General features: G+C 40.5%; 2 protein-coding genes and 2 long non-coding RNA genes across 15 annotated transcripts in view; 3 read left to right on the forward strand and 1 right to left on the reverse strand.

The window, feature by feature from the left end:
• The first annotated feature begins 15,597 nt into the window (after positions 1-15,597).
• LOC307027937 lies at positions 15,598-19,395 on the forward strand. 8 transcript variants are annotated; one of them, XR_013804799.1, is made up of 4 exons: positions 15,598-17,059; positions 17,450-17,510; positions 17,593-18,143; positions 18,323-19,395. It is a non-coding gene; the product is annotated as an uncharacterized lncRNA (long non-coding RNA). The 8 variants fall into 8 exon arrangements; XR_013804800.1 differs by having other exon boundaries at positions 17,611-18,143; XR_013804802.1 differs by having other exon boundaries at positions 15,600-18,143; positions 18,323-18,599; positions 18,728-18,826; positions 19,264-19,395.
• Positions 19,396-20,682: 1,287 nt separating this feature from the next.
• LOC307027911 (uncharacterized protein) lies at positions 20,683-28,332 on the forward strand. 3 transcript variants are annotated; one of them, XM_079662606.1, is made up of 8 exons: positions 20,683-21,189; positions 21,966-24,592; positions 24,761-24,845; positions 25,013-25,144; positions 25,231-25,340; positions 25,428-25,549; positions 25,695-25,769; positions 26,065-28,332. In XM_079662606.1, the coding sequence occupies exons 1-2, from the start codon at positions 21,016-21,018 to the stop codon at positions 23,586-23,588; spliced, it is 1,797 nt and encodes a 598-aa protein (XP_079518732.1). In that variant the 5' UTR covers positions 20,683-21,015; the 3' UTR covers positions 23,589-24,592; positions 24,761-24,845; positions 25,013-25,144; positions 25,231-25,340; positions 25,428-25,549; positions 25,695-25,769; positions 26,065-28,332. The 3 variants fall into 3 exon arrangements, with proteins under 3 accessions (XP_079518732.1, XP_079518731.1, XP_079518733.1); XM_079662605.1 differs by having other exon boundaries at positions 21,966-24,845; XM_079662607.1 differs by having other exon boundaries at positions 21,966-24,845; positions 25,231-25,335.
• A 2,754-nt stretch (positions 28,333-31,086) lies between these two features.
• On the forward strand, positions 31,087-44,555 carry LOC307027967. The gene is made up of 2 exons (XR_013804803.1): positions 31,087-31,906; positions 37,799-44,555. It is a non-coding gene; the product is annotated as an uncharacterized lncRNA (long non-coding RNA).
• A 24,488-nt stretch (positions 44,556-69,043) lies between these two features.
• rnf38 (ring finger protein 38) overlaps positions 69,044-72,089 on the reverse strand; it is a 23,630-nt gene continuing 20,584 nt past the window's right edge. For all 3 annotated transcript variants that reach the window (XM_079693639.1, XM_079693637.1, XM_079693638.1), the window contains exon 13: positions 69,044-71,633. In XM_079693639.1, the coding sequence (XP_079549765.1) occupies positions 71,571-71,633 (63 nt within the window). In that variant the 3' untranslated portion in view covers positions 69,044-71,570. The remainder of the gene's footprint in view (positions 71,634-72,089) is intronic.

The raw sequence follows: 72,089 nt of genomic DNA on the forward strand, positions 1-72,089 counted from the left end.
TTCTGTTTTTGTATCATCAACAGTTTGTTGAAAGGTTTGTTATTCAGTGGGAATATAGTGTTGAACTTACAGAACCAAGTCAGTTTAATAGATTTTTTTTCTTTTTTGACTGAAAACTTTTGAAGACATAATGCAAGAAAGACAAAAAAAAAAAACTCTTGCATATGTAAATATATTTTCTGTAGGGTAAAATGTATTGCAACATAGTGTCTATAATAAGAAAAACATTGTGGTGGAACAAAGATGCCCTGCCATACAAATCTTATTCTGTGTTGAAAACATATTGTTAATATTATTCTCATGCTAAACAAATGTAATAATTACAGTATTGAATAGAGAATAAAAGTAACAAAAACGTTCTTAAAGTTGATGTGTGACATATTTTGTAGCATTGTTGGTGGGTTTGCAAAGGGGGTCCCCGGCCAGAAGCTAATGATTTTTGGGGGGCCTTGGCATGGAAAAGTTTGGGAACCCCTGCTTTAGACAACACACTCTCACTCCATGATCATCCAGGAGCGACATTTGGTCAGGATCCCGTGGCGTGCAGTTGTGACGCTCCTAGGCTCCTTCAGCTTCATAAAGGGACGCAAATAACTTTCAACTGATTGCAATGTATTCCCATCTGCGGCGGGATTTGACGCTCATGGAAGCACGGCATTCATTTGTGTCGGCTGCCCTTAAAGGCAATGTGAGCGTCCATTCCCATTGGATAACGGAGAATTGTACACCCGGAAGTAAGTATTCCCCTTACTGTCGATTGATTTTACAGTGATATCTGCACTACTCATCGACTAAAAAACCCCAGATTATCCTTGTTAATTACACAGCATTGATTGGTTTAAATTCTGTGCAATGCTTTTGTATTTTTCCCCTTCGATTCGGAGAAACAAATATTTTTTTGGAGTAAAGGATGGCAGAAGACACTACACTACCCAGAATCCCCAGCTATCGTTTAGGACTACACCTTGTGCTCTGTTTGACAAACCCCGTTTTTTTTCACGATTAATTCCAATGGCTGGCGTCTATGTCACGTGAACTTCAAATTTCTCCCTGCAGAAAAAAAAAACATGGCCGAACTTCGTTTTATTCTCGGTGGAAAATGCCTATTTTAAAGTTAGTTTGGCCATTAAAATGCGTTTTGATGTCATTTGATGCGAGAAATATGAGTTGTTATTTCAGATTATGTGTGCAGTGGATGTACATGATCTTTAGTTTGCTAGTTATTACGAAGACTACTTCAGGAAATTGCGTCCATAGAACGTTTTCATTGTTACCAAGGTGGTTGCTAGGGACGCTGCTATCGTTATTATTTCTGTTATGTTGTGTAACTGTTTAATGGTGTTATCTTTATTGCTACCCCCTTCCTCGTCAATGTATAGTGTTGGTCCACAGCGCAAACGTATTAGTTTAACAAAATCCGCATCTAAAGATACGTTATTTCCCCCTGTGCAATTCCAGTCTCACATCTCACATCACATTGTCATTAACAAATAGAACGAAAACATAAAAAAAAAAATAATAATACTTTATTCCGAGTGTGCTTGCTTTTTTCTTTGAAAATCATCACATAACGGCATTGTAATATACGGTTCGGCTGCATTAAATATTACATATCTGCCGTAGTTCTCTATTTCTGGAGCCCTGATGAGAAGACTTCTAGACAAACATGAGGAACTGCCGCCAACACTGAAAACATGACGTGGATCATAAATATATCAGCAATTAAACAACATCTTACATTTCTTTTCACACAATACGTCTCTTTGCAGGATCAACACTAATTCGGCTGACTTTTATATTTGATCCAATTGGTAGATAGGCTGTATTTACACCATAAAGGTGCACAGCTGATAGAAAGGGACACCTGGTGGTTAAAGCATGTTATTGAATTTCATTATTAGATATTAATAGGATCCCTATAAAGTATATTCATTACTCGTTATTCTCTACTAATAGTTAATTAAAGACTGTATATAATGACTATTTTGCACATCCCTTTCAAGATTTCAAGATTTTCTAAGGTTTATTGACATATCATATTCACAAACGGTGTAGTTATGCAATGAATGAAAAACTTGGGTCGCAGGTTCTTCAATAGTGCATTACAAGACATCTATCAATATTTGTGCATACCTCCAGCAATGTTAACTATGTTAAAGCACTTATTTTAACTGATATTATACATATGTATTATACTCTTATAGGATGTATATAGATATTTCATCTCCGGCCTTGTCAGGTATTGAACAATCAATAAATAAAGAACACAGAATTATTAAATATAAAACAAAGAATTTGTGTGATTTATACTAAATGATTTACAAATAAACACCACAAGGCCAAACGCCTCAACTCTCGGCAGGCCAGGTGGACTCTATTTTTCAGTAGGTTCAATTTCACTCTCTCTTTCCGCCCCGGATCTCAGAATCAAAAGCCTGATGCCTTGTCTCGCCTTTTCGAACCAGAACCTTTTTCTGTAGAGCCCAAAACCATCCTTCCGTTAAACCGTATGGTCGGAGCCTTTTCCGGGCAAATAGAGTTGGAGGTTAAACAGGCTAATCTATTGTACCCGGCACCTAGCAAGTATCCAAACCACCTGCTCTGTGTTCCTGTGTCTCTCCATTCCAAGGTCATCTCCTGGGCCCACACGTCTGTGATCTCGTGCCACCCTGGTGTAAAGAGGACCATGTTCAGGATCAGGCAGTGGTTTTGGTGGCCAGCCATGAAGAAGGATGTGGCGGAGTATGTAGTGGCTTGCCCGGTGTGTTCTCGGAATAAAACCTCGTCCCAGGTCAAGATGGGCTTGCTTCAGCCGTTGCCGGTTCCCCAACGTCCCTGGTCACACATTTCGATGGACTTTGTGACAGGACTCCCATCATCCAGAGGCAAGACTATGGTCCTGACAGTGGTGGACCGTATCTCTAAGATGGTTCATTTCATTCCCCTAACCAAGCTTCCCTCTGCCAAGGGTACCGTAGATGTCATGATGAACCACATATTTAGGATCCATGGATTCCCTAATGACATTGTTTCCGACAGGGGTCCACAATTCATTTCCACCTTCTGGAAGGAGTTTTTCAGGCTCATAGGCGCCACTGTCAGCTTGTCTTCAGGTTATCATCCTCAATCAAATGGACAGTCGGAGTGGCTGAACCAGGAGCTGGAAACTACGCTACGTTGTCTCGTCTCCCAGAACCAGACCACCTGGAGCGACCACCTCACATGGGTCGAGTTGGCCCACAATACTCTTCCCACGGCGGCCACATGTCTCTCTCCTTTCCATTGGGCCAATGGCTACCAGCCTCCGCTGTTTTTAGCCAACGAAGGAGAAGTAACGGTTCCATCAGTCCATGCCATGATCAGACGCTGTCGCCGAACCTGGGCAGGTGCTCGCCAGTTACTACTCAGAAGTTCGGCTTGGATGAAGGCTACAGCAGACGTCCATCGCAGGGCCGCTCCCCTCAAACAAACCGGGGCAGAAGGTTTGGCTTTCAACCAAGGACCTACCGCTTCATGTCGCCTCCAAGAAATTGGCTCCGAGGTTTGTGGGTCCATTCCCGGTATCTAAGGTCATCAACCCTGTATCTGTGCGCCTACGACTTCCCAAGACTATGAGAGTACATCCCACCTTCCATGTCAGCAAGATCAAGCCCGTGCATGAGCGCACACTTGTTCCCACCTCCAAGCCCCCTCCACCGCCACAGTTCTTTGAGGGTGGTGAGGTTTACAAGGTCCGTAAGCTGCTGGAGGTTCGTAATAGGGGGAGGGGTAACCAATTTCTGGTAGACTGGAGGGGTTACGGTCCTGAGGCTAGAAGCTGGGTAGCTGCTTCATTCATTGTAGACAAGACTCTGATTTGAGATTTCTACAATCGGCCTGGGCCGTCAGGAGTCGGCCCTAGAGGGGGGGGGGGTACTGTTGTGCACCGCCAGAAGTGTTAAGTCAGTCATGTTTCATGTTGTTTATTTTGTATTGTTTTTCACTTCCTGTTTTGTTTTTGTCACGTCTCATTTCAGGTCCCTAGACTCCCTTTCCTTATGTGTTCTCCCTTCTTCTTCAGCTTCAGCCCCGCCCCTGATTGTTTCACTTGTGTCTCGTTGTTGAGTGTTTAAATTCCCCAGTTTCCCAGTGATCAGTGTCAGTTCGTCTTGTCCTGTCCTCATGTCAGAACTCTGCTCGTCAGTATTTGTTTCTCTTGACACTTACCTTGATTCATGCTCCTGAAAACTTTTTCTAAGTTTTGTTCCTCACGTTGTGAGCGTTTTTTGTTGAGCCTTATTGAAGCTCTTTATTTTTTGTCACCTCGCAAAGAGTGTTTTTTTCTTTTTGTATATCCTTTTGACAAATAAAGTATATTACTTATACTTTATCTCTGGCTCCCGGGTCGTGCATTTGAGTCCTTTCTTCCTTGTGTATCTAAGTTCGTAACAGAGACGTTCATAAGAAACGTAACGTAGGAGAAAATATGTTTCTAGAAGATATGTAGAAAATAAACGTATTTGAGATACGTTCATAACGAAAGTAACGTGGGAGAAAATACGTTTCTTGCTAAACGTAATTGAGAATGCAGTTTAGTTCCTTGGGAACGTAATTTTTAGGAGACAGGGTGGCCCTGACCTCTGACCTCCCTGCAGGAGGGATGCAGATGTTGAATCATTTAAATGTTTGCACATGAAGCTCATGTGATTGTGGCAATGGTTCTGTTGTCGTCTGTGGTTTCCAGTGTGCTGCTGGCGCTGAGGACAGACAGCGAGTGTTGGGAAAATATTTTCCTCAGCCCACACCTTTGACCCAGTTTATCAGTTTGTACTGCCCCCACTGAGCACAGGCCTGAAACCTTGGGCTGCTGTGCTCTCACTGTTTTGTCTCCCTGTTCCTGCCTGTTGGCGTCATCTGATAGAGGTGGTATAGTGCTTTGCCTGTTTTATCCTGTTATGCAGCATGTTGATTATTCTCTCAGAACCAGCTAAATAAATGGGTCTGGGGTAGAGATCTTCAGAATTGGTTTGGCAACCGCTGTGTTACCTCGTGTATACAGCACATGTCTTGTGAATTCTCTGGCCGAAGCTTCAAATAAACCATCAGTGTTTGCCATCAAAGTTCCTGTTCTCCCCGTGTCTATATGAGTCTCCTCTCCATTGCTCCGGAAGTTTCCATCACAGCGAGTAGTGACTCTTTCTCAGAAAGCAGCTGATGATGCTAACCAAGACCTTCCTGTACTGCTGCCTCAGCACACAACCGGGTCGCTGGAGGTATTGGCGTTGCACATACATTTTGCGGTCATCCCCCAGTACCGGGGGATGTGCACAGAGGGCGACACCAACCTGTATGAGGAAGTGAAGAAGAAAACATTTCCATTTCCAAGATCTCAAAATTATGGGATAATAACTCATTATTTTGTAAAGTGCTTTGTTCCTTGTCCCCCTATTTTGGTTACAAATAAATTGTAATTGAGTGAAGTAACCTTGATGTTAGCTACTGTTTTAACCTGTTCAGCCCCAAGCCTGTTTTTCTGGTCTCAGGCTCGAAAATGACATTCCCAGAGCAAATATCTGCCCTTCTAAAAGGGGTAAATTAATAATCTTTTTTCTCAAAGCAATGATAAACCTGTGAGTTGGATGTAGAAAAGTCAGTAGCAATATAGAATTGTTTTTATTTTAAAGTAAATTCAGATTGAACATAGAAAAAAAATTATATAAAATGATGTCCGTCCAAAATAAAATCATTACTTATAGTGAAAACCACCCTTGAATGATGGGTTAGTAGACTAAAAGCTTTAGGAATCCAAACTATAACATAGTATAAGTACCCTGTATCAAGATTGATGCAAAACAAGTGACATTTGACCTTTTTAGAGAGGTTTAGCAACAACAAAAAACACTTATTGAGTCATTTGGGTGGATTTGCCATATCTCAAGCCCCACTCGGGCGATTTTGATGATTGACACCTCTTTTGAACCATTGGAGCCAATAGTATCGAGGGGAAGTTCCTAAAACCCATCTAAACATTAACATTGTTAAGTTAAGAGGCATTTAATCTCACAAACGCAGCACCTCTTAGATCCCATGCAATTTGCTTATCAGGCCTCTAGAGGGGTGGAAGATGCTATCGCAACCCTCTTGCATCTTCTGCACACTCACCCCGAAACGCAAAAAGCCCATGTAAAGATTCTATTTGCCGACTTCTCATCGGCTTTTAACACCATTAAGCCAAGTATTTTAGCAAAAATTTTAACTGAAGAATTCTCACTTGAACCTTGTCTGATTTCCTGGATCGTTGACTTCCTTAGCTGTAGAATTCAGCAGGTAAGAATAGGCATGGCACTTTCTGACACAATAACTACCTGGATAGGCTCACCCCAGGGATGTGTCTTATCCTCTCTTTTATTTATTTTATACACCAACTCCTGCATCAGCACTTTTCCCAATAGGCACTTTATGAAGTATGCAGATGATACGGCCCTGGTCAGCCTCCTATTTGATGAGGAAGAGGAGCATGGGCCTGTCCTTGACTTCTTTATTAACTGGTGTGAGAAGTCAAACCTGCTTCTAAACACCTCAAAAACAAAGGAGATGGAAATTGATTTTAGAATAGCACAATCGCCCAACCCTACTCTTTTAAATAGCGAGCCCATTCAATGTGTCACTGAGTACAAATATCTTGGTGTCGTGCTTGACCACAAGCTCAGATGGGATGTTTGGTCTGAGAAAATAAATGCTAAGTCTCAACAAAGAATGTTTTTTTTACGTAAATGATTGTCTTTTAATGTCGGCAACAGAATGGTGAAGATGTTTTATCATGCTTTTATCGAAAGTGTGCTCTCCTTCGGCTTTATATGCTGGTTCGGCAACGCAACTGAGGCACAGAAAAAGTCAGTCAGGAGGGTCATAACATTGTCCAGTAAATTGACAGGAATCTCATTTGCTAATATAGAATGCTTATACAAGGACAGAGTTTTAAAATTGGCACACAATATTGTGAGCGACCTGAGGCACCCTCTTGCCTCTTACTTTGAACTGTTGCCATCCGGGCGGAGATATCGTGCCCCTTATTTAAAAAAGAACAGATCTAGGCTGTCTTTCGTCCCAAGCCATCAAACTCCTGAATAAATTATGGCTAGGACGCACTGTTTACCCAGCTGGTCTGGCCCTGTCCCCCCTATTTCGCAAATGAGGGCCTATAGGCCCCTTGTCATGTCTGCCGATATCTGGTTTTCTTATGTCTGTTTGTTTTAATCTGTGTCTATGTTGTTGTTAGTGACGTATTGTCTTATCTTTTTAAAATGCATTTGTGATGTGCTGCAAACCATTTTCCCCTCGGGGACAAATAAACAAATACTATACTATTGGTGAATAGAGTGATGCATGCCCAAAACCGGAGGCTGGGTTGTAGCTCTCACACACACTATATGAAATCTCAGTTTTTTAGGTTTTTTGACAAAAGTGGAATGATGGATTATCAGTAATCATTTCAAAGTACACAGACACATTGGATTAACCTTCAGCAGCGTTTGTATAGTTTTAATGCCAGTGAACACAACTTTTGATCAGAAAGCAGCAAAGGTAAGACATATTTGTCGTTTTGGCTCCGTAAAGCTACGTTGTGTGTTGTCTGGGTTTGCCTCCACTGCCCTGAGTTTTGGTCGCACAGTGATGATACTTATACCTCTAGAATATGTGGAATCTCAGCTTTAATTTAATATCTTGTTTGTGCAGATCCGATAAGTAATCAAATATGTCTTACGTGAGTTCTGTGCTAAGTGCAGGGCCGCCCCTCCCTACAGGGCAATCACGCAGGCTGCATGGGGCCCCGCCTTGTGCAGGGGGCCCAGCCCAGAGGGCCTCAGCTGCTGCACGCAGTTCTCTGCTCAGTTCTCCGCGCACCCCCCACGAGAGTGAGAGTGAGAGGTGACTAGGGGAGCACGTCTGTAACCCGACACCGTTGCAATGTATCGACATCTGACCAATCACGGCTTTGATACGGCCACTAGTGCAGGTGAAGAGTCCGGCGCAAAAAAGAAAACTTGGAGAAACTACAGCATCACTCGAAGGTGGGTTATTGTATGAGTCAAATGTGCAACTTGCGAATGTTGTATAAGTCAAATTGCCAATTGCCAAATTAAAACATCAGCTGCAATTCACGACATGAAGAAGGCAGTCTCTGCATAGCATATAGGCTAATGGAGATGCAGTTATTTCCATTATTCTTTATCATTAATTCAAGTATGTTATGCCTTGTATCTGCTAATGTACAGGAGGAAGAGTGATAAAATGTCTGTCTAGTTGGCTTACATAACAGTTAAAGTTTAAAGCCTAAAAAACATGGAGCATTTTTTCCCCTTTTATTCATTTTTATGTCAATTTGCACATTTCATGGTGATGCTCAGCCTCGCCCCTTAACTCCTAACAGTCATCATCATGTCAACCACAACACAGAGAAATACTGATAGAAATGTGTGTGTAGTTGTTGATACATTGCTGACAGAGGGAACTACATTTGAATACAGATTTAAGAAATATCAGTTTTTGAGCATGTCATTAGCATGTTTTGTCTATATATTACAACTATATTATAATAAAACAATATAGTATTTGTATTAATGAATTGATTATGATTATGATTATTAGTAGAAGTAGTTTATTTGCATTAATTATATTTTAATCTTTACTTTTACTTAAGTACAAGATATGAGTACTTCTTCCCCCACTGCCGATACGACCTATGATTGTGTGCTGCAGGAGCCAGTAAAAAAAAGCTATTTGGCAGGAAATGCAGACGTATTCACCTGTAAATGCATACATTACATTACATTGCATTTAGCTGACGCTTTTATCCAAAGCGACTTACAATAAGTGAGTTCAATCAACAAGATACAAACTTGAAGAAAACAGAATCATATAAGTACATCAGGTTTCATAGAGCTAAAACATTTCAAGTGCTACTCAACTGGTTTTAGATAAGCCAGCCCTTTATTAGTATATAAGTGTTCTGTTAGCAATGTTAGTAATTCTATCGATCGAAGTGGAGTCGAAAGAGATGAGTTTTCAGTCTCCCCCGGAAGATGTGCAAGCTATCTGCTGTCCTGATTTCAATGGGGAGCTCATTCCACCATTTTGGAGCCAGGAGAGCAAACCCACGTGTTTTTGCTGATGGGAACTTGGGTCCCCCTCGCAGTGCGGGTGCAGCGAGCTGTTTGGCTGATGCAGAGCGGAGTGCACGTGCTGGGGTGTACAGTTTAACCATGTCCTGGATGTAGGAAGGGCCAGATCCATTCGCAGCATGGTACGCAAGTACCATTGTCTTGAAGTGAAGTGGCATACTGAACGACATACATGCACATTTACCATTTACCTCAATGTATAACAAATTAACTGTTGATAATAATAATAAACAGGAATTATATTTGCAAAGTAGCCTACTTTGTTTCCAAAGCATTTTATTTCACTCCTGTCGGTTGGGGGGGGGGCTCATCTCACAATGTCGCTTGGGGCCCCAAGTTGGCCAGGGGCAGCCCTGGCTAAGTGCATTAGCATTCTTTTGCTCAGTGCTAATTCAGAGGCTAGGTATTACCCTTGTGTTTTGTTTCGGAAAAAATTGTTCATATCGTCAGTTAGCTGAGTTTCTTCCCGTTAAGTGGGTATGACACATTAATAGGTTGTTAAATGTTAAGAAGCCCTAAGGCACAGTTTTGTGAAGAAAAAGCCTGTAGCCGGGGGCTATGGGGCTTAACAGGTTAAAGGTCACCTATTGTGCAAAATCCAACTTTTATACTTTTATACATAAACATGTGTCCCCTCTGTGTAAAGAGTTTCTGAAAGTTTCAGGAAAAAATATTCTCTCTCTTTTTGTCCTGATCCATCTAAGAACCGGTCTGAAAATGAGCTGATCAGATTTTGGCCACTTTTTGATGTCACAATGTTTTTTTGGCTTGTTCGACCATTAGCCAATAACCAACCAAGGTAACCCCCATCCACTTTGTCACCTGAATCTCCTGCTAGAGCACCATTGTGTTTTTGTTTTTTTAAACCAATGTCTCACAGAGGGGAGTAAGAATGGCAGTTTGTATGCATTTAAAGCTACAGACACAGAATCAGCACTTTTGAAACAGGGCTGAAACAGAGGGGATTATGGGATGCTACAATGATCTGTTTGGTATTTCAAACCAAACACTTAAGAGACATGTTTTACTTATATCTGAGACCTATAATATATTGTTGAAAAAGATTATAATAGGGGAGCTTTAAGGAGAAGCATGGATATGAACAATTGCAAAATATAATGTAAGTCCTTGTATTATCTCTGAAATAAATGTTTGCTATAATAAGGTTAATCATGTAATCATGAAAAAGTTGATTGAATTTTTTGTTGAGGCAGTATAGCACTCAATTATATTGTGAGAACAACTAAATATAGGGAATACTTATAAACATTACACCAGGGGTGTCCAAACTACGGCACGAGGTCCAACTGCGGCCTGTTGTCCATTTTGATTCGGCCTTCAGCTAATTCAAAACGTATAATGGCCCACACATGATACTTGTTCTTTTCATATATTGTACTTAAATGTATATTCAAACATATATGAAACAGTAGTATTCATGTATTAATACGCCCACATTTCAAATAAATTCACTCAATTAAAGTTGAAAACATTTTCTAACAAATCTTAGTTTATAAAAAGCCCAATCACTTATTTCCATAACAAGTTTAAATAGACCCTTTATATTTCTCCTTATTATAAGCAATCTGTGGCTTCTGTTTTAAGGAATGAGCTGCAAACACTTTTTGAAACTAGATAAATGAAACCCTATGGAGAGCTGTGATTTAATTTCTCAAAGCATATTCAAGTATCAAGGAAATGTAATTTATTTGATGGATTTTGAGGCAATACACTTCACCTGGAGCCCAGCTCTTTGTATGTTTTTCTGTATGTGGCCCTCAGTGAAAATAGTTTGGATACCCCTGCATTACACATAACACACATTCAACACCATTTTTTTACAATTAGTAAAATGTCAGGGATCTGGCATTTAATTTACAGGTAAAGTACAGTATCAATCAATCAATCAATCAATCAATCAATCAATCAATCAATCAATCAACGTTTATATAGCCCAATATCACAAATGTTACATTTGTCTCAGTGGACTTCACAGTTTCTACAGAATATCAGTATGACAATACGACACCCTCTGTCCTTAGACCCTCACATCGTACAAGGAAAAACTTCCGGAGAAAACCCACAGTTTAAAGGGAAAAATGGGAGAAACCTCAGGGAGAGCAACAGAGGAGGAATCCCTCTCCCAGGACGGACAGACGTGCAATAGATGCCGTGTGTAAATTGAAAAGATAATACATTTGCAACATAGATAGTCCAAATGTTTGGAAATGCATGTGTGTATAATAGGAAGATGAATCCACGAGGATCTCCATCCAGGACTTATGATCCAGGACCACAGCCATGACTCAAGATCCAGGACTCGCGATCCATGACACAGGACCGCAGGATCATCCATGACTCCGGATCCCGGCGTATATAGACACCAAAAAGAAAGAAATTTGGGGAAGCTGGGTTAATCGGAACATGAGAGTACACAGGTATAGACAGAGAGAAGGAAGAAGTAAAATGTCCCCCGACAAATTAAGCCTATATCAGCAAAACTAGGAGCTGAATCTAATCAGCCCTAACTATAAGCTTTATCAAAAAGGAAGGTCTTAAGCGCACTCTTAAAAACGGATAGGGTGTCTGCCGCCCGAACACAAACTGGAAGCTGATTCCACAAAAGTGGAGCTTGATAAGAAAAGGCTCTGGCTCCCATTGTACTTTTAGAGACTCTAGGAACAACCAACAACCCTGCATTCTTGGAACACAATGCCCTAGTAAAGGGGTTGGCAACCCGCGGCCCACGGGCCGCATGCGGCCCTTTAAGCCCTCTGCTCTGGCTCCCTTGAGCTTAGACAAAAATAAGAAGGAAATAAAATAAAAGTATTTGTAGGACTATTTATATTTTGTTGCACGGTTGAAAATGTTTCGTATCTTGTATTTTGAGGTGATACTGTGACACATAAATAAAAAACAAAACGGTTTTAATTAGGTCAACTAAAATATGCGTCACATCCTGCTACGGTCCCGCGCGAGCGCCTTTTCTTGGAGGCGCTCGCGCGGGGACCCCCGGCTCGATGAGCGAACTATGGATAAATCAAAGAAAAGTACCGGAGGAACACAGGATTTAATTCTGTGTGGACAGAGTTATATGCTTTCACAGCAAACGATGCTGGTTTACCGGTATGTTTGATATGTAGAGAGAAGTTGTCAACGGTGCTGCAGCCTTTACGTATCGAGGAACAACAAGGGAGAGGAAGACAGCTGACAATCTTCAGTCATAATTCAATGGGGTATGTAATTTATTTCAGAAAACACTTTTTGTTATATTCCATGGAATGCTCTTAACGTCCCGATAGCAATGAATATATTAAATGCTTTGACAATAAATACATACAAAAATTAATCTCTGGAAGCCGTAGCGCTGTAAAAAGCACGACCAATCATTTTAACCGACCCGGCTAAAATAACTGGATGGCCTACCTGCATGTCAGCCTTCCATCTGTGCACAAACTTATCTCGTGGCCTCATTGATGATGCGCGTTCGTGTGTGTTGGAGGAGGGAATTTGTAAGAAAGTCTGAAGGAAGAGGCCTATTTTTTCCGGTTGTGTATTTTCTAATTCTAGCGCACACGAGCTGGTTTCTCCATTCTTACCTACCCTACCTTTAACTCGTTTTAGGGTGCAGCTACAGTATATGTTTAATTTATTTCAAAGTGGGCCCATTTTAATAATATTTTTTTCTTCCTTCAAATGTGCAGAGGACTCCCCAAGTGCTGTGTTTAATTCATTTTAAAGTAGGCCTGTGTATTATTTGTAATTCTCCTTATAGGAGTTCTTTGTTTCTTATTAGAGGTTAACAGTTTTATATAATGTAATAAATAGCCTAATAAATGAAAAAAAACTGTAGTTTTTGTCTGATATAACAATAAATACAACTTAGCTGTCAAGCTATGAAATATGTTTTGCGGCTCCAGACAAAAAATGTTTGGGGAAAAAGGAGCAAAATGGCTCTTTTGGTCAAAAAGGTTGCAGACCCCTGCCCTAGTAGGACAGTAGGGTATAATGAGTTCTTTAAGGTAAGATGGCGCCTGCCCATTAAGGGCTTTGTAGGCGAGAAGAAGAATTTTAAATTCTATCCTGTGTTCTATATAGGGAGCCAGTGTAAGGCAGCCAGAACAGGAGTAATGTGGTCCCTTTTCCTAACTCTGGTTAGTAACCGAGCTGCAGCTTTTTGAATCAGCTGAAGCGACTTGACTGACTTCTTGGAACACCCTGATAATAAGGAGTTACAATAATCCAGCCTTGAAGTAACAAATGCATGGACTAGTTTCTCTGCATCGTTTTGAGGCAAGATATGCCTGATTTTTGCAATGTTACGTAGATGGAAGTAGGCGGTCCTTGAAATTGATTTTATGTGGGTGTTAAAGGATAAATCCTGATCAAATATAACACCAAGATTCCTTACAGTCTCACAGGAGGCCAAATTAATGCCATCCATAGTTAGTATATCTTTAGATAATTTGTTTCGTAGATTCTTCGGGCCGAGTACAATAACTTCAGTTTTGGTCGTGTTTAACATAAAAAAATGTAAGGTCATCCACGTTTTTAAGTCCTTGTGGCAGTCTTGAATTTTATTTAGATGATTAATTTCATCAGGCTTGATTGATAAATATAGTTGAGTATCATCCGCATAACAATGAAAGTTTACAGAATGATTCCTTATAATATTGCAAGCATATATTGAATATTGAAGCATATATAATGTGAACAAAATAGGTCCAAGCACTGAGCCCTGTGGCACTCCATGGCTAACTTTGGTTTGCGTGGAAGATTCATCATTGACACGTACAAACTGAGAGCTTTCAGATAGATAGGACCTAAACCAGCCTAAAGCAGTTCCCTGTATGCCAACTAAGTGCTCTAGTCTTTGCAATAGGATATCATGTTCGATAGTATCAAATGCAGCACTGAGATCGAGCAAAACAAGAATAGAGACAAGTCCCTTGTCTGAGGCTATTAGAATGTCATTTGTGACTTTAATCAGAGCTGTCTCTGTGCTATGTTTTTTAAGTAATCACACAGCTGTTTTGCGACTGCTTTCTCAAGAATCTTTGAGAGGAACGGAAGATTAGAAATAGGTCTATAGTTGACTAAAACCTCTGGATCGAGGTTGTGCTTTTTAAGAAGTGGTTTTATCACTGCTACTTTGAATGATTGTGGAACATAGCCTGATAATGAAGACATATTTATAATATTTTATAAAGAAGTGCTAATTAATGGAAAAACTTATTTTAACAGCTTCGTTGGAATCGGGTCTAAGATACACGTTGATGGTTTAAAAGAGAGAATCATTGAATTTAATTGTTCAAGGTTTATGGCTGAAAAGCATTCTAGTTTACTATCTAGTGTAATATTAGAACTTACGTTTCCGGGAGCTGTTGATAATACTATACTGGTCAAAGGCAAGAGGTCATTAATTTTGTTTCTAAGAGTAACAATTTTATCGTTAAAAAAGCACATAAAATCATTGCTACTGAGTGCTATGGGAATAGAAGGCTCAGTCGAGCTGTGGCTCTCTGTCAGCCTGGCTACAGTGCTGAAAAGAAATCTTGCATTATTCTTATTCTCATCTATTAATGAAGAGTAGTAGGCTGCTCTCGCTTTACGCAGTACTTTCTTATATTCATTGAGAGTAATATGCCAAATTAAACGAGATTCTTCAAGTCTAGTGGAACGCCATATCCTTTCAAGTTGTCTCGACTTTTGCTTTATTTTGCGGCTTTCGGCATTATGCCATGGAGCTAATCTATGTTGTTTTATTTTCTTCTTTTTCAAAGGAGCAACAGAGTCTAATTTTATTCGCAGTGCATCTGTAGAACTATCAACAACATGATCAATTTGGGGTGGTGTACATTTTGTATAAGTTTCCTCCCTTACATGCAGACATGCTATCGAGTTAAGTATTGGTGGAATCCCTTCCTTAAATTTGTCTATAGCACTAACAGATAGGTTTCCACTGCAGGAGCTTTTGACGGCCCGTCTACACTACAGGCATGAAAAAATCTTGAAGCTGGGCGTGTCTGAAGCTTGGCGATTTTTTGCGAGCAACCAATCACATGAATCTCCCGCCCCCGACATACAAAGCAATAGCAATGTTAAAACGAAGTAAACTGGATATAAACTCTCCAAACAGGTGAAAAAACTATCAGTTTCACCCACTGTCTCTGCCACCTCCCTCCATGCCTGGTTCCTCCGGTTTGTATCCCGGTAAATAGTTCCGGTCGTAAAGAACCGGGTGATTTGCTACCGTAATATCTCGTTTGGAATATGAGGAAATTAACTGCGGTCTGGCTCTCCCAGCTTGCACGCGGTTTGATTGGCTGCGCTTGCACTGGCGGGATTTGCATAAACGGGATTTGATTGGCTGATGCCAAGCATCGAGCCTCAAAAGTTGAACATTGTTCAAAAGTTGAAAAACTTTTGATGCCGATAGATGCTCGTGATGCTTGCAAAGCCATGCCATGCTCCCCACAATGCAGTTCGGCGAAGATTAAAAATCTTCTACGTCACCCCATTCAAGTGAATGGGCAAAGCGTTGAAAGCATTTTTTGATGCCTGTAGTGTAGACGTACCGTAATGCTTTGTAGTCTAGTAACAGTACTTCAAAAATTACTAAGAGATGGTCGGATAAAGCAGGATTATGCGGTTTGACTAATAATTGCTCAATTTCAATACCATAAGTCAGAACAAGGTCGAGAGTGTGATTATAGCAGTGGGTTGGTTTATTTACACTCTGACAGAAACCCACAGAATCTAATATAGAGTTAAATGCAACAGTAAGGCTATTTTTATCATCGTCAACATGAATATTAAAGTCACCTACGATAATTACTTTATCTGTTTTAAGTACCAAAGCTGATAAAAACTCAGAGAATTCTGATAAGAATTCTGAATAAGGACCTGGTGCACGGTACACTGTAACAAATAAGATTGGCTGCAAAGTTTTCCAGGTCGGATGCGTAAGACTAAAAACGAGGCTTTCAAAGGAGGTATAATTTAATTTTTGTTTATTATTGATAAGTAAACTTGAGTCAAAGATTGCTGCAACTCCACCTCCTCGGCCCGTGCCTCGGGCAATATGAGTATTGATATGGCTGGGTGGAGTGGCCTCATTTATGCTGACATATTCTTCATGTCTCAACCAAGTTTCATCGAGACAGCATATATCAATATTATAATCTGATATTAAATCATTTACCAATATTGCTTTAGATGCTAGAGATCTTATATTTAAGAGACCACATTTAATCTTCCTGTTTTGTTGCACTGTAGTAGTTGTTACATTTACTTTTATTAGGTTATTATTTATGACACCTCTATTAGGTTTTACCTTAAATTGTCCTTGGGCAGACACACAGTAAAACTGTATTGACATAGACCACGGTCAATATAAACCTTTTATTTGATCAAAGACACAACAGCAGTGATGAGCCGTCAGGGCCCTCTAGCCCCTTTGTGAGGGCCTAAGATATTCTAAAAAATAATATTTGAAAACATAAAAAAACAACATTTTTTTTAAAATATTATTTTTTATATATATTTTTTGTGAAATCTTTCATTAGTTTTACCAAAATAAGTTGATTAAATTGTATCTTAAATAACATTTCCAAATAAATAAATCCTTCGAATCTGCCTGTTCAGTTTCTGTTGGAATGTGAAGGGTTAAATGCCGTATCTGCGAGTTACTGTGAAGACGGGAGAGCTTCTTTGAGAGAACGGTTGAGCTAGCGCCGTATAGACTGAGAGTAACGTCATCTCCGTTTCCAATGGACCACTTTTTTACAGCAATGGCGGATTTTGGAGCCTCTCAATCGTTCCCCGGAAGTTAGCGCCAAGGCTAGCAGAGCTGTAGAGTTGCAGCATAATAGACCGTTCGTGACGGACTTTTAAATGTAAGAAGAAGTTTAAAGATTTATATTGCGGATATTATCAGTACATCTGATTCAAATTAACATGTGTATTAAAGGATGTCAGTGGATTATCCCTAAATTAGTAGATTTAGGGAACGTTTACAGATAACAGATAAAGCTAGGATACCGGATCAAGTTAGCAACACACGTTGAACAGCCTTTTAATTGTAAATTCCGTTCTCTTAATGTCATTTCGTCCAACGTTGTTGAATTAGAGAAGAGGGGCTTCTAAACAGGATTGTATGCGGGGGTGGAGGGAGTTAAATATTAGATAAATATAACTTTGGTGCGTGTAAGAGTGAGTGTTTTTAGCAGAGCCATATTGTGTCCTTGTGATTATGTTGATTATTACCTGTCTGTATAATGTTGCAGCTCAGCTGATTTTGGATTGATGGCAAAGGGAGAGGGACTTAAGTGAGAGTGAAAACACAAGGTAAGTTTAATACTACTGTTTTATACAAGTAAGCATACTAAACATGTATTCTATCACTGTATTATATAAGTAATCTTGTTAGTAACCTACTGTATGGCAGGTGGAGGGGCAGTGATGTTACAGGTGGAGGAGCAAAACTGCAAGACTGCAAACTCACAAGACAGAGAAATCAAAGTTTGTTCTCCAGAGAAGAGGTTGATTTCACTTCATTTATTTCATATTTTCTAAAGATGTGGAAATGGCAACAAAAAAAAACTTGAGAGCTGTAACCAAGACAACTGTAACAACATGAGTAGAGAGCCACCAAGGTTTTTCAAGTGCCTCTCTTACTCCATTTTTCCAACCCAAACTTCCAGGTACATGACGGGACACCTTGCTTATTTTTGTTGTTTGCGCTCCTCTGGCTGGGTGCTGGCAGGTGGAGGGCAGTGATGTTACGGGTGGAGGGGCAGTGATGTTAGCTGTTACACACCAGGCTCAAACTTAACACATTGCATCCTTGTTTGCAGTGTCCTTATTCCTGGAAGGGGAATCTGCAATTCCTGCAGAGTTTTGTAACCCGTTGGTCTGCACGCAAAGCAAATTTTTAAAGCCTTCTTAATTGTCCCATTGCTCCATTTCATCCCCTTTGTGGTGAGTCTGCCTAATGCCTTAAGTTGGTCTTTTGAAAACGTTTTCTTATATTTGTTGTCCCTAATTTTAATTGTTTTCTCGAGTGCTGCATTTTCCTTCCTGATTTTTCTTAGTGCAGACTTTGCTTTTTTGGTGATTCCTTCTTGGCTCTTTAATTTTCTCTTTAATTTTTTTAATAGATCTGTTTGACTGGCTGCTGGTTCCCTCGTATGCTGACTGGCTGCTGGTTCCCTTGTATGCTGACTGGCTGCTGGTTCCCTCGTATGCTGACTGGCTGCTGGTTCCCTCGTATGCTGACTGGCTGCTGGTTCCCTCGTATGCTGACTGGCTGCTGGCTGAGTGGGTGGTGTCCACCCTCCCTGTCTCTCCTCACTAGCCATGTCCTCTCTTTCTTCACCCTCACTTTCCTTTCTCTCAGTCTCCTCATCCCTTCTTCCCTCAATCTTTGAGACCAATGTAAGTAGAAGACATGGCACTGTAGATTTTCGAACATTTAAAATATTATACCACTTAAAAATAAGAAATATGACTTTTGTTACTAAGAGTTCATACTTATTATACCTGTGTCACCTTTCACTCTATAGCTGTGATCATGAGCTATGGGCTTTGTAGATACAGGTCCCGGGGTGAATCGTGGTGCAGGGGCCCTGCTCTTTTTGACCACAGGGCGATGCACGAAGATGGTGGGTATAGCCTCTGCTCTCAGCCTAGTCTTGCCCCTTTTTGTCTTGACAAACTGGTCTGCATCAAAATGTGCCTGCGGAGTGACTTGAGGTTACTTCACACACAGAACAACTCAGTTTTGTCTGCCCACATACATATTCCATAGTGGTTGAATACACAGCATTAGGAAAAACTTTATACTTATTGGACATGTTAAACTCATTACATACTGTATATAAAATATGACCAAGAATGTCAGACAACTTTATAGAAATTCATATCACATCTGTTACTGATGCCATTTGTCATACTTTGTTAAACTCACAAATAATAAAGTTCCATAACTTCAGTTGGGAACAAAGACCACACCTTATCTCCCCAAGGCAATTTCCCATCCAATAGGTGTGCTATATAGGTGTGTATAACCCTTTCTCCTGTCTGTTACTCCCTCTTTCAGCACAAGAACCAGAGGGGGATTCAATGGAGCCGAAATACCTGCACTGAGACCCTCACCCTGCACCCTGAGTCTCAACTCTGTGTTTTTCAAGCCTTTCCCTGTTTTTTTGTATTAAACAAAACATTAAGCTTTCCCAATGGTGTGGTTTTCGATTTGTGAAAAAGTGCAAATGCAGTGTTTGTATATAATAACCTCACATATTTTTTGGCTGTTGGTCGTGAAATTGCTCCTGCTGACTTGAGCCAGCCATTTTTTCCTGCGCTCTGTGTCAGTGGGGAAGCCGTACATTTGTACTCCTTTCTCGGAGCGATTTGAGCATCCCCAGGCAGCACAGCAAACCATGGTGGCGACTAGGAGGCAGCACAGCAAACCAGGACAACACGGAGGAAAAGGCACAGACAAACTGCATGATATGCTATTCAATGTTTATTGAATTCCATGTATTTGCAATGGATGTTCCTAAAACAACACATTTAACATCATCATCATCATGCTGCTGCTGCTGCTGCTGCTAGTCCTTTGATAGTCACCTGTCGGTCTCCTGTCCTTTCTGAAAGCCATAAAGATGACATTAGTCATTTAGATAACTTGTGTCCTCAATTACCATGGGATTACTGAAACTACCATGAATCTAAGAAAATGGTAGAAATTAATCTAATCTGAATTTTGAAGCATTCCGTTAGATCCCCTCCCTCTAAATATATCAATAAACATTAGAAAGTGATGCTCCTGACCACCATACGAGTTTAAGAAGATAATATTGGTTTTAAAGAATTCAAAGCTATAAACAGCAACAGGCTCTTTAACCAAGGCACTGTTAGCCTAACATGTAAACTAGTTGGTCACACTAATCCTAATATTTTCAGTTAATATTAGCAAATTCTATTTTATTTTTTAAAACATATTGATGTAAATACATACACATATCGATTTGTTGTATAAATATTGCAAATCAAAACCTTTATTCACGAATAATTACCTAAAATCGTAGTTCTATCTCCTGTTATCAATGCATTCACATTGCCCTCCATGAACTTCCGGGGAACGATCCTCGTCTGCATGAACCACGTGACGATAACCGTTTTTGGACTTCCGGTGTCGTAACTCTTCTATCTATATGGCGCTGGGTTGAGCTAACTCAACGAGAGAGTAATGTCACCAATCATATCATCCCTCTAAATGGGCGGGCTTTATTTTCGCGGACTTTATGACAAGTTCCGCCCGCTGTGAAGTCTATGCAATGGGAGAAATGCCTTTAAGGATAAGAAGAGGAAAGTTAATGTTGGCATACTGGGTAAACCTTCAGGGGCACAGTGATAGTCATCCTGCGAAAAGTATTTTTGAAAGACTGCTTGGAGCACAATGAGTCACATTTAATAAGTTTTGGAAGGATTGGCGATGTAAAAGCAGTAGGTATAGGCAGGGGTGGACTGGCCATCTGGCATACCGGGCATCGTCCCGGTGGGCCGTTGACCCAATGTGGGCCGGTCCGCAATGTTTTTTTTTTCTTTTCATTTTTTTCCCTCTAAATTCCCTCCAATTGGGCCGGCCAATTGGCTACAGAGGGCTAGCAGTGTGTTGCCAGCATCGACACATATTATTGGTCTATTGTTTGTCATTGTCAATCAATCATGAGCTGATAAGCTCAGAGAGCCCTGACAGTGCTGTCAATCACAACACAAACCAGGGTGGGGCGGGACCTCATGGCATGGGTGGGAGTCGCGGGACGGGCTGCCTGCTGCTGAGCTGAAAATGGATAAGCAGAAGAAACGCCCGGGTGGTGCTGAAAAACTGCGACTTAAAAAGCTGAAGTCTCTGGAGGTGGAGGCTGCTAAATATTCTAAATTGACGGACCTATTTGATGCCGTGGTCACCGCCCCAGCAGGTGCTTCTGCGCCGGGAGACGAGCGAGTGGAGGCATACATCGTAAGTAATGTTAGCCTGGGCTGGCTAGGCTACATTTTTGAGACATGTCCAAAAAAAAAGTAGAAAACGTTTTTACATTGAATGTGATGTGACCTAATTAACTGCATAGTCCTACTTGTGACAACATATTAGCCCAGAGTTGAAGGGCTGTGAATGTTGGTAGTTGTGGTTGATTTTGTTTAAATATGCCGAATTGTGATATTATGGGTTTTTATTGTTCAGATGATTTAGCTAGGCTAGCTAAGAGCTGCTAACGTCAGCGGTTTCTTGTAGCCATAGCAACAGTAAACGTTCACATGGACCAACGAGCTGTAAGTAGAGATGAAGCTGCAGAATCAAGCTGTATTGTAAATACAGATGAGATACTTTGAATTTTAGCAAAAAATATAAGTAAACCTATAGGAAATAATTAGATTAATTTGCAATATTTGCCATTGAATTTATTGTAATCTTTCAATTCATTTATTGTTTACTGAGGTGATAACTATTTCATAATTTGTGTGTAACTTTAATTTCTTTGTATTTGTGTTACTTTTACTGTAGTTTTCAAATGGCTGTGTATAGTGCTGTCTTGAGCATTTTCAGGTATTGTCACAAAGATCTGACTTTTTTGCATTGGAAAACACTAAGTGTCATAATGAAAACATGGCAAAGCCACTAGTGTTGTTACGCTCGCGAACGTTTCGTTCAATATGAACTAATCTTTTATCTTGTACATTATTCTGTAGTTTTGAGTTATTTCCCCATCTAATGATAAATGCTTTCCCTATGTCCAGCCCAGACAGGTTCAGGGCAAGTCCAGCTGGTCAGTTCAGGGAGAGAGCCAGACCAATTCAGGCAGCCCAAAGACTGCACCACCTGAGAGGGAAAAGGCTGTAGAGAGTGAGGAGTATGTCAGCCCAAAGACAGGATCACCTGAGAGGGAAAAGGCTGGAGAGAGTGAGGAGTGTGTCAGCCCAAATACAGGATCACCTGAGAGGGAAACAGCTGTTGAGAGCTATGAGTGTGCCAGTCAAATAACAGATTTGTTTTCACAACCTGATCAGAGAAATCTCCAGTCATTTTTAAATGACCATCCTCAGCAAAAAAGTAGCAATCCAGTGGTGCAGAAAGTGTTCTGTAGCAGAGACGGCACCATTAGAAGGTGGCTGACATACTGTCCAGAGCGTCACATGCTGTATTGTTTCATCTGCATGGCATTCGGTAAGAGAACTGATAGCAGTCTGTTCATCAGTGGAATGTCAGATTGGAGGCATATACACCAGCGCACAGAGGAGCATGAGAGAAGCAGTGGACACAGAAACTGTGCTGAAGCTTACCTCTTGAAATCCGCCAGTGCTGATATCAGCAGTGTGTTTGGTGGCAGTCAGATGTCGGCGCACAGAGAGCAGGTCAGAAAGAGACGGCAGGTTTTGGAGCGCATCATAGATGTCTTCAAGGTTCTTGGGAAGAGGGGGCTTGCATACAGGAGGTCAGAAAATGAGGCAGCATATACTCTGGAAGACCACACAGTTGATCATAATAATTTCTTGGAACTCATACTTCTACTGGGGAAGTATGATTTCTGTTTAAAAGAGCACCTGGACAGCTGCATTGAGAACAGCAAAAAGTTGCATTTGTCTGGTGGCACGAGAGGCAGAGGCTCCCTTGTAACTTTACTCTCCAAAACCACAGTCAACTCAATGATAGATGCAATTCACCATCTGATTCAAGAAAACATCTCCAGTGATATCAAGAAAGCAGGAATGTTTTCAGTGCAGCTGGACACAACACAGGACATCACCTCTCAGGATCAATGCTCTATAATTATGAGGTATGTTAGTGATGTTGTTCATGAGAGGCTTGTTGCAGTGCTGAAGTGCAGTTCATCCACTGGACAGGCCTTTGTCAACATGCTGTCAGAAGTTCTGGACAAAATGGGCCTCAGCAAGACCATGTGCATTGGAAATGCGACTGATGGGGCATCAAACATGCAAGGCCAATACAAAGGATTCTCCTCACTATTGTCTGCACAATCTCCAAACCAGGTGCATGTATGGTGCTACGCACATGTACTAAATCTGGTGCTTGCAAACACAACCCAGATTGTTATTGAGAGTGGGTCCCTGTTTGCGCTCCTCAATGGCATTGCGGTATTCATCAAAGAGTCATATAAAAGGATGAATGTGTGGGAAGAGTCAGGCCGAAACAAGAGACGTAGACGCCTTGCTCCTATTGGCGAGACACGCTGGTGGGCCAAGCATGAGGCCCTGAAGAAGGTGTTTGGCTTCTTTGGAAAACCGGAAGATGGTCTGTACGTTGATGTGCTGTTGACATTATCAGCTATACAGAAACAGGCAACAGTGAAACCATGTATCCGTGTCATGGCCAGAGGATATGCAGTCATTGCTCAAGTATGAGACGATCTTGACGGCTCAAATCTTCCTCCGCATATTTGAACATACCTCTCCATTGTCTAAATACCTTCAGACGGCAGGATTGGACATCCTCTCTGCTCACAGAATGGTGGCATCGACACAGGATACGCTGAAAAGCTTGGGAAGAGATTTTGAATCTGTAAAAAAAGCAGCAGACACATTTGTCAACTGGACAAACACAGAAATCCAAGAGAGAGATGACACGGACATTGAAGTGGAGGCCACACTGCCACAAAAGAGGAGGAGGATGAAGAAAGTCTTGCCTGGAGAGATGGCTCAGGATGAGACCCTGGATGATGCAGAAAAATCCTATGAGGTGAATGTGCATAACCGGATCATGGACACAGCAATTGAAGCCATTCATAGGCGCTTTTTAACACACGGCAATCTATATGCTGACTTGGCATGTCTGGATCCCAGAAACTTCCCTCAGCTCTGCACCAGTGCTCTTCCCCAGTCTGCCCTTCAAGACTTAAGCAAGTGCTTGCAAGGATTTGACAGCAGGGCAACCAAGGAAAATATGCAGGCCGAGTTGAAAAGCTTTGCACTCCAGTGGAACAGGCTGAAGGCATCCCCATTGGCAGAGTACAAAGCAAGAACAGTAGAAGATGGATCAGGTGGTGAGGAGGACAACACAGAAGAGGTTGAGATAACTCCCATAAGCTGTTGCTCCTGCAAAGAATGCCCTCTGTGCTGCTACCAGATACTTCGCCGTTTCAACATGCTAACAGATGCATACCCTGTCCTAGGCCTTGCTTATAAATACCTGCTTACATTATCCCTCACACAGGTGGCTTGTGAGCGCACATTTTCAATTTTGAAGTTTATTAAAAACAGACTCAGAAGCACCCTCTCATCTGATAAATTGGAGGCATTTATGTTGATGGCCACAGAGAAAGACATCCTCATGTCCTTGGACTCTGACTCTGTGATAGACAGACTTGCAGAGAAGAGTGAGCTGCTTAAAAAGCTGCTCCACTGATAAGGCGAGAAATATTTAATATTATTGTTATTATCACACATCACACATTATGGATGTAGTAATTCATTATTTGTCATTTTAATGATGATTTTCAGAAGTTGTATTGTGCTTATGTGTTGATCCTTAATGCTGTGATCATGTACACTAAATTATCAATTATTCTCCATTACAGGTTGTTCTGATATATTTGAGGAGTCGTTCTCCCTCTGTTCTATATGTGGACTTGTTCTCTCATTTAGGACCACTGTTAGAATTTGGTAAGTTTATCATGTATTTTTTAATGTTGTATAAATTCATACTTCATAATTTTAAAAAAGTTTTGAAAGAAACGCACATCCCAAAAGTTTTCAACTCTAGGTGCAGGACAGAGGAAAACATTTAATTTATTTTTTCAGACTTAATAATGTATCCAATTCCCTCTCAGGTTGACCACTTGACATGTGAGAGCTTGAGGAGTTGTTCCCCCTCCGTCCATGTTCGAGGACTTGCTCTCTCTCTGCCTCCACTCTCTACCTTCACTGCACCAAAGTTTGGCTGTTGAGTCTCCTCTAGTATGGTGAGTTTATCATTTTTTATGTTTTATGAAATCATACTTAATTTGTGATGATTAGAGACTTAATAATGTATCCGATTCCCTCTCAGGTTGACCACTTGACATGTGAGAGCTTGAGGAGTTGTTCCCCCTCCGTCCATTTTCAAGGATTCGCTCCCTTACCACTTCACCACTTTTTGAGAAGTCTATGATTTGTTGAGTATGTCATGTGTCTTATAATGTTATATGAATTCATACTTGATTTGTGATGATGAGAGACTTAATAATGTTTCCATGTCTCTTTTAGGTGGACCACCCTATATATGAGAGCCTAAGGAGTTGTTTTCCCTCTGTCCCCTTTTGAGGACCTGCTTTGTCTCCTCCATCATTCACTGGGCCACTTTTAGGTTCCTGAGCTTATTTCATGTGGTGAGAGGAATGCAATATGTGTATGTTTAAAGGTTATGTTTAAAGGTTTATGTGAAGAAACATACTATATGTGCGATAAAATGACAATTGGTAATTCATAAATATCTCTTTATATTCTCTGCTACCATTATCTCCTGTCAAACAGGTTTTCCTGACCTGCTAGAAGTTCTTCTATGATGCTTGAGTCATCCATCATATCTGAGAGCTTCGTCTTGACTTTGTGAGTTTATTATGCAACTTGTTTTGTCTCAGATTGAAACAAAAGGTTTGATTATGATTATTTCCTGGCTGAAGATTTTCATTTTGATGGTTTTAATTTCAAACATCTGCATATCTTTTAAGTTCAATTAACAGTTATGCAGGTAGGCCTTAGGGCTCTTTTGAGACTTAAGTCCTCCTTCATGACAGATACATTTGTTGACTAAGTGTCACTACGTCACAAAAAGGCTACATGGCTACATATATTTGTCAGTACACAGATACTGAGTACAAGTTCTGTTTGCTGTTTCTTTCAGGTCACGAATTTGGTGAGGAGTGGAGCTGGTTGGCTGCGGACGAGGAAGTATAGAGCAATACATACTTGTGCACATACACGTATATGAGAATGCATATCTATTCAGACCTGTAACCCATGTCTTAGACTTTTCACACAGCTACAGTATATATATATATTTTTTTCCAATTCTCTATTTATGGTTTCATAATTAGTGAGTGAGTGAGTTTCAGCTCTAATGCTGCTACTGTCTGTAATATGTTTCTATTTAGATTATTTGTCAGGATATTTTTTTGTTATTATTGTCCGAGTCTGGTTTTAACTAATACTGGGCTTACACCAAAAGATTTTCACAGTCACAGACTAAAAACTGAAAGGGTAGCATAAGGGTTATTCCCGTTAGTCTCGTCCCACCCCTAGTCATGACATAACTTCTGTTGTGATTTGACACTATAATGAATAAAGATTGATTGATATAGCTGTCCATTTTAGTCCTTGAGTTCATAGTTAAGTGCTTTATTTGTTAACTGCTATCAAGGAATATGACTCTCCTTTGTAGTATGCATGAGAGAAGATGCCGCAAGTTTAGTGGACTTCTATGTAGTGTCCGCTGAAAATGTAGTGGGCTGGTCTGGACAGAAAATGCCAGGGCTGAATTTTTGTCCCAGTCCACCCCTGGGTATAGGTTTGAATCAAATACAGTATTGCCCCACAGTTCCAATCTCGTCCATTCCACCCTGGTTATTCCCATTGCCAAGTGTAGACCTCAATATACAAAGAGAGTTAAAGGAAAAGAAAGAACTACCAGTATGGCGCATAGTCCAGAATTATTTTTGCAAGATATCACTCAGACTCAACAATCATATTTACAGATGGTTCCAAAGATCCAGAGACAAGGCGTGCAGGGGCAGCAGTATACTTCCCAGTGAGTAATATACATATCAAGAAAAGGGTAACAGACCATGTGTCAGTATACACCACAGAGTTGTTGGCATTGGTACTGTCATTGAAATGGATAGAGGAGAAAGAAATACATAATAGTGTAATTGCATCTGACAGCTTTTCAGCATTGTCGAGTATACGATCAGGTAGATCTTCATCTAGAATGGACATAATAAATGAAATATATCTAATTTTATATCAAATGTAAATCAAAGGCATAACAACTCGTTTCATCTGGGTTCCTGCTCATGTTGGTTTGGAGGGTAATGAACAGGTGGATATTCTGGCCAAACAAACACTCAGAAGTATGAACATAGACATAGAAGTTCCACTCAGTAAAGCGCAGGTTAAAACATTCAAACAGAAATATGCAGAAACAACATGGCAAAATCATTGGGACCTTAGTGATAAGACATCTTTATAAAAATTCAAAGGTATGTGGGGGATGGAAGGAAGGTGGGGTTTAAAAGAAGGGAGGAAAATGTCATTTCTCGGATAAGAATAGGTCACACAGGTCTCAATCATACATTAAGTATAATAGGAAAGCATCCAACCGGAAAGTGTATACACTGTAGCCAGCCAGAAACTGTTGAGCATGTTTTACTTCTTTGCAGGAAATATAGTACTCAGAGAAATGTGTTTTTCAAGACACTGAAGAAAGCAAAATTCCATGACTTGTCGCTATCAGGACTGTTAGGGAAAACATCAGGCAATATATATTGTGAGATTATTAAATTTCTAAGAGAAATTGATACATTTAAAATAATCTAGAGTTTTGGTTCTTTGTTTTGTTTGTTTTGTTTATTGTTTTTCTGCTTAGTCTCTTGTCCACACTCCAGTCCAGTTGGTGGCGGTAATGCACCTACAAGTTGGTTTGCCAACCACCAATAAACACGAAAGAAGAAGAAGAAGAAGAAGTGAAGTCAATAGAGGTTTCTCAAGACTCAAATTTCCCCTCCTCGCCTCCTATCCTCGACTCCTCTCCTCGAGACTTGGTGCCGCCCACAGGAGATGCGAGCAGAGGACTGAGGAGGGGAACCGAGGAGAGAGGAGTGGAAGCAGCAGGCGGTTAGAGAAATGAGAACTCCTCTCCCAGGGGTAGACATTAAGAGTAAAATGCCACTGGCCCTCCGGGCCGGAGGATTTATATTATCACTGGCCCCACCATTGTAACCACTGGCCCGGAGCATTCGTCCAAAAACAAATCGACTAATAATGAAGAAAACTAACACATTTGTTGCCATAGTAATTTATGCACGAACTACATTACTACAGCATTTGAATAATCAGTTCTTCCTCATTTTCCTCAATTGTTATATATTTGGTTTATTAAAATAATTATATTGTGGTCATTGTTAAAAAATTTCTGCTATTATTATGAGTATTATTATTAGTATAATGCGCTTTCTGCCTTCCTGTCATTATCAGGAGTTAGAAATGTAATGGCTATGTAATAGATTACATTAGAACCTTCATTCTCCTAAACTGCTGGGACATTTCCCTATAGCCAATACCTTTATATTCTCTTCACTTACTTGTCAGCATAGATGTACAGAGCCGACAGAAGACCTTGTTTATATTGGCATCATATTGAGAGGTGCAGTGACGCGTCCTAAAACCAGGAAGTAAGCCGTTGGTTCCCTCGACAAAAAGCAATGGGATTTCTCCACAGGGTTTTGGAAAATAGCTGGAAATAACGTCTGTGGAAAACAAACCTGTTTGATAAATGCACGTTTTGTTCAGCTGGATAATCTCCACATGTCTACCCTACTTCTATCATTTTCGAATCAAAAATCTAATCGATAGATTATAAAAGGGTTTCCATCGATCAAGCTGGCTGAAACTTTCTCCCCTCTTCTTCTCATGCTCCCTGTCACTCTCCTTGAACTCCTCCGGTGACTTTCTTTTATTTAAAGATAGTTTTTTGTTACCGCTGGTATTAAAAACATTATGGTTAGATGGCGCGATAGTCTGTAGTGAAGGAGCGCGCTCCCGCTCATGGGAGCCTGCACGTGCTGCGCTCCGCAGCAAACAGCTGTTTGCTTTTCACCCAACAACGACAAGCGACTCACAAAACGCTATGTTGTAGAACGAAACAAAATTGCTAGTCAAAATACCAATACCACAAGAAACATTTTTTTTTAAACAATATTTTTAGTGGCCCGAGCGGACAAGTGGAAAGTAAGTTATGCTGGCCCGGGGTGTCTAAATAGTGCTTCCGGGCCAGCGGGCCATTTATAATCTCGACCCCTGTGACTCCTCTGAGCGGTCATTTTAAAGAGATGTCCATTAATGATGACAGGAGGCACAGCAGCACTCTAATGGACAGATTTGTTCATGACGACTTATATATTTACTTTTAATGCATTCAGTGGGGTATAATGAGACAATAACAGGCAGCGGACATACACACACACACATACACACACATATATTTATATAAATATATACAATTTCAGAATCAAACAAGTATGAGAGCACTCTCATAATTACGGGCCAAAAGTTGTACAAGTATTAAAAGTAAGCATAGGACACCAAACCAACTGAGACCCGTTTGTCCGCTGCATCTACGCACTGTACAACACACAAACCTACACACTGTACCACACACACCTACTGCTCCTAAAGCATAATCAGGCTACAGCCGTTGTGTATTTTATTATGTGAAGCACTAAATGGCCTTAGAAAAATATCGACTATTTGTTTGTAGATATCTACTAAACTACAGCATACAAATACAGAAGAGGTTTCTCAATACTTCCGGTAGTGACCCGGAAATGAATTTCAGCGCGCCATTTTGAAGGACATCTAATTTCTCTAAATGCACTTCGAGGACCGAGCATCGAGCATCGAGGAGGCTCTCTGGAGGAGCTCTAACCGAGGAGACACTGATGCATCCTCCACGGCTCCTCCACGGATGCATTTCCGGAAACGGTGGAGGCGTGACGCACGGCCGGACTTATCTCAGCCAATGACAGCTCTGCATGCATCCCTTGGGTATTATATTAGTAACTGCTTTCATCGCAACGCGATGTTTACAGTGAGAACAGCTGTGAGGTCCGTGCAGAAAGCAGAGCAGTGTGTAAAATATATATCACTCAGTATAACAGGCCTACATTACTTTCTGTATTTGTAGGCTGTAGTTTAGTAGATATCTACAATCAAAGAGTCAATATTTTTCTAAGACCATTTAGTGATTCACATAATAAAATACACAACGGCTGTAGCCTGATTATGCTTTAGGAGCAGGTGTGTGTGGTACAGTGTGTAGGTGTGTGTGTGGTACAGTGTGTAGGTGTGTGTGTGGTACAGTGTGTGTGTGTTGTACAGTGCGTAGATGCGGCGGACAGACGGGTCTCAGTTGGTTTGGTGTCCTATGCTTACTTTTAATACTTGTACAACTTTTGGCCCGTAATTTTAATTCCCCATTTCAGCGACCAGAGAGAGGGGGGGGGGGATATATCCAGTCTCTGATTGTGTTACATTATTATGAGAGTGCTCTCATACTTGTTTGATTCTGAAATTGTATATATTTATATAAATATATGTGTGTGTATATATGTCCGCATCTGTAGCCTGTTATTGTCTCATTATACCACACTGTCAATGAATTAAAGTGCCTCCTGTCATCATTAATGCATTAAAGTCTCTTTAAATGACCACTCAGAGGAGAGGAGTTCTCATTTCTCTAACCGCCTGCTGCTTCCCCTCCTCTCTCCTCGGGTCCTCAAGTCTCGAGGATAGGAGTCGAGGAGGGGACATTTGAGTATTGAGAAACCTCTAGAGATTAATGTAGGCCTGTTATACTGAGTGATATATATTTTACACACTGCTCTGCTTTCTGCACGGACCTCACAGCTGTTCTCACTGTAAACATCGCGTTGCGATGAAAGCAGACAGTTACTAAAATAATATCCAAGGGATGCATGCAGAGCTGTCATTGGCTGAGATAAGTCCGGCCGTGCGTCACGCCTCCACCGTTCCCGGAAATGCATCTGTGGAGGAGCCGTGGAGGACCCATCATTGTCTCCTCGGTACATTTGAGTATTGAGAAACCTCTAGAGATTAATGTAGGCCTGTTATACTGAGTGATATATATTTTACACACTGCTCTGCTTTCTGCACGGACCTCACAGCTGTTCTCACTGTAAACATCGCGTTGCGATGAAAGCAGACAGTTACTAAAATAATATCCAAGGGATGCATGCAGAGCTGTCATTGGCTGAGATAAGTCCGGCCGTGCGTCACGCCTCCACCGTTCCCGGAAATGCATCCGTGGAGGAGCCGTGGAGGACCCATCATTGTCTCCTCGGTTAGAGCTCCTCCAGAGAGCCTCCTCGATGCTCGATCCTTGGTCCTCGAAGTGCATTTAGAGAAATGAGATGTCCTTCAAAATGGCGATCTGAAATTAATTTCCGGGTCACTACCGGAGGACAGAGGAGTCGAGGAGTCGAGGAGGGGAAATTTGAGTATTGAGAAACCTCTTATGCAAGTGGTGAAGTGACGCGTCCTCAAACCCGGAAGTAAGCTGCGCTCGGATTCCCTCGACAGAAAGCAATGGGATTTCTCCATAGGATTTTGGAAAATAGCTTGAAATAAGGTCTGTAGAAAACGAACCTGTTAGATAAATGCACGTTTTGTTCAGCCGGATAATATCCACATGTCTGTCAACCCTACTTTTATTATTTTCGAATCATAAATCTAATCGATAGATTTATGATTAGCATAAGTTCGTTCATGATGGCTCACTTCAGTGATAGTGATGATATCGTTAGCTAAATTATTAAGGGAGTAATTTTCAAGATTGAGTTAAAATGATAAACTGGAGTGACAAAGGATCAGCTGCATGGCCCCGCCATCAAGTGCTTCATCCAAAAGGACAGGAGGATGGATTTTGTGTTTCAATGATTTGATCATCAAAGGTAGGCCTAAGTCATTTTCAATGTGGGCCGCCGTGCCGACTTAATTCATTTGTAATTGTTACTTGGCTGTGGGTGCCCTGTCATGATAGGTGCTTTTTTGTGTGGTAGAGCAGTGGTTCTCAAACTTTTTTCAATAATGTACACCCTTGTAAAACAAAATGCAGCCAAGTACCCCCTGATCAGCGCAAAAACGATTTGTTAGGGGAAAAAGCCTATATAAACAGGTACAGTACAGCCTTGCACCATCAGTGTCTGATTTATTAAAACAACAACCTTGTAACTGAGAAACACTTCAATGCTACATTTCAAATGTTTACAATCCATCACTAAATTCATGGCCAACCAATTTTAATATCATGCAATAACACTAAGATGACATTAGTTGCATTGAACTGATCTTTTGAATAAGTTGTACTTACAATTTAGTGAGAAACATGGGCTTGTGCTTCACTGAGGACTTTGTCATTCTGACAGGGAGGCAACCTGCAGTTATTAGACTTCGCGTTTTGAAATATGTGTAACTCTAGTCTATGAATATAAAACCCACACTGCTCAAACTTCGTTTGGTGTATATATATAATATATATATAATTGGTATATTTATCTGTTTCTTTTTTCTTTTCTTTTTTTCATTAACATAAAATAAATCTCACATACCCCCTGAAGTACTCCAACTAGGGGTCCGCGTACCCCCATTTGAGAACCACTGTGTAGAGGGTCGCTGTCATTGATGCGTTTTGCACCCGGGCCGCTGTTTTGATATTCCGCTTAGGTATACGGTGTGACGTAATAACTCTTCTTTTTTTTCGAGGGAAGGTGGGAGGGGGGTCAGAGGGCCTAGGTATAAAAGTCACGGTTCGCCACTGCACAACAGACACACAGGATTTTCCGTCATATATTGATTCACTGTAAGGTCATTATTGTAAAAAGCATCTTAAGGCATGTGGAAAAATGGGGCATAAAAACTTTGTTAAGAGAGACAATACCTCGTTATAACAGGGTGAAAAGCAGAGGATGAAGGTGCCGACGAAGAGGCAAATCGAGAAGCTGAGTAAGTCCAGCCAGAAGAATTCCACGACCGCGTTCTTGCAGCGCATCTTGCTGGAGTAACTAATTGGGAACACCAGCGCCGCCATGTTCAGCTAGAAAAAAAGTCTCTGAGACACTCACAACCTGGCACACAGAGTCCCGGAAATGCTTTGATCTTTGAGCCACCACAGAAAAGTGGCCGGCATGTTGATGATGGTAAGGAGGAAATTGGAGAAGGACAGGTTCAGGATAAAGATACCAGACACTTGGGATCTTAACTCTGCGCTGTGCGTAAAATTTAGCAACACTGATAGGTTTGTCAACAAGGAAAGAACGGATATCACCACGATGAACTCTTCCAGGGGGAAAGCCGGTATGCTCCTCTCTTGAGGTTTACCAGCAGTGGGGAGGGGGCTGTGCCACTGTGGAGAGTTCACCATGCTTTCATTTCCCCACCAACTGGTCACTTCCTTGGCGCACATGCCAGAAGGGACATACTTGGAGAGCTGTCCAGTGCCGAAATACCCAAAACTCATGAACTAAAAACACATGTTGCTTAAGATCTATAGTAATTGAAATCAGTGTTCATTATCTTTTTTAAGGCATACAGTAAAAAGCTCCCCCCTGCTTTAGTCCACAGTCACTTGCCAATGGCTTTCCAGGTTTTGAAGTGTTTACATCTCGATAATGCGCACTTTCGCTGGATGTGCATGTGCTGTTGGGTTGTTGCCTCATGTGACGCTTGAACAATATCCATGCAAGAATGCGTTATGTCAGTTAAAGTCTCTGGACTACAACGGGAAACACATCAGCATATATCCCGATTTCAGTCCCGAGCTTACCAGAAGACGCCGGAGCTTCGATCCAGTCAAACGCAAGCTCTGTGAACTCAACATGAAGTACTTTCTCCTCTACCCGTGCACCCTCTGCATTGTTGTTGATGGCAATGGGGGCAATCTTCATGTCTACCTCAAACTCTCCTGGGTGATGAACATCCCCAGAGATGAGGCTGCTGCTAATGGTAGCATGTTGATCCACTTCGATGGTGCAGCTAAGTGACTTTATCCTCGGTTTCCTCTCTTCTCTTCTCTTGTTTTTATTTTTCTCATCTTCTCTAAAAACAGAGACCTGTTTACGTGATGTGCCATGACTGCTGAGATGTTGTTGACAATCTCTTTTGTGTTTATTATAACTTAATATAACAGGGGGGTATACTACGAAGCAGGATTTTCGCTTAGCCGGCTAACTTCAGGGAAAACTCTGGGTTTCCGGTCCTACGAAGCTGGTTCTCTTTTTAGCATGCTAGATCTCCATGGTAACTTATGCTGTGCGGCTAACCTGGTCGGGACCAGGTTAGGTTGCAGGCTAAGAGCTCAACTCAGTGAAAGCACTGCCTGCTGACCAATCAGTGCTCAGTGTGCGGAGTTTAAAGCGATCAAGTCATATTACAGGAGAAAGCAGGGTTCGAGTTACGTGGGAGCCAATGGAGGCTGAGCTCCCATAAGGAGGAGGCTGAGCTCCCATAAGGAGGGGCCTGAGCTCCCACGGACCCAGTGAAATCAAACATCTGTGGGGGTTGCTAATATACATTACCAACAACCATTATTTTGATCACAAATAATGCATTTTTCAATGTAATGAGTATTATTTACGTTAACGAGGTAAATAGGCAAACAAAACAATGTTTTCCAAAATAACTACGTATCGTATTCTCTCTTGAATTACATTATGCCTGCACTTCACCTCTAAGGTGCGCAATAAGATATTGCGAAATCTATGCCTGTGAGGCTGTGAACGTGCTGCGCGCGCCTGAAGAATGAACCGTTTTATCAACAGACATTCAAATATATTGACAAGATACACACATACATACTACGAGTACCGTAGGCTAGCAGACGATTACCATGCCGCCCAAAAAAAGGCCACTGCCGCCGACGGGGTCTACAAGCCTGGCTAGTTTTGGTGTTCTCACAACGAAACAAAAAACAGCTTTTGACAACCAAAATGCACCTGCTAGCATGACAGCTAGCACTAACCTTGCTGCTACGGAGGATGCTGTCTTTGGTAAGGTATGTGCGTGTGTGTGTCTGTGGCCCTTTCTCATTTCTCTAACTCCCCTCCTCGACTCCTATCCTCGAGACTTAGTCCCGCCCACAGGAGATGCGAGCGGAGGAGCCGAGGAGAGAGGAGGGGAAGCAGCAGGCGGTTAGAGAAATGAGAACTCCTCTCCTCTGAGCGGTCATTTTAAAGAGACGTCCATTAATGATGACAGGAGGCACAGCAGGGTTGTGGCTAGAAAGGATCCGTCTAGTGTAAAACTCTCGCGAGAGTTTGCAAGTCACGTGGCTGAATGTTTACATTTGGCAGGCAGCCTTTCAGTTACGATCGTTAACATCAGTGGGCCACAGCAAATGATGGTGAGAAGCTAAACTATCTATTAATGATGTCAATGACAGGGAGTGTGATTGTTGAAGTAGGGTGTTAGCGGTCTTGCTGTTCAAAGAAGAATGACAACACTGTAGATCACCAACGCTACGGTTTATTTTTTATTCACAGGCAAGTCAACGTTGTCGCAGTAAAAGTCCCAAGATAGCTCCTGGTGCAATAAAATGTTCCCTTTCAGTGTTTTACTATTATCCTGCTGCATTAATGTGTATGTTGCATCATGTTACTGCTGTAGATGTTTTTCCGAGCCGCTCCAACGAGAGTTACAACGAGAACGTGACGTCATATTTACACAAGACGGATCCTTTCTAGCCATAACCGCACAGCAGCCCTCTGTCTGATGGACAGATGTGTTCATGACGACTTATATCAATCAATCAATGTCAATCAATGTTTATTTATATAGCCCAATATCACAAATGTTACATTTGTCTCAGTGGACTTCACAGTTTGTACAGAATATCAGTATGACAATACGACACCCTCTGTCCTTAGACCCTCACATCGTACAAGGAAAAACTTCCAGAGAAAACCCACAGTTTAAAGGGAAAAATGGGAGAAACCTCAGGGAGAGCAACAGAGGAGGAATCCCTCTCCCAGGACGGACAGACGTGCAATAGATGCCGTGTGTAAATTGAAAAGATAATACATTTGCAACATAGGTAGTCCAAATGTTTGGAAATGCATGTGTGTATAATAGGAAGATGAATCCACGAGTATATCCATCCAGGACTTATGATCCAGGACCACAGCCACGACTCAAGATCCAGGACTCGCAATCCATGACACAGGACCGCAGGATCATCCATGACTCCGGATCCCGGCGTATATAGACACCAAAAAGAAAGAAATTTGGGGAAGCTGGGTTAATCGGAACATGAGAGTACACAGGTATAGACAGAGAGAAGGAAGAAGTAAGATGTCCCCCGACAAACTAAGCCTATATCAGCAAAACTAGGGGCTGAATCTAATCAGCCCTAACTATAAGCTTTATCAAAAAGGAAGGTCTTAAGCGCACTCTTAAAAACGGATAGGGTGTCTGCCGTCCGAACACAAACTGGAAGCTGATTCCACAAAAGTGGAGCTTGAAGGATTATTTGAATTATTTGAAGTATTAAAGTAACGTGGTATGGCAGGAAAGTTCAATCTGGTATATTCCTTTTAATGTCACCTTATATATATTCATGTGTGTTAAATTAGAAGGGACAAAGTATATTTTCCCTCCCCCAATATATTGAGGTGAAGTCCTTGTGTTTAGAGAGAGATGTGAGCAGGGGACACCCTTATTTGGGGATAGTGCCAAGACGCTGGAATGTTTCCCTCGTAAAAGAAGGGTGTGCGTTACACATGCTTGGAGCAAATGTGTGTGTGTTTTCATTGCAGTAAATATATGTGCTACATGATTACTGGTCAACTATACCTCTGTTCTTATTCTTTCATGTGTGGGTACTAAATGGCTACAAACATTGTGGAGAAATTAGCTTAAACATGTTTTATTACTCTATATGAAATGGAAGCAGTTTTTTATGATAGGGACGAGAGAGCATTTTCAGCATGTCAATTATCAGGGAAATCTACTTGTTTTCAATAGACGTGTGTGGTTAATTACTTTGTATTAATAATAACAGTATGTGTAAAGGAAGCTGGAAATATACAATGTGAAACCTTTTATTTGAAGTAAAGATGTGAACGATAGCTCAAACAAATGGAAGGGCTGTAGGACTAATGAGTGTGTTCTCTATATTAGGCCTGTGTGAAGTTTGACTATTTGAAAAGCATCTCTAATACTGCTTAAGAGCATAGGTAATGTGTTCCTCGTTATTATTGATATGAAAGTAATTAACATGTATTACGTATATTTAGCCAACTATAACAACTATATCTTAAAACATACTTTTAACTTGTGTGTGGCAGCCTGAGGCGGGAAGATGGACACAGGGACAAAGGGCCATAAAGGGGATGTGTGTGTGCTGGCTACAAGATGTGAAATAAGATAAGGAAACTTGTTGTTGAGAGCAGGTTCGTACCAGACACCAAAAGGTGTCTGGTCTTCGTCAAACTGAAAGAGACTTTTTGTTTCCGGGTTTCTTCTGCTGTGTCGCACTGATTGGGTGCGACAGGCCATGTGTTGGTCTCTGCCAATAAGATGACCTCTGGGGGAAAGCACGTACACCTCCTCCTCCTGTGTTTTTAGTATGAAACACTGTGTTTTCCTTTGGTTCGCGCTCTTGTTTTTGACCGGCCGTTCCTGAGACCTGTCTCACACGTGGTAGAACCTGAGCCCGGAGTACTCTGCAGAGTGCTTCGTGATTCCTTTGTATTTGTATTGTTACCTTGTAGGCTATCATTAAAACAAGATTATTGTTTCACTTGCATTCTGGTGTTTCTTAATCCCTTCCTTTTTACGAATTTACCCAGCTTATCAAACGACACGCGGAGACGAGGTTGGTTTTAAATATCCTCCAAATCTCCAACAAGTGGTGACCCCGACGTGTCTGAGTGGGGTGTTTTCGGGGAAGAGACCACCAGCGGCAAGCGGACGAATGGTCCGGAGAAGAGGCCTAGAATAATCTCTGACAACTAAAACGAGGATCCTACAATTGAAAGGTGAGCAGACAAGCCTGTTTCTATCGAAGGTCTGTAATTGGCTAAACTACATTTTAGAGTTGTCAGAGACATATTCCGGTGTCATAGTTGTTGCGGTGGAATATACAAATACATATTTTAGATAGGTAGGAAAGTTATATAACATAAAAGTGAATCAATGAGGTATGTAAGACGAAGGTGAAAGGCCACGTACTTTTTTCAGAAAGGAGACGGCTGAAGACTCGTTGGGGGACGTCCAGTGACCGTTTTCAGACGGCATCCAGGAGACGAATCTGAATAACAATTCTTAGGTTCATAGGAATCGAAGTTGAGTTATAAGTAAAATCCAAAGGAGAGTAACGCAACCTTCAAAAAGCAATTTTGAAGTGACCGGACCTCATTAATCCTTTGTTCTGTGGGGGTTGAATCTATAAAGCCAAACGTCACGATAAAGAGTTCTGTAAGCCTGGGTTACGTCAGCGTCACATCGTTGAAAGACGGTGTTGAAGCGCGCTGAGAGGCTTGCTAAACTTGTTGGAATAAACATCGGACAATAAAAGCTGAATAGACTGTACGGGGAAAAAAATTTCTGTGAATATTTACTGGTAACAGAAACAGCCTAAGTCAGATGAATAGATACGAAGTCATAATGAAGGGAGAATTTTAACGAGAGGAGCGTGAGTTAAGAGCTTACGAGGACAGTGGGTTCAAGCAGAAAAATTGAATAAAAGGATAGCAGAAGTGCTAATTGTTGAAAGAAGCCCCCCTTTTCCAAAGGAGGCTGAGAGCTACAGCAGGGGAGAGAGAAGGGGGTGTCAGTATTTGTCTGTGAGAGTTCCCCCCACCCTTTTTCCTCTCGAGAGCAGCAGCAGCAGCCCGGAGTGTGTCTGCTTGCTTTTTTCTCTAGTGATCTGAAGTTGGAAGGAAATACATAGAAAATTAACAGATCAAGGTGTGATTTGAAGTGGTAGATATATTGAAATAAATAAACAATGATTTGCTGTTATTTAAATATAGTCTTTGAGAACTGATTGATACCGTTGCATTGCGTTGTGAATTTCATGGTATTTGTCTTAACTATAATGTACCCACATGCATGTGGTTTCTTTGTCCCAGTTCATTTTAAAGTCAGCCGCCTCATGGCTAAATCTAGTTGACCCCATGAGGTCAAGAGTCATTCTGTTAGACCACCATCTTCTGAAAGACAAATCATTGTTCTTTTGTCACATTTTGAATTAGAAAAGAGTTCATTTTGCTAGATCAATTTATCTATAAATGTTGTAGTGGGAGTTTTGTGTTTGCTAACATTTTTAGGAACGACAACACTAGGAGATGAGTAAACTCAAGAATCCGTGGAGTGTAAATACATTGAGAAGAACACATTTTTATACTCTAACTGTTTGCACATCATAGACAAGGAATTTAGAAAATATAAATAAATATTCACCAAAAGTAATAAGTAAAATGGAAAGTAGACATGGGCCTACACTTGAGTCAAATTATATTACTGTGATCTGATCAGTGTGCTCTGCAGGTTTACTATTGTTCTAAGTAACAGTGGGATTTAAAATATTGGAGAAAGTATGGAGATGTTCTTTCATAGTGTGTGAAATATGTGATGCTTGAAACAGGTATTTCAATTTATGGAAGAAAATGGTTTCTTGAAAGAGTCAGGTTGGGTAGATATGTAACAATGGATGAAACAATTTATAGAGGGAGTTTTTGTAATATCATTAGTAGACATTAATGGTGTTGTTTAGATGGCATTTAGCAACTAAGACAGATAGTATGATTAGAAAGAGACAGAGTGGAAAGGGTTGGATTGATTCAATCTCAATGTGCTAGATTTCTTATGGATAATGCGTCCCGGGACCTGGACTCCCCCTCTGAGTTAGAAAGGCTACGACCCCGTCCCTCCAAGCAGACAAAAGACCCAACCCAAAAGGAGGCTCATCCTTCTCCATCAAACAGACAGAGAACCGGAGCTGAACCGTCTCCACCTGAGGCATCCAGAACCAAACCGCTTGCTGACATACAGAAATACTCTCATCAGTCCCTCAGACAGGGCTGAGCCACGAGATTTGGCACAGGAGCAGAGTGGGGGACATGAGAGCAGAATCCGCCCTCCATAAAGCAGCAGAGAGACTGTAAAGGAGGAGATGAAATGCAAAGCAGTGCAAAGAACAGTGGCATGATGTGGGCTGCAGATGTGACTGGGCCAAAGGCTGCCTAAAAGAGTTACAGCGGATGGATTCAAGAGCTGATGGACTGAAGAGAAGACAGAATCAGAGGAGTTGGCATAGTCGATTTGAAGTGAGGAGGTCGGGGTCACGGCTTGAGACAACCAGGGGAGGAGAAAAGGAGAACGGGAATGAGTGAGTTTACACATAAACACACTTATTCACAAAACGCACATAGAAGACACCACATTTAAAGAACTTGAATTGACTTGATAAATAAGTAAAGATAAAAAGAGGTATTAACCATGAATTAATCGATTGGTAAATTCGAAATAGCAGTAAAGAGGAAACTATTAATGTAAAATGAGAAAATCATCCTAAAAACACACTGAGGGTTAAAGGGGGAGACATGAGGGAAATATGCACTACACTTTAAGCAGGGGGTGTTTTGGAGTAGCACAGTGTAGAACCATATTCTTCAATCTTTCCATCATATTAATAAATCATTCTTCAAGAGATTTTTATTCATGTGTGAATAAAGCAGTGATCTCATTTGTTACAATATTGATTTCACCATTGTGGCATAGTTATTACCATAGGAGGGCTTTAGGATGGAAACTGTTTTTAATCCTTGATAGAGTAAAGGGTGATGGTTGCATGTTCGGACACCCAAGGTTCCACACACTGCTAAAGAGTTTAACATTGTTTTTAAGTAGACCAGAATTGAAGATAAATGAGTATAATGAGCTATGAAATGCAGAGCTACACAGATCCTAGTAATGGGTTGACTTAAGATAATAGTTATGTACACAAGTTTCTGAATTACATTTATTAGACATTTTAATACTACTTAGGTGTAAATAAATTGCAGTAGTAGTAGTACTATTATGAAGTGAGTTTTGTACCAAGTTGCAGGAAATGTGGGAAGCAGCCGTCCCGATGACAAGTTAGAGATATCTGACTTAAGGTGGTAATCGTGAATTGATAAATGATGGCGCTCCATATATGACTGATTTTTGTAGACAGAGGATACTGGCCTATGCTGAAATATCAAAGTCTCTGCAGAGCACGACACATGGCCAATGAAACTGAGACCAAATGACCTTTGACCCTGACTGACAGTGTGACTTGAGAACAGCACTATCAATGACTGACTCTGGGGCTGACCAAACTTGACTTTACAACCTGACAGAGTGAGTGTGAATGAATTTCTGCATGTGATCAGTGTAACTGCATGATTCTAAAACAATAACTAACCGAGCATGTCTTTGGACTAATACATTATTTTGGAGCTCCATGGGAAACACAGGTTTCCTACAATTCCACGCATTTGGAAAAATGCACATGTGACCCGTTTCTAATTCCCACAGGAGTTGGCGGTTTGCAAATGTAAAACTCAAACTAAAATCTAAAGATTCTGTTTCTTTTAGGACTGCCAGCTGGAAATGAACACTTATTTTCCCTGAAGTGTTTACTGTGAAAGATGATGGATGTACTTTTGTGAATGATGTTTGGTATTTTCTTATAACCACTGGTTACCTGAAGGTTTTCTTCCCATACAGTATTTTTTTACACATGTGTACATGTGTAAAAAGGGGGAGTGTGGGATATTTTCATTTAGGGACTGGAAGAAACCTGCCGCCCCAACTCAGATGTTCAATCTGACCATTGATTGACAGTTTTAGATTTAACCTGCTCCATATCTGGGGATAAGATAATGTTTGATTAATGTTGACATGTTTCTAATATTGATTGAGTTATAACAGGTAACCCAGATGCAGAATCAGTGGCCAAGGGGCTACTGAGAGAGGTAATTCCAGATTGAGAATGAGAAGGTGAACTGTGATAATGAAAACAATTTTGTAATATTTCAACAGGTATTAAAGTAACTGATGTTTGAAATGTAGAAAGAACATATTACAGCTTAGTTAAAACATAGTAATGTAATGAGATAGAATTTAATTTAGACAACATCTTGTAACTAGCCTGGTAAAGAAGTAAAAGCCATAGACTGTTTAGATCATTATGGGGATGTACATTTAATTTAAAGTCATAATAGAAAGACATTTGATGACAGTATGTTGGATTTCTGTATTCATTTTTCAGCTTGATAATATCCAAGCAGTGACAGGTAGAAGCAGTCTCGCCTGGAAATTATTCACTTTGTCAGTATCATGATTTTAGTTGTTTTTAATCCATAACATTAGTGTGTTCCATTACCAGAAACATTAGCAGTTCATATTATATTTAGATTTTAAATGGGATCTCAAGGATTTCATTTATAATAACACAGATGCTTGTCGGGAATTCAGAGCTATTGAGATATGTTATTTAGTTCACCTGAAGATGTTGGAGTTTATTTTGTTGACACAAGTATTAGAAGTATTAGAATTCTGAAGTGGCCTACCAGTGGTTGGTCAAACACCTGAGGGCCCAGAAGCACTGAGCGTAGACTTGAGGGGTGGGTATCAGATTTCTCCACACAGGTTGCTGGCGCCAAAAGGGGGACCCGAGGAGCAGGAGGCCGACACAGCGGAGTTCGTCTGGCTGAAGGTCGTCAGGTCTACGTGACTCAACCCCAGGTTCTCCGGCCTCTACAGAGTGACCCAGAGGACATCTCATGCCGTCCGCCGAGGAGCAAAGGGGGACATCTGGTACTACTGGAGACAGTGTGCGGCGAGGAACACTCCGGCTAGGACCTTGGAGGACATCAGGATGGACCTGGCTATCGTCAACGCGGACATCCCTACAGCAGACGACTTGGAAGGAGGCGTCAGCGGGCTGGGGGACTTCTCGAGGCAGCAGAGGAGTCTACTTCTCTCTGATCAGATTCATCAGTTCCACCTTTGAAGGAAAGGCCGCATCTCCCCCTCCCTATCAGCTGCCCTTGTTGGCGTATTCCGCTGAGGGGGGGGGGGGGGGGGCCCTGATGATTCAACAACACGCAAGGATGCTGCTTTCTGGCACTCAGGCTCTCACTCTGATAGTTTCTTCACTGTCATTGGAGGTTGTTTTCTGTTCTCAAGGGTTTAATGAAGGGGGACAGACACAGTATCAAAGAATGACAGTAGTTTGTTTCAAATGTCTTATGTGTGTTGGTCTCGTTAATGCGAGACCAAAAGGGGGAAATGAAGGATTATTTGAATTATTTGAAGTATTAAAGTAACGTGGTATGGCAGGAAAGTTCAATCTGGTATATTCCTTTTAATGTCACCTTATATATATTCATGTGTGTTAAATTAGAAGGGACAAAGTATATTTTCCCTCCCCCAATATATTGAGGTGAAGTCCTTGTGTTTAGAGAGAGATGTGAGCAGGGGACACCCTTATTTGGGGATAGTTCCAAGACGCTGGAATGTTTCCCTCGTAAAAGAAGGGTGTGCGTTACACATGCTTGGAGCAAATGTGTGTGTGTTTTCATTGCAGTAAATATATGTGCTACATGATTACTGTTCAACTATACCTCTGTTCTTATTCTTTCATGTGTGGGTACTAAATGGCTACAAACATTGTGGAGAAATTAGCTTAAACATGTTTTATTACTCTATATGAAATGGAAGCAGTTTTTTATGATAGGGACGAGAGAGCATTTTCAGCATGTCAATTATCAGGGAAATCTACTTGTTTTCAATAGACGTGTGTGGTTAATTACTTTGTATTAATAATAACAGTATGTGTAAAGGAAGCTGGAAATATACAATGTGAAACCTTTTATTTGAAGTAAAGATGTGAACGATAGCTCAAACAAATGGAAGGGCTGTAGGACTAATGAGTGTGTTCTCTATATTAGGCCTGTGTGAAGTTTGACTATTTGAAAAGCATCTCTAATACTGCTTAAGAGCATAGGTAATGTGTTCCTCGTTATTATTGATATGAAAGTAATTAACATGTATTACGTATATTTAGCCAACTATAACAACTATATCTTAAAACATACTTTTAACTTGTGTGTGGCAGCCTGAGGCGGGAAGATGGACACAGGGACAAAGGGCCATAAAGGGGATGTGTGTGTGCTGGCTACAAGATGTGAAATAAGATAAGGAAACTTGTTGTTGAGAGCAGGTTCGTAACAGACACCAAAAGGTGTCTGGTCTTCGTCAAACTGAAAGAGACTTTTTGTTTCCGGGTTTCTTCTGCTGTGTCGCACTGATTGGGTGCGACAGGCTATGTGTTGGTCTCTGCCAATAAGATGACCTCTGGGGGAAAGCACGTACACCTCCTCCTGTGTTTTTAGTATGAAACACTGTGTTTTCCTTTGGTTCGCGCTCTTGTTTTTGACCGGCCGTTCCTGAGACCTGTCTCACACGTGGTAGAACCTGAGCCCGGAGTACTCTGCAGAGTGCTTCGTGATTCCTTTGTATTTGTATTGTTACCTTGTAGGCTATCATTAAAACAAGATTATTGTTTCACTTGCATTCTGGTGTTTCTTAATCCCTTCCTTTTTACGAATTTACCCAGCTTATCAAACGACACGCGGAGACGAGGTTGGTTTTAAACATCCTCCAAATCTCCAACAAGCTTGATAAGAAAAGGCTCTGGCTCCCATTGTACTTTTAGAGACTCTAGGAACAACCAACAACCCTGCATTCTTGGAACGCAATGCCCTAGTAGGACAATAGGGTATAATGAGTTCTTTAAGGTAAGATGGCGCCTGCCCATTAAGGGCTTTGTAGGCGAGAAGAAGAATTTTAAATTCTATCCTGTGTTCTATAGGGAGCCAGTGTAAGGCAGCCAGAACAGGAGTAATGTGGTCCCTTTTCCTAACTCTGGTTAGTACACGAGCTGCAGCATTTTGAATCAGCTGAAGCGACTTGACTGACTTCTTGGTACACCCTGATAATAAGGAGTTACAATAATCCAGCCTTGAAGTAACAAATGCATGGACTAGTTTCTCTGCATCGTTTTGAGGCAAGATATGCCTGATTTTTGCAATGTTATGTTATATATGTACTTTTAATTCATTCACAGTGTGGTATAATGAGACAATAACAGGCTACAGATGCGGACACATAGACACACACACACGTATATATTTATATAAATATATACAATTTCAGAATCAAACAGAGCACTCTCATGATAACGTAACACTATCAGAGACTGGATATTGCTAATTGCTGTCGAGGAGTCAAGGAGGGGGATTTGATGAAATGAGAAAGGGCCTGCGTGCGTGTGTGCGTGCGTGCGTGCGTGTGTGTGTGCGCGTGTGTGTGTGTGTTTGTTGGACCACGTAATTAGCAGTGAAGTCAGTCTCTCTCTCTCTCGTTTTATCTGTGAGAGCAAATTTTTGTATTTTCTTTCATTTGTATAGCTCTTACGTTGTTATTGATTGTGTACGAGTTCATGTGTTTGAGCATGCGCAGTCTGTCCTGAAGTTGTGGAGAGAGTAAAACGTAATAAACGGAGGCGCTGTTTGTGACGCTCCACAAGTACAGAGTTCCTGAGTTTTTGTGATTTTGTAATGATCTTTGAAGCTCTAACACATCAGACACTAATTGTATACTCGCAAGGCCAGGGTGTGCAATATATACCATCAGTTGGAGTCTGCACCTCCAAGGTGCGCAATACATTATTGTGCAATCTATGCCTGTGACTGTGTGCGCGCCTGCACGTGCGCGTGCACGCACGCATGCGTTAGTTTTAAAGACCCCCATAGAGCTCAGTTTATAACTCGAACCCTGGGAGAAAGGAAATACAGAAAAGCTGCCGTTGCATGAAAGTCGGCCGGCAAAAATCACCGACTGTGTGAACATCACATTAATAGAATATCACCTCCCATCTTCAGAGCAATCTGAATATTATAACATTAGCGTTAAGAAAGCTTACTTACATATCTGCCACAACATAAGTAACCGGATCAGAGTAACATTAAGTACAGTCCGCGGCATATCACATCATAATGTATATTTCCTTATCTGAGTCAGCTGAGCCGTATTTGGCCGTGCAACACTTACAGTGTCACATACTGTATGCAGAAGTATTATTTTAAGCAACACATTAAGTTGACGAAACACTCGAGACAAAAGTCAGATCCACTCGTGTCTTATCCACAGTGATATCATAAACCTGTTAATGTACGCATTCAAACACTTTTTCTGTTACCAGCTGTATTCACCTTGCAGGTGCAACTATGTGGCTTTTATCCTGGATAAAGTGTTTAAGTCATGGATGTTTAAAGTTTAACTTCTTCATTATGTCTAATATTAAAGTTCACTTTTCATTCAGGAATTATGACGCTGCGCTGTCAGTACGCTTCTCCATGTGAACTTCAGCACAGGTACAAATACTATTTTTTTGATACTGTACAAAGAATCAAGAAAGTATTGACTTTAATACACTGATATACATTCCATTAAACAATACTAGATCACCTACCAGTGAAGTTGAGGGTTTTTTCTGTGCAAAAAGTTACATTTAGATGTTAACAAGCAATATGATTTTGTCAGCTTTCTAATTTAATGTATTAAAGGCAAAGATATTTAACACATAGTGAGAACTGCTACTATTTATCTCTCAATATTGTCTGTAAAAAACGTGGTAAAAGTTATTCTTTCAGTGAGACAACAGAGCAAGCTTCTACAGTTGCACTACATTTTGATAACAGCTCAATATTATTTAGATAATAACATATATTTCAATGTTGATGAACTTCATACTGTTCATTCATAATCTGATTGTCTTTGTAGCTCACTGTTGAAATAAAAAAAAACATTACAATTACAAAATAATTATATCTACAGCCCCTAAACACACAAACACACCGCTTTCATAAATAACACACTTGTTCTGCAATAATATGTTATGTTTCCTGTAATTTTTGTTAGGAAAGGACATGCCTGAAAGAAACAACATTTTCTCCTTCTCTGAGGGTCAAGAAGGACATCCAAGAGGAACATTAAAAGCTGATGCTATGAGATTTTAAGACCAGTACACTAAGAAACTACTTTTATTGTAAAAACAGTCAGCTGATCGAATGCACCTATTTCCACATCTACACTCCATCAGCTGATTATTTCTATTTGCCTCGCTTGTGCCTTGTACCGCAGAGTTTGCAACGTCACAATAAACTAGGGCCAATCTTCAGTCAGATGTGAATGTGTAATCTAACATTTTCAGTAAGAATAATGGACAAGAATAATTGTACCAAGACGGTCGGTTGTTATTGTCAATATTAATATAATAATGATTTATTTTGTAATAGTTACACTTGATTTCGCCGAATTTCTTGTTTCCCCAGCTAGTCGACACCTCTTTTAGCAGAAACACAGGCTGCGTTAATGTATTGAATCGATGTTAATCCATGTGTGCGGTTGTGGAATTAACGCGCGTGACGTTGTGTGATTGCGTTGCATGTTAATTTACAAACTCTTCAACTAGAACCGTAGTTATATTTAAAAACATTTTAGAAGGCCTCACGAAATACTTTAATGTAAATTTAAATTTAAATGTGAAGGAATGTGTGTATAACAAAATACATCCGTCACAAACAATACCGGAAACAGACGTAGGCAAGATCCTCAGTTCGGTGATTTAATGGTTTACCCGCAATGTACGTTGGGATATGGTGTTTATGCGTTGTCAAATCCGAAAACATTTAAAAAAAAAAAGATAATACTTTATTCTGAGTGTGCTTGCTTTTCTCTTTGAAAGTCATCACATAACGGCATTGTAATACACGGTTCGGCTGCATTAAATATTAAATATCTGCCATAGTTCTCTATCTATAGAGCCCTGATGAGAAGACTTCTAGACAAACAGGAAGGACTGCCGCCAAAACTGAATATATGACGTGGATCATAAATATATCAGCAATTAAACAACATCTTACATTTCTTTTCACACAATACGTCTCTTTTCAGTATCAACACTAATTCGGCTGGCTTTTATATTTGATCCAATTGGTAGATAGGCTGTATTTACACCATAACGGTGCACAGCTGATAGAAAGGGACACCTCGTGGTTAAAGCACGTTATTGAATTGTATTATTTGTATTATTAGATATTAATAGGAGGATGTGCAAAACAGACAAACTAATAAGGCTTTATTCAAACATTAAAGAATACTTTAGGTTAAGGGCTTCTTTTGAATACTAAAAAAGCTTTGGGGTGATCTATCTACAGATAAATATTAAGCCTGACAAAGTACTTAACGTCTAATATATTGCTTTCCTGCAATGTTAACTATGTTCAAGCACTTATTTTAACTGATATTATACATATGTATTATACTCTTATATAAGATGTATGTAGATAGTATAAGAAATGTGCAGAATATGACAGTTTAATGGTGGAGGTATACACACATATTGATAGATGTCTTGTAATGCACTGTTGAGGAACCTGCGATCCAAGTTTTTCATTCATTATTCTCTAGTAATAGTTAATTAAAGACTGTATATCATGGCTATTTTGCACATCCCTTTCAAGATTTCGAGATTTTCTAAGGTTTATTCACATATCATATACACAACTACGGTGTAGTTATGCAATGAATGAAAAACTTGGGTCGCAGGTTCCTCAACAGTGCATTACAAGACATCTATCAATATGTGTGTATACCTTCTCCGCTCGCATCTCCTGTGGGTGGGACTAAGATACGAGGATAGGAGTCGAGGAGGGGAATTAGAGAAATGAGAAAGGGCCCAGGTATATCAGACTTCTCAGAAATACAATGAAATGACAGCAACATCTTTCAGCATAACCAAGCAAATGTTCATAGTTTTCATCATTACTGACCATTTTTCAACAATCGTAAAATGCCGTTTTTTGTTTTAGTGCCAACTTCACCCACAGAATACTGGGCCTGTAGCTCGAACACAGCATTTATTGCTCTCATTAAGAAACTCAGCCAGCTTTAAAGCTTCAGTAGGTGTAAAAACACTTAGAAAACTGCAGAGCCAGGAGAGGTGTTTAATACTGCTTATACAAATAAAACACACACACACACACACACACACACACACACACACACACACAAACACACACACACACACACACAGGGATTTTTCTGCGAGCAGTTGGCTACAAGTTGCAGGAATTCCCAGATTTGAACATAGTGCTGGTTATGTACCAAAATAAAAATAGTGTAAATAATTTCAGTGTTCTATTCATTAAAATACTTTAATATTGAATATATTCCTCAATTATTTTGAATAAGAAGAAGCAGTGAGGGAGGAACAACCAGAAAGTGATGACAAACCAGAACAAAGAGAAGGAGATAAAGAAGAAAAAGAAAAGAGGGAAGAAGAACAATGAGAAAGGGACATTCTTAAACGTTATCATTATAGAGACCCTTTAGAAAGGGATTATAGTCAGGGTTGCACATACATTTTTTGCCCTGGTTCTCAAAGGAGCACCTGGAGATGTTGCTTGGGGCTCATCCTTAAAATGAAATAAACCGTAACTTTTGAGGGGGTCTTGACTTTATTTGCCAGACACACGGCACTGAACACACGTGCAGAGGTGAACACAGAACACAAATGCAGAGGTGAACACAAGACAACATTAGCACGACCAGTAATCCTACAAGCCGTCATCACTACCCTCCTTACTGTTCTCCTCACTGTCTTCCTCTCAGCTGTCAGACATGGTAGCTGATGATGTAGGCCTACTACTTTCTCTCTGGTTGAGTCTGCGATTAGCTGCTTGCATCCACAAGTCAACAGCTGGTTTTGGGTCGAAAGTCTCTGTTGTCATCTTAGACAAGTGGATGTAATCAAAGAAGTATGTGAACATAACCAATAACCTACCATAGCCAATAACAAATTAATGTAACTTATTTTATTTATGTTATTCATGTTGTTATTTATTTATGCTTTTTTTTTATCTCTCCAGTTTTAAAGGATATTTTTGGTTACTGTCCTATAGTATACATTGGAATGATTTCAAACCCAATAATTATAAAGGAGTGCCTTGGAAATATGTGTTTACATAAATTGTGACCAAACCGTTTGAACTTAGACTAAAGTTAACTATTTAAACACTCAGTCCTTTACCTCACTGAGCTGTAGTTATCAGCCTCTCAGTCTGACTGGAGAGGACTCTCCCTCCACATCATTGTAGAAACGTCTTCTTCTCATATCCGTCACACACACACACACACACACACACACACACACACACACACACACACACACACACACACACACACACACACACACACACACACACACACACACACACACACACACACACACACACACACACACACACACACACACACAATCCAAGGGCTTAACCAACATATATGTGTGCACATATGCAGTGTGTACAAGAGGAAGAAATCCTGCTGAATTATTTAAAATCACAATACATGCCTCGTGTAAGAGGAAAGAGGAGTTGAGGGAAGGACTGGATTTATGAAGAAAAAAAAGAGAGAGAAAGCATGAGTCAGCAGTCTGCCAGTAAGAGGGAATTGAGACACAGAGGAAAGGCTCACAGGATTTAGCAATCACTGGAGCTCTGACAAAATAATTCTGGGCTCACTTTACTGTGTGTGTGTGTGTGTGTGTGTGTGTGTGTGTGTGTGTGTGTGTGTGTGTGTGTGTGTGTGTGTGTGTGTGTGTGTGTGTGTGTGTGTGTGTGTGTGTGTGTGTGTGTGTGTGTGTGTGTGTGTGTGTGTGTGTGTGTGTGTGCGCGTGTGCGTGTGCGTGTGCGTGTGCGTGTGTGTGTCAGTCACAGGCTTCTTTGTTTTGTTGGAGATTCAAGACTTTTGCTCGGAGCATAACATAAATAGTTGAATCTTCGAGGAAAAGTTCCACATTTGGGAATTCTTGCCAAACATTCAATGAGAAGATGGATACATACACTCTCATGCAATACCATTGGGCCAAGAAAGAATGCAAATATGTTGGTGTGTTGCAATATTAAACAACTCTCTACCAGGGGATTTATATATCAAACCCAGAAATAATAAACGAGAGGTATTTGAGGAAAGAAGACACAGTGTCCTCTACACAGTTTGCTGGTGCGGGACAAACTCATGCAAATAATACCTCTCAGAACTGTATGCATAGGGCAAAAGAACGCAAGGAAACAACAGAAAGCCAAACCAAAAAGGAGTCCTCCACTGTGTCACTATACAGTCCAATAACAACTTCAAATAGGTGGATAGACAGAGTATCTCCAGAGAAGAACTCACACACACATTGCCAGGAATTCCATGAATTCCGGCTTTCATTAAATCTTTCAAAACTGCGTAGCCTTTGGAAAATGTAATATTTTGTGTAACTACCATTAGGATATTCATGGGCTTGTATGTTCAGATTTGCACTCTTTAATCCAACACACTTTAATCAAGTCTGTGGAGGTGAAGGCACAGCATACAACATATGGATCTACTTAGCTTTAACAAGACTAATGGTCCAGTTGTGGATCCTTGTTGTGTAAGAGATGCCTTTAGCGATATTGTATTTAATGGTAAGGTCATGTGGGTGTGTGGTGAGTTAAAGCCATTTTTATTTTCTCTCCAAATGTCTGCAAGACGACAAATCGTACAGTTAGAGTTGAATTCTAGAAAGATGAAAACACTTTGAATGGGATGACGTCACCCTTTGCCTGAACTGCATTGTGGTTCCGTCGCTTCGCTTTGCTCGCTTCAAAAGTAGAGCAATGTTCTACTTTTGAAGCTTTAATCATATGCCAGTTCAAGCTCTAGCCAATCAAACCGCGTCCTTGTGTGTCCGGGGCGGGAGGTTAATGTGATTGGTAGTTGGTCGAGTTTCAGACACGCCCACTGGCAAGCTTCAACGCACGCCGCCGTGTGGACGCTGCGTAACAGTCAAAGCATGAGTCGTTTCCACTGTCACTACCCGATCTGCAGCTCTGCCCGATCTGCAGTGCGCATGTGCGAGATGGTCCGCCATATTGGACAACTCCGGACGGCAACCCAAGTAGGACACTTGACACAGTGGCTTTTGGCAAATCCCAAAAAGAAAACGCGAGAGAGGAGTTATTGTTATTACAACGTAAATAATATTATTTAACAACTCTTTTATTGGGTTCTTTTATTTGGGGTTAAGTACATTGTCAGAATAAATGAGAAATGTAACTTCGGTTCGACAGCTATATGCCATACATTTTTGCATACATTCACAGTAAATATGTATTCAGTATGATAGCTGTCTAACAGAAGTTAAATAATAATTAGTGGCGCTAACGCTTTAACTTTAATTAACAGAAAAGCTGCCGTTGCAGGAAAGACGGCCGGCAAAAATCACCGACTGTGTGAACGTGAACATTAATAGAGTATCACCTCCCATCTTCAGAGCAATCTGACTATTATAACATTAGCGTTAAGAAAGCTTACTTAAATATCTGCCACAACATAAGTAACCGGATCAGAGTAACATGAAGTACAGTCCGCGGCATATCACATCATAATGTATCATATATTTCCTTATCTGAGTCAGCTGAGCCGTATCTGGCCGTGCAACACTCAGTGTCACATACTGTATACTGTATGCATTTTAAGCAACACATGAAGTTGACGAAACACTCGAGACAAAAGTCAGATCCACTCGTGTCTTATCCACAGTGATATCATAAACCTGTTAATGTACGCATTCAAACACTTTTTCTGTTACCAGCTGTATTCACCTTGCAGGTGCAACTATGTGGCTTTTATCCTGGATAAAGTGTTTAAATCATGGATTTTTAAAGTTTAACTTCTTCATATTTTACTAATATTAAAGTTCACTTTTCATTCAGGAAGTATGACGCTGCGCTGTCAGTACGCTTCTCCATGTTTGTGATTGGTCGAATGCTCCAAATGCCACCCTTTTCATGTGGTTGAACCAGCTTCGTATTACAGGGTTGCGTTCCGATAATCCAAAAATCAGCTCCTAAATTCTAACCCTATCTCCTATTCCTTGACCTCTGAGTGAAACGTCACGGGGTTAAGGGATAGTGGATAGGAGAATTCAAAAGGACTTAGGAGAAGAGACTGCGGTACTTTAGAGAATCCGAATGCACTTTCACTATCTGACGTGTTTATGATGCGCCAGCGGACGTCATTGTGTGCGTCTGCTGCTGTGGTGAAACTATGGAAACTACAGTGTTCTATACAACGGACTACATGGATGTTTAATAAGAACGAGGGACTCATCTAGAGACTCTGCACTGTGCTCTGATGCTGTTGTTTTATGCTTTATGAACGTGGACAACAGAGAAACATATTCTTCATGACCAAAGTTGTAATTGAAATAAAAAAGGAAAGTTAAATTTATGCTCGTCACCCTCTCCCTCCGGTCCACATTAATACAAATGATCCCAATACGTATGATTGTATGAAAATATCTTAAAATCAATACAAATGTATTTATTATAAACGTTAGTCCTTAACACCTATCACCGTGTACATCACCATTCAAACATCTGTTAAAAGTTGAACAAACCCCACACAGCTCAGTGAAATGTTGACTTTATTTGATAATTTCAGTAAAAACTAACGTTCATATTTCTCTTTTTGATTATAATAATGATGAACGTTCAAAACAAAGCACTTTGGCAACTTACCACATACGTTTTAAAATGCTTAATAAGCACCGTAACTTTCATGATATAATTTCTCCGTCATAATCGTTTGTTTCCGTGAACGGCCGACTGTTGTGTGACGCAAATGCTGCGGCTGCAAGGCATTGTGGGGCAGCATTTTCTCCTCTCCTTTCGGTAAGAGAGGTCCAGTGGTTCCTAAGCTAAAGGAGGTTATAAAGGAAGTTTGAAACCTCCTTTCCTTTCATTTGGAGAATTGGAACGGCACTTAACATGGCTGCCACTGACGTACTTCCGGGTCATTTCACTTGGTTAGGAAGGTTCCTAAGCTAAATGGACTTTTGGAATGCAACCCAGGCCTCTGGAGAACATTTCAGCTGCAACATTAGCTTGTTGATAAGCTTGGGATATGAGATCTTTTTGTAGCCATTCGTGGTGAAGGTATCTGCGCTATTGTATGCATTTTTTTTTACCCAACAGGCAAGCATGGCAGAATATGGCACTATTTTCACATGAATATTCTAGCCATTGCCTATTTTTATACCACGAGCTGCAAAATGACCGCTTAATCCCATTGTACAGGCGATACTTGTTTAGATATACCTGGGCAGGCTCAGTTTTGCCGTGGTATCCTGGCACATTCGGGCCGAAGAGGGGCGCAGTTGTTTCGGGCGACGAAGACTGCTGCTCCGGGGGCGAGGGCGGCGAGTCAGGCGGGAGTAAGCTAGTGTCCACAACGGAGGCATACATGCCAACTTTTCCAAATCCAAAAGAGGTAGGTTTGCGCGCGGCAAATGTGCACGCCCAAACTAGGTAATCAGAAGAAATGGAACCCCATAATTACATGTATAAACCATGTAATTAACCAGGGCTGCCAACACTCACGCATTGAGCGTGAGAGTCACGCAATTAACCCATATCTCACGCACTCACGCCACACTTGCCTTTTCTCACGCTAAGTTTTCGTCCAAAATAAATGTATATATAAATATAAAAATAAAGTGAAGGAACAGCAAACCGAGCGGTCTATGAAATGAGACGGTCTTCTGGCTGCAGTAAAGTTGGAACGATATTGGGAGATTCTGATTTCACGGATCAATAACTCATTAACAAAACGTTATTCAGAAACAAATGATGTCTCCTAAGTACCGTGGTAAGGTTGAAAACGAACCAAAATCACATTTTGATCAAAAAAAAAGCCAATACGCACCGCCCTCCGAGCTGGACACATTACATTGGTCTCTATCAGCAGCCGGAGAAGAAACGAGTGCTCAGGGACCGTTTGCAAAGTGCAATTCCGAAAAAAGACAATACAATCATATTCAATCACTATTATACAGCTTATTACTGCCAAACTCACTACACACACATCAATAGTCTTCTGTTGGTCATACTACAGCAGAGTTTTGAAGAATATGCTTTTGAATAATTTTGGGGAATATTTATAATGTAAATCTTCAATAAATATGGCATCATCTTAAATAACTTTACTATTATACAGTATATTTCTACCAAACTCACTATTTGCATTGTTGTTGTTAGCATCTGGGTAGCTAGCTGTGCTAACGGATATTAGAAGCTGTTTCTCAAACAATGAGAGGGAGAGCTCCCTCCTGTCAGACTGAGAGAGAGGGACTCTGTTTAGATAGTTAACTTTAGTCTAGTTATCTCAGTGATTCTCAAACGTTTTGGTCACCATTTATGAGAATAAATGAAAAACAGTTATGAAATACTATGACAGTAAAACAAGAATAAAGTTTAAATGAGTTATTTGTAAAATATCCATAAAGAAAAACTGATTTGCTGAACTCAAATGTTGGCAGCCCTGATTTAACATATATTGCATAATTCTATGCATTTTTCAGAAAAAGTGGTAGTTTGGTAAACAGTGACATCAACGACATGTCTGGTCTGTAAAATGCCCGAAAAGCAAAAGAATGGGAGATCAATATCCCAAAGTCTCCACATTTTATTATATTTGTAATGTGTTTCTGGTCCTCTTTCAGTTGAGACAGTAGATGAAGGATGTGTCAGGATGTAGAACTCTTGTGTGAACATTGGATAAAGCCAGGTTCATATTCTTGTTTCATGTTGTTGACATATTAGAATCAAAGGTTTGCACAGAGCAAAATATCTTTGTGTTGCGCCATAAATAAAAAAAGTCATTTCCTGCATTTTTCTACTGATAAAGTGTGATATAAATAATGTACAGGCTTTCAGATTGCAGTAGTTCACTAAACAGAGACATTAATTACATGTTTGGTGTTGAAAATGTCAGAAAAAGTGAAAGAATGGGAGATAAATATCCCCAAATCTCAAAGTGGTATTATATTCTTTGTGTGTTTGTGGTCCTCTTTCAGTTGAGACACTGTAGGATGCTTCAGGAAAAGACCAAACACTGGATGTCTTCCAGTCGCCAACATGTGTTTTCGAGACATTGATATTACGGGGTAACCCTGCAGGACTCAAATGCCTCGTCTCTGTACCCACCCTGTTGCACGCGCAGTGGAGCAGAGGCCTGTACTACGAAGCTGGTTCAACCTAACCTGGATATGTTTGAGTTAGCCGGTTGGCCTAATCCAAAACATACGCGCTCTCGCTAAACGGTACTACGACGTGGGTTATCAAGTGGATCGCTCAAGCCAGCCGTGCCCTGTTAGGTGCGCGTTCACATGAAAGGGGTGGTATTTGGAGCATTCGACCAATCACAAACATGGAGAAGCGTACTGACAGTGCAGCGTCATACTTCCTTAATGAAAAGTGAACTTTAATATTAGTAACATATGAAGAAGTTAAACTTTAAACATCCATGACTTAAACACTTTATCCAGGATAAAAGCCACATAGCTGCACAGATCTGCAAGGTGAATACAGCTGATAAAAGAAAACGTGTTTGAATGCGTACATTAACAGGTTTATGATATCAGTGCCCCGTCTAAGACACGAGTGGATCTGACTTTAATTACATTTGACTCGAGTGTTTCGTCAACTTAATGTGTTGCTTAAAATAATACTTCTGCATACAGCATGTGACACTTTAAGTGTTGCACGGCCAGATACGGCTCAGCTGACTCAGATAAGGAATACATTATGATGATGTGATATGCCGCGGACTGTACTGTACTTAATGTTACTCTGATCTGGTTAATTATGTTGTGGCAGCTATTTAAGTAAGCTTTCTTAACGCTAATGTTATAATGGTCAGATTGCTCTGAAGATGGGAGGTGATAATCTATTAATGTTCACGTTCACACAGTCGGTGATTTTTGCCGGCCGTCTTTCCTGCAACGGCAGCTTTTCTGTATTTCCTTTCTCCTGTAATATGACTTGATCGCTTTAAATTCCGCACACTGAACTCTGATTGGTCAGCAGGCAGTGCTTTCACTGAGTTGAGCTCTTAGCAGGGGCGGACTGGGACTACAAATCAGCCCGGGACTCTCGACTGGCCCACTTCGGTACCGCAAGTAAATACCGCTAGTAAATTATCGACGGGGGTGCTAGTGACTTACCGCAGAGGTAGACATTAAGGGTAAAATGCCCTCTGGGCCGGTGGACTTGTATTATCACTGGCCCCACCATTATAACCACTGGCCCGGAGCATTCGTCCAAAAAAAAAATCGATTAATAATGAAGAAAATGTACACATTTGTTGCAATAGTAATTTATGCACTAACTACATTACTACTTGAATCATCAGTTCTTCCTCATTTTCCTCAATTGTTCATATTTGGTTTATTAAAATAATGATATTGTGGTCATTGTTAAAAAATGTCTGCTATTATTATGAGTATTATTATTTGTATAAAGCGCTTTCTTTCTTCCTGTCATTAGGAGTTAGAAATGTAATGGCTATGTAATTGATTAGATTAGAACCTTCATTATCCTAAACTGCTGGGACATTTCCCTAAAGCCAATACCTTTATATTGTCTACTCTTCACTTACTTGTCAGCATAGGTCGGCATTGATGTACAGAGCCGACAGAAGACCTTGTTTATATTGGCATCATATTGAGAGGTGCAGTGACGCGTCCTAAAACCGGGAAGTCAGCTGCTGGTTCCCTCGACAAAAAGCAATGGGATTTCTCCACAGGGTTTTGGAAAATAGCTGGAAATAAGGTCTGTGGAAAACAAACCTGTTTGATAAATGCACGTTTCGTTCAGCCGGATAATATCCACATGTCTACCCTACTTTTATAATTTTCGAATCATAAATCTAATCGATAGATTATTAAAGGGTTTTAGGACGCGTCACTGCACCACTAGAAGCCAACTCCATCGATCAAGCTGTTTGCTTTTCACCCAACAACGACAACCGACTCACAAAACGCTATGTTGTAGCGTTGATAAACGAAACAATTTAACTAAATTGCTAGTCAAAATACCAATACCACAGGACCATTTTTTTAAAGCAATATTTTTAGTGGCCCGAGCGGGCAAAGTACGTTAGCTTGCCCGGGGTGTCTAAATAGTGCTTCTGGGCCAGCGGGCCATTTAATGTCGAGCCCTTCCGGTTACCGGCCGGCCCACATCGTCCGACTGGCCCACTTCAGTACCGGCCCATCGGGATTCGTCCCGAACGTCCCGATGGCCAGTCCGCCCCTGGCTCTTAGCCTGCAACCTAACCTGCTCCGGGGCTGGGGGGTATACTACAAATCTAGTTCAACCTATCCTCGATATGTTTTGAGTTATCCGGTTGACTTAATCCAAAACAAAGCCGCTCTCGCTAAACTGTCCTACACAGTGGCGGTTCTAGACCAATTTGACTGGGGGGGCCACTGGGGGGCCAGTTATTTTCTGAGGGGGGCACAATAAATGCAGGACGAAAAAGAGAACTAGACAGTATGAAGTAATTGGGCATAAGAAAACAATGCAATACAGTTATTGGTATTTGTTTCAGTACACTTATTTATTTCAGATAGATCTTATAGTTATTACTGTTAGCTTCAGCTTAAGTTATAGTACCATTTTTGCACTAACACCATATCATATTTATATAAAAATAAAGGCAATGAACAGTTACATCTTTACTTTACATAAGGGTGTCTGCATCCCAGGCTGTAGTTTCCTTCCCAAAATTTCACATTACAGCAACAAAATCCTGCGGTTTTTGGCAAACCGATCAACAAGTTTACGCAACAAGAGTACAAGAAAATATACATTTTTAAATCCACAGAAAAGGATTTCATGTAAAAGTCTACAAATCTTAAATGTTGACTTAAATAAAATACATGGATATAGATAGAAAACATAGATTTCAGATGTATTATTTCTAGGTCCGGGACTTTAACGCGTTAATTAAGATTAATTAATTACACAAAAATTAACGCGTTAAAAAAATGTACGCATTTTAATCGCACTTATTTTTGCACCGCGGAACGTTTCTCACTGGATGAGTTTCAGGGGTACCGATTATACTGGAGCACCAAATAACGTTCATGAATTCAGACAACAACAAACCACAGTGAACAATAGTCAAACATGAACGAAGAAGCTGATGAGACCGCTTTGGTTGGCCCCGTGGATGGGACATTTTGTTTTAAAAAACGGACGGATGGAAGCGTCAATAAGAGCACGATTGTTTGCAAATTATGCATAAAGGAATTCGCATATCACCGCGGCACATCAAGCCTCAAGTATCACCTCAATGCAAAACATATAGCAGCTAGCGTGGAAGCTAGCGTGGAAGCTAGCGTGGACGTTAGCCCGACTCGGAGTACAAGGACCCACACCCAATTCGCGTTGATCAAACAGTGGCCTATGCAACAGAGAGATTTTATTTTTCATCAGGATATTGGAAGAATAGGAGGGATTGAGGTCAATCACTGGCACTTTTTTATTTTATTTTAAATGGTACACTTTATGTTGAACTATTTATTACGTTGTTGGTGCAACTGGCACTTTATGTTGAACTGTTTATTGTTTTGGCCAAGGTTATTGAGAGAGTTGGACTGAAATTGATTAGATTTTTTAAATCAACTGTTGGTAAATCAACAAAGTCTGTTATGGCCTCTGAAGCAACAGAGAGACGCTTTCTAATAGTCAGGGTTTCCAATGTTCTGAATGTACTTGAAAGTATTGTGTTTTACTTAAAAAACAAAGTGTTATAGTTTACAGAAGGTCTACCTACCTATAGGCTACCTGAATCTCTGAAATGTACTATATTCCTAAATATGCTATTGCTACACTTTATGGCAAAAATTGCACTTTTCTGTTGGTCTTGGTTAAGTACCACCTTGAAAAAAATAAACAATGTTTTGTTGCATAAGCTTATGTCATTATTCAATGGTATGCTAAAATCCATGTGAAAAAAATTGCTTCTCACTGTTCTCAGGTCAAATATTTATATGTGATTAAAAATGCGATTAATTTCGATTAATCAATTACAAAGCCTCTAATTAATTAGATTATTTTTTTTAATCGAGTCCCGGCCCTAATTATTTCCCATAAGCACAGACACGTAGGCTATTTAACAAACATGAAGACTGAATACAGAATGCACACCTGTTCTGCACACGCACTAATCAGTTTTGTCTATTCCGTCACATTTCTAATAAACGTAAAACAGTGATATCTGGAAAACACACAGATTTCCATATAAAAATAAAGGCAATGAACCGTTACATCTGTACTTTACATCAGGGTGTCTGCATCCCAGGCTGTAGTTTCCTTCCCAAAATCTCACATTACAGCAAAAATCACAAAATCACAAAATCCTGGGTTTTTTGTGACTTTTGGCAAACCGATCAACAAATAAGTCAAGATTCAAAGCCTTTGACCTCCTTGACTAAATACTAAGCACACCCAGATTGCCTAGTCTCTCATCAGTTATGATGGATCTGAGAAAAGTTTTGACCAGCTTCAATGCTCACAGGAAGCAGAACTGACTGGGATTGTGACTGCTATTTTGCAGAGTCTGAAGAGCACAAAAACACTTATTTATAAGGCTCAATTAACTGAACAAGCTCCGCTGTACTATCAGGTCTCTGCATCCCAGTCTTTATTTTCCAATATAAAATTCTGCTGAACTGATGTAGTTCATGCCCCAAGTCCTCAATATTTGCATCGTACAACTGAGCAAATAAAAACGTTGTCTCCTTCAGAAATGCATCACTTTTGGGGTTAAGAGCTTGGATGCTATTCATCATGTCACAGTTTGTGTTTGAAAACCGTCTATTAAGCTCATTGAGCATCTGATCAATGACAGGGTAGAAAAAGGCTGGACGAAACCCGTGTTTATCTTGTTCTGTCTCTCTCTGTCCAACAGTAGTCAGTACGAAGCTTTCAGCAGGTTTAGAGCTCAGTCGTTTTTGTCGTTTTGCTGCTGGCTGTATTGCAGTATCACATTGCTCAGAAATGTTCAACACTTCATCCCACAAGTTATCAAAAAATGACTCCTGCCTGAAGTCATTCAATGTCTGAACTAAAGATCCAACTAAATCCAGAGCCTTTGAAAGGTCAAGGGACGAAGACTGTAACATGTCAGAGAGAAAAAAATTCTGCAAACACTTTACGGAGTGTTACAAGATTCACAATGAATTCTAGATCCAACTGTGCCAGCAGACCACGTGCCTCAATAGATCTCTCACCATTGCGTTCTTGGGATATATCTTGCAGTACTCGCTTGAGGGCCGGTAATCTATCAATAATGTTAATGTTTCTATTATGCTACAATGATGGGGAGTTGTCTTTTCTCTTACTGTGCCACAGAACAACACAAACACTTGTATTTTTATTGTTATTATTGTTAAAGTAAAGTAAAGTAACGTGTTATTAGTTACTTCACAATGCAGTAACTAATAAAGTAACTAGTTACTTTTTTAGAGCAGTAACTATAACTATTACTAGTTACTTTTTAAAAGTAACTTGCCCAACACTGGTAATAAATCATAATTTTTTCATTTTTTTCACTTTTAGGGGGGCCACAGGGGCACTGCCCCCCCTGAATATAACAATCAAACATAACAAAATATACACAGCTAGATCAGATCGCGTTTTAGATGCAACTTTAGGGGAATTATTGAAAAGGGAGTTGTACAGTTTTCCACGGCATATGCTGCTGCGAAAATGTGAGGCAGGGCTGAAAAGTGGGGGGGCCAATGGCCCCCTGGCCCCCCGCTTCCGGCGCCCTTGCTGCAGTATGTGACACTGAGTGATGCACGGCCAGATACGGCTCAGCTGACTCAGATAAGAAGATATATGATACATTATGATGTGATATGAATGATAATGGGACACATCGACGTCTGCACTCAGTGCCGCGGACTGTAGGCAACGTAATGTTACTTTGATCCGGTTACTTATGTCGTGGCAGATATTTAATTAAGCTTTCTTAACATAATAGTATAATAGTCAAATTGCTCTGAAGATGGGAGGTGATGTTCTATTCATTTTCACGTTCACACAGTCGGTGATTTTGGCCGTCCGTCTTTCCTGCAACGGCAGTTTAAACTGTATTTCCTCCGCATACTGAGCTCTGATTGGTCAGCAGGCGTGGTGCTTTCGCTGAGTGGATCTCTTATCCTGGAACCTATCCTGCTTCGGAGCACAGACTAGGTTCCAGGATAAGTCACCATGGAGATCTAGCCTGCTAAAAAGTGAACCAGCTTGGTAGTACCGGAAATCCCAGAAGTTATCTTGCTAAACGAAAATCCTGCTTCGTAGTATACCCCCCTGGTTAGCCGCACAGCATAAGTTACCATGGAGATCTAGCCTGCTAAAAAGAGAACCAGCTTTGTAGGACCGGAAACCCCGAGTGTTCCCTGAAGTTAGCCGGCTAAGCGAAAATCCTGCTTCGTAGTATACCCCCCAGGTCACGCGCACCTGACACAATTTGTTGTTTGTATTTTTCGCTTCGTTCTCTTTTTTGAATAGAGGGTGTATAACATTCAACTGCCCCGAAGATCCCGACGCGAAGCCTGAAGGGTAAACACCAGGTTTACTAATCTACCCGGACAATTTGTCTCTGGTGTCGGAATGTCTCGCTATGTTAGTACATTCTTAAAAAACAAAACACCATTTAATTTCGGGTTAAAATGTGTTATAACTGCGTTACTGAGCATTGTAACGGGTAATATATTACCCACATTTCATTAGTAATGCGTTACATTACTTCGTTACAGCAAAAAGTAATACATTACTGTAACTGTTACTTTTGTAACGCGTTACACCCAACACTGGCTATTCCCCTGGAATCTACCCCAGCCTGGGCCAAAAGCATGGGTAGCCTATGCCCAACCCAGTCTCACGCTACGTTGGTCCGCAGGGCAAGTTTTTTTCTTTAGATTTCTAATGGCCATTGTCCATGTCACGTGATCGTCAACTTTCCCGGCATGAAAAAACAAATAGGCAGACACAGGACTTATTTTAAAGGTCTCCTATTATACAATTTTTAGGCATATAGCCTATTATAGGTCTCAGTGTTTTGCTCAAAATATCAAACAGATCACCCGTCCTAGCCATGCCTCATACTCCCTCTATTTCAGCCCCGTTATTAAAGTGCTGATTCTGGGTCCTTAGCTATAAAAAAAAAAAAAAAAGAGAGAGCCGAGACGAGAGCTCATGCAGTATAATTCTACCCAGATACTCAGCATGTATCATGTTCCAAACCACATCTCGCGGGTTTACCACAAGGTGAGTACCTTTATTTATATATTTATATATATCTATAAATATACAGTATATATATATATAAATAAAAAGGTACTCACCTTTATATATAATATATATATATATATATATATATCATATATAAATAAAATATATATATAAAATATATACAGTATATACAATATATATATATATATATATATATATACACACACATATATATATAAAAAAAAAAAAATCCAGAAAATCACATTTTTAAAGAATTTATTTGCATATTATGGTGGAAAATAAGTATTTGGTCACCTACAAACAAACAAGATTTCTGGCTCTCACGGACCTGTAACTTCTTCTATAAGAGCCTCCTCTGTCCTCCACTCGTTAACTGTATTAATGGCACCCGTTTGAACTCGTTATCAGTATAAAAGACACCTGTCCACAACCTCAAACAGTCACACTCCAAACTCCACTATGGCCAAGACCAAAGAGCTGTCAAAGGACACCAGAAACAAAATTGTAGACCTGCACCAGGCTGGGAAGAATGAATCTGCAATAGGTACGCAGCTTGGTGTGAAGAAATCAACTGTGGGAGCAATTATTAGAAAATGGAAGACATACAAGACCACTGATAATCTCCCTCGATCTGGGGCTCCACGCAAGATCTCAATCCGTGGGGTCAAAATGATCAAAAGAACGGTGAGCAAAAATCCCAGAACCACACGGGGGGACCTAGTCAATGACCTGCAGAGAGCTGGGACCAAAGTAACAAAGGCTACCATCAGTAACACACTACGCCGCCAGGGACTCAAATCCTGCAGTGCCAGACGTGTCCCCCTGCTTAAGCCAGTACATGTCCAGGCCCGTCTGAAGTTTGCTAGAGACCATTTAGATGATCCAGAAGAGGATTGGGAGAATGTCATATGGTCAGATGAAACCAAAATAGAACCTTTTGGTAAAAACTCAACTAGACGTGTTTGGAGGAGAAAGAATACCGAGTTGCATCCAAAGAACACCATACCTACTGTGAAACATGGGGGTGGAAACATCATGCTTTGGGGCTGTTTTTCTGCAAAGGGACCAGGACGACTGATCCGTGTAAAGGAAAGAATAAATGAGGCCATGTATCGTGAGATTTTGAGTGACAACCTCCTTCCATCAGCAAGGGCATTGAAGATGAAACGTGGCTGGGTCTTTCAGCATGACAATGATCCCCAACACACCGCCCGGGCAACGAAGGAGTGGCTTCGTAAGAAGCATTTCAAGGTCCTGGAGTGGCCTAGCCAGTCTTTAGATCTCAACCCCATAGAAAATCTTTGGAGGGAGTTGAAAGTCCGTGTTGCCCAGCGACAGCTCCAAAACATCACTGCTCTAGAGGAGATCTGCATGGAGGAATGGGCCAAAATACCAGCAACAGTGTGTGAAAACCTTGTGAAGACTTACTGAAAACGTTTGACCTCTGTCATTGCCAACAAAGGGTATATAACAAAGTATTGAGATGAACTTTTGTTATTGACCAAATTCACCATAATTTGCAAATAAATTCTTTAAAAATCAGAGTGATTTTCGGGATTTTCTTTTCTCATTTTGTCTCTCATAGTTGAGGTATACCTAGGATGAAAGTCACAGGCCTCTCTAATCTTATTAAGTGGGAGAACTTGCCCAATCGGTGGCTGACTAAACACTTTTTTGCCCCACTGTATACAGGACTGTCTCAGAAAATTAGAATATTGTGATAAAGTTCTTTATTTTCTGTAATGCAATTAAAAAAACAAAAATGTCATACATTCTGGATTCATTACAAATCAACTGAAATATTGCAAGCCTTTTATTATTTTAATATTGCTGATTATGGCATACAGCTTAAGAAAACTCAAAAATCCTATCTCAAAAAATTAGAATAGTTCCTCAGACCAAGTAAAAAAAAAAGATTTATAACAGCAAAACACAATCAAACATTTGAAAATGTCCATTAATGCACTCAGTACTTGGTTGGGTATCCTTTTGCACGGATTACTGCATCAATGCGGCGTGGCATGGAGGCAATCAGCCTGTGGCATTGCTGAGGTGTTATGGATGCCCAGGATGCTTCAATAGCGGCCTTTAGCTCATTAGCATTGTTGGGTCTGGTGTCTTTCAGCTTCTTCTTCACAATACCCCACATATTCTCTATGGGGTTCAGGTCAGGGGAATTTGCAGGCCAATCGAGGACAATAATGCCATGGTCAGTACACCAGTTATTGGTGGTTTTGGCACTGTGGGCAGGTGCCAGATCATGCTGGAAAATGAATTCCTCATCTCCATAGAGCTTTTCAGCAGACGGAAGCATGTTGTGCTCTAAAATCTCTTGGTACACAGCTGCATTTACTCTGGGCTTGATGAAACACAGTGGACCAACACCAGCAGCTGACATGGCTCCCCAAACCATCGCTGACTGTGGGAACTTCACACTGGATTTCAAGCAACTTGGATTTTGCTCCTCTCCAGCCTTTCTCCAGACTCTGGCGCCTTGACTTCCAAATGAAATACAAAACTTGCTTTCGTCTGAAAAGAGGACTTTGGACCACTGTGCAACTGTCCAGTGCTTCTTTTCCTTAGCCCAAGTCAGGCGCCTCTTCCGTTGTCTTGAGTTCAGAAGTGGCTTGACCATGGGAATACGGCTATTGTAGCCCATTTCCCGGACACGTCTGTGAACAGTGACTTTTGATACCTGGACTCCAGCTTCAGTCCACTGTCTTTGAAGCTCCCCCAAATTCTGGAAGCGACTCTTCTTCACAATGCTGTTAAGGCTGCGGTCATCTCTCTTGGTTGTGCAGCGTTTCCTGCCACATTTCCCCCTTCCAACAGACTTTTTGTGGATGTGCTTTGAAACTGCACTCTGTGAACAGCTTGCTCTTTGAGAAATTTCTTTTTGTGTCTTACCCTCCTGATGGAGGGTGTCAATGACGGTCCTCTGGACAGCAGTCAGATCAGCAGTCTTCCCCATACTTGTGATTTAGTTTACTGAACCAAGCTGAGTGTTTTTCAAGGCTCAGGAAACCCTTGCAGGTGTTTCGAGTTAATTAGACGATTCAAGTGATTCGTTGAACACCCTACTAGTATACTTTTTCATGATATTCTAATATTTAGAGATAGGATATTTGAGTTTTCTTAAGCTGTATGCCATAATCAGCAATATTAAAATAATAAAAGGCTTGCAATATTTCAGTTGATTTGTAATGAATCCAGAATGTATGACATTTTTTTTTTTTTTTTTTTTAAATTGCATTACAGAAAATAAAGAACTTTATCACAATATTCTAATTTTCTGAGACAGTCCTGTATATATAAAATAGCATCCCATAAACACCTCTGTTTCCACCCTGTTTCAAAAGTGCTGATTCTCTGTTACTTTAGATGAAAATAAGGAGCCACTCCCCACGCCCATCTGCAAGATATTTGGTTAAAAAGAACACAATGGTGCTCTAGGAGGAGATTCAGGTGATGAGGTTGGGGGGGGGGGGGGGGGGGGGAAACTTTCAGAATCTCTTTACACAGAGGGGACACATGTTGATGTATAAAAGACATGGAAAATTTGGTTTTGCATAATAGGTGACCTTTAATAATGTTTTCATTAGATCTAATCCGAATTTGCTGAAATTAAAGTACTGAATATGTAATTCAATAATAGTCTATCATTCAGTTTTAGATGCTCAATGGTGCCCTTCTCTTTTGCTTTACAGTCAGAAACCAGAGCTATAAGTGGACTTCTCCAGTGGCTTCACATCACATAATACAGTAAGTAGCCTTATAATCAGCAGCAGCTGCCACGTCAGGAGCAAGTTATTACAGCCAACACGCCATCTAGTGGTCTCTTTGGGAATCCTAATTTGGTTTACATTGAAACAGACTTTCTCCACGCCTTTAGACCAGGGGTGGAAAAAGTACTCACATCTTATACCTTATAAAAGTAGAAGTACCAAGGTTATGGAATACTCCGTTACAAGTAAAAGTCCTGCATCCAAAATGTTACTCAGCTAAAAGTACAAAAGTTTTAGCATCCAGGGCTTGAAAAGAGCGTTATGGGATATAAACTGTATATATACCATTGTGGATGCTCATATGTGATGCACACAAAATATCACATTTTAGCAGAGGCAGGCAGTTTGACATGTTTTGATGGCAGCACAGATGTAATTTATCAGCATGAGGACAAACAGCTGTGCCCCCTGTATGCACTGACACAGTGGTCTGGTTTTCTTCGTTAACAGTGTTTTGTGGCGTCTTAGAATACCACAAAACACACTGAGCCCATTTTCAACTTTTTCATGATTTCTATCCCACATTTCCTGCAGCCAAAAGAGGACTACCATTTCCAAAACAGCAGAGATTAAAACAGTTTTTCAGTAACAGAATCTTTCTCACGTTGTCCCTCTGAACTCTGTGTCTGGATGTCAGCTCAAGTTTGTATGCATAAGGAAAAAGAGTAAGGGGGTGAGTGGAGACATAAACAAAGGAGTAAAACCTGCTGTAAGCAGATGGACAACAGATGCTGAACAGCTACTTGTTTAGGAGCTTTTATTCTGAAATGATTTGAGCTTCATGAAATATACTGTGCATTTCTCTGCCGTGAATTGCAAGTATTATAATAAACAATGTATTAATTCAAGTAATGGTAAATACAATTAAAGGGATTTTCTGCTTTGAATAACCATGACTACAGACCAAAGGTAGTTCTAAACATAGACTATTCATAAAAGTGTCTTAAAGGTCACCTTTTACACAAAATGCACTTTTTGATGGGTTACATTTAAAGCTACAGACGCAGAATCAGCACTTTTCCAAAAGGTACCTCATACCCTGAGGGCTTGAATATAGGGGTATGAGGCATGGCTACAGTTGGTGTTCGGTTTGGTATTTTGAGCAAAACACTTCAGAGACATGTTTTGTATAGATATGGCCCTTCTTGGGAAGCCCACCACTGGAGCTGCTGTCAATTGCAGGGTGAACGAGACTGACATTTTACTCACTCTTATGGTGTGTTTATTTGAGTTGGTTAAACTAGCAGGGGCAACTTTTGCAGCAATAGACTGGTCTGATTTTCTAGTTTAACGTATTTTTTGGAAATATTCGCTACTTTTGGCCATTTCTGACTGAATCATCCCAACTTTCGATTTTATTTTAGGGAAGTTATCCAGACATCCTTGGTCTCAATGGATCTGCCTGGACTTAAGAATTGAGCTCTCAGAAAGAAGCTAAACTTTCAAAGGTGATTGGTCCAGCTATAAATTCACAGAGGGCCAGCTAGGGTAACTCAACGAGAGAGTAATGTCAAATGACAGTAAAATTGAACAATCATATCTTCCCTCTAAATGGGTGGGATTTATTTTCGCCGACTTTATGGCAAGTTCCGCCCACTGTGAAGTGTAGGTATGTATGTTTGTTATAACAACGGGTCAAGCTAGGTATAAAAGTCACGGCTCGCCACTGCTAATTCAAAGCCACAGCTCAGACACAGGTAATGATAACGATTGTTTGGCTTGTCTCAAACAGAATTAGGCATTTACTGAAATCACTTTGTAAAATAAGTTGCACAAATGCAGACACACCATAAAAAGCAAAAATATTCCTTAAAAATAAAAATCTAATTTCCGCAAGTTCTGATGTCTGTGCAACATTTAGGAACTTTCCTAGCATGCAAAGTGCCCTCAAAACGTTCCCGTGTTAGCCTTGTGGTTAACAAAACAACACTGCCACCAAGGGGACAGTCATTTCATTTAAAAAAAGAAAATAAGGAGGAGTTGAGGAAAGAACTGGAAAACAACGTTATAGAAGAAGAAGTTATACATTTATTATTGAACCAGCTTTTGAAATCCAAAAGATGGGATAAGGGATTAAAAAAATCATTGCACTACTTAATAAAGTATTACTAGTAATAACTCTCATACAAAATGTACAAATGTTTGTTAAAAATGTCATTATCATCATAACAGGCCTTCAAATAATTTGGTTACAAATATAATACATAATGAAACTACTATGACACCATTTTGATAGAGCTTCATAAAGTTTAAAAGTAAAAATATTCAAACAACCCAACAGCTTGCATGGAAAATATTAGCAAAATGTATTGATGAGCACTAATCCTACTGCCTGCGCCATTTTCAGGAAATACATAAATAGTGGGACTGAGGTAATTGCTATTGTACCAAGCAACATAACAACAAAAAACTGTCCAACACAAAACAATCCCAGGATGCTTAATGGATGCACACAGTAATAAATATGGCCTTTTACCCAAAAGAAGAAAAAAAAGAATAAAGACATCAAATGTAATTTCTCTCCATTACCTCAGATATAACATGACTTTATACACAAACAACTGCTTCTCTCTGGTTCTCCACTGAGAATGTTGATTTAAAAAACTAAACTGGGGTCTGAACGGATGTATTGGTCTGATGTGGACACATTGGATAGAGACAAGATGCAAAAGGAGAAAAGGCATCTCCATTGAAAGAGTGTGAATGTAAATATGTAAGGCTGCCATCTTGAAAGAAAAAGCCGGTTGCGATGGGATAGAAACGGTTACATTAGAAATCCTGCTCTGTGCGTGAGGTGAATATGTTTTAACTTGCCTCGGCTTACAGTATGACATATTGTTGCTGTGGATGCGAGAGAATAATGTTCTGAATGTATTCAAATTCTTCTCAAACACACATGGGCTGCGGAAAAACTGATCAGTGGTTTCTTTACAATGAAGAAAGCGTGTAGGTCTTATGTATTAAAGTGCTAAAGTGTCACAACCACCGTCTGTTGAAAAAGTAGATTAAGCTATGACCTTATAAGTCTCTTCACACATTGCATTAATATCTACCAACACTCACAGAAAGCTGCTGGAGTACCCAGACGGATATAGAAACATGTTCTCAAAGGCCTCAGTCCCGTAAGAAAGCTAATAAATTCAGCATGTATGATGTCTTGGGGAAATCTGTAATTGATGAAGGTTATGCATTCAGCTCTGTAGGAAACTGCCTTGAGGGAAATCTACGGAAGCCCTCAAGCGTCATACTTCAAACATTCCATTTACCCGGTTTTCCAGTGACAATTGATCAGATTTCTCAAGTTTATGTCATTATCTCTACATAACAATGCTGTTTTCCTGAATGATTTTTAAAAAGATCAAATGTTTTCCAGATAATAAAATAGTTAATTTAAGGTCACAAGAAAACATTTTCTCATGAATTGACATAATAGGCATTATCTCAGGAAAACAACACTGGTTCTTTTTTAGATAATACAATTTTTTGAGAGAGAAAAAAGTGGAATTAAATGGTTACCATGGGGACATTTGGGAAATGAAAAATGCAGACCATGGCCTTTTAGGACTTCCATACATGGTGGATATGTTGGATCCGTTTCCTTCAGGTCAGCATAGTGTGCTTACCAAAGCCACCAGCTGTTACTTATTTGGGACAGGACAATGTGCCGACATCATGTGATTGGGTTTGAGTTGAAGAGGGGGTTCATGATAATGAGGGTAACAAAACGGAACAAAAAAGCATTGTTGACTTCCTGGAGGTTTTCCTTAAGTGTGATTTGTGAATCTCAGCCATAAACCGGTCTGAAGTTAAAGGATTTAGGAAGTCGACGAACTGTATAAATATTAAAGGAAGAATAACACACTTCCACACAGACCTAATAAAGCCTCACTGTTCCAAAGTAGCTTTGTCACAGTGTGCAATTTCTTTGTTTAACCCCAAACGGAGTACTTTCACACTGAGGAATGCATACAGAAATTAAAGGTTCAATGATACTGTTCAACTGTCACAAAAAAAACACTCAACACAATTATAATACCCCTAGTAGAAATGTGAATGCTCAATTATAACCAGATTAAATTGCCATACTCTTTGGACTGCCAATTCTCCCTTAATGTTTTGTTAGAACAACCCTCTTAAAAAGGGAGTGTTTTTTCTGTCTTTTCACGCTCATATTGAGTATTACATTATATATATATATATATATATATATATATGTCCACGTGACCATGCCACTGTTTGTGAGTTTCAAAGGCTATTCATAGAAAGGGGTGACCATGAGCAGAAGGCAGAGTAAGGGTGCAAGAGTCCAAAAACAGGAGGCCAAGGAAGTCCAGCGGTAAAGTGAGCCAGTAGAAGGTTTGCTGATTCCAGGTTAGTATAACTTTTCAGTGTTTTTGGTGATAAAGAGACAAGGACTAAGGAGCACTGGTCCCCAGGTGTGTGGCAGAATGTGTGAGGGGAAGTGTAAGAGAGTTCACTGATTGGTTGGTGCATCCAAAAGGGAGTGTGGGATTGTGAGTGTTGACATGAGGTCACTCAGAGTCCCTCTGGACCTCAGAGGCATCGGCTCGACAGATAGGACAGGTTCGGTTAGCCTGGAGGGGACCAGAAAGAAAAGGAGATAAGGGTTAATATACCTAAAAAATGAATATACAACAGATGCTGTCAAATTCAGAGGAAGCGCTCAGCAGATTTAAAAGCCTGCTCACACCTTTATTGAAAAACAGCAAAACCTTTATGCAAAAAAAAGAAAAGAAAAAAAAAAGGGTCACAGTGAACTTTGACAACTAGACTCGCACCATTGACCAATAGTTTCCAACATTCCAATAACGTACAAACAATCCCTGTCTTATATATTTTGTATATATATATATTTGAATACAAGTATGGTTTGCAGACAGTGAGAGACAGAAGTTGATGGTCCAAATACATCTTGAATGAACCGTGGCAAGGAATTTCCAACTGAATTCGCCGGACCACTTTCTGGAGTAACTAGGCTTTAAGGGTGCAGTGGAAACACATTGATAAATGGAATGATATCCAAACACCTG

The sequence above is a fragment of the Notothenia rossii genome (assembly GCF_949606895.1).
Source record: "Notothenia rossii genome assembly, chromosome: 1".
Taxonomy (NCBI): domain Eukaryota; kingdom Metazoa; phylum Chordata; class Actinopteri; order Perciformes; family Nototheniidae; genus Notothenia; species Notothenia rossii.

Coding starts and splice junctions, on each gene's coding strand:
- LOC307027911 (XM_079662605.1), top strand. CDS start 21,016: ATGGATAAGCAGAAGAAACGCCCGGGTGGTGCTGAAAAACTGCGACTT. Junction 21,190..21,965: donor AGCGAGTGGAGGCATACATC/GTAAGTAATGTT, acceptor CCCTATGTCCAG/CCCAGACAGGTTCAGGGCAA.